The 50,606-nt window shown below is 33.4% G+C and overlaps 3 protein-coding genes across 3 annotated transcripts; 1 reads left to right on the plus strand and 2 right to left on the minus strand.

The window, feature by feature from the left end:
- Positions 1-19,827: 19,827 nt before the first annotated feature.
- LOC100257095 (F-box protein SKIP1) lies at positions 19,828-21,894 on the plus strand. The gene is made up of 2 exons (XM_002277483.5): positions 19,828-20,336; positions 21,102-21,894. The coding sequence occupies exons 1-2, from the start codon at positions 19,984-19,986 to the stop codon at positions 21,673-21,675; spliced, it is 927 nt and encodes a 308-aa protein (XP_002277519.1). The 5' UTR covers positions 19,828-19,983; the 3' UTR covers positions 21,676-21,894.
- A 58-nt stretch (positions 21,895-21,952) lies between these two features.
- LOC100250237 (shikimate O-hydroxycinnamoyltransferase) lies at positions 21,953-23,978 on the minus strand. The gene is made up of 3 exons (XM_019223155.2): positions 23,805-23,978; positions 23,274-23,697; positions 21,953-23,153 (listed from the first exon to the last, which is right to left on the minus strand). The coding sequence occupies exons 1-3, from the start codon at positions 23,915-23,917 to the stop codon at positions 22,263-22,265; spliced, it is 1,428 nt and encodes a 475-aa protein (XP_019078700.1). The 5' UTR covers positions 23,918-23,978; the 3' UTR covers positions 21,953-22,262.
- Positions 23,979-32,439: 8,461 nt separating this feature from the next.
- Positions 32,440-33,281, minus strand: LOC100255413 (uncharacterized). Its single transcript, XM_002277414.4, has 2 exons — positions 32,911-33,281; positions 32,440-32,796 (listed from the first exon to the last, which is right to left on the minus strand). Exons 1-2 carry the CDS (start codon positions 33,047-33,049, stop codon positions 32,567-32,569), a joined length of 369 nt encoding a protein of 122 aa, XP_002277450.1. The 5' UTR covers positions 33,050-33,281; the 3' UTR covers positions 32,440-32,566.
- Positions 33,282-50,606: the final 17,325 nt, after the last annotated feature.

A 50,606-nucleotide genomic window follows, 5' to 3' on the forward strand; every position in this document is an offset into this window, starting at 1 on the left:
AATTCCAAAATTCCAATATTCACATTAATCTATTTAATTATTATTATTTTGATTATTTATTTCAAAACTCCATTTTAAATCAAATTCTTTAAAACTTCTGATTTCCGAATTAAATTCCTAATCTAAAAAATTCCCATATTCACATTAATTTAATCACTAATAGTTTGTTTATTTATCTTAAAATTCTATTTTAAACAATTCTTTAAAATTTCTGACTTCTAAATCTAATTTCCAATTTCAAAAATTCCAGCATTCCCATTCATTTATTTAATCATTATTTTCGTCCTTATTATTACTATTATTATTCCGTTTATTTATTTCAAAATTCCATTTTTAAACATTTTTTTGAATCCCAATTTTCGAACTTAATTTCCGATTTCTAAAATTCTAATTTCTTTCAAGTTTGACATCCTAAAATTCCAACTCTTAAATTTAATTCCCAATACTCCAATTTTCGAATAAATTTCAAAAATCCAATTTTCTCTCTAACAGTTTTAATTCTCTTCGGGTTTCAAATAATCTTCGATTTCTCTTGATTTTATATAAGCATGAATGCTATTTTCATAATTCCTGAATAACGGAATTTGTGAGACTAATTCGTGCAAAATAGAATGGGCTTTGGTGGGGGCCCCACATCAAATAAATTTTCATCAAAATAAAAGTGAATTTGAAATAATACCATGCATGATATTGGTGCTTCTTTATCTAGTTGGGTGATATGAGTGATATACTTTATGTTCATTACTATGCACTAACCCCATTTTGTGATAGCGTGTTGCCGTTTGCTGATCAGGTATGCATCCACTTCCACTTTGGTTATTCTTTATGCATATTTTGATACTCATATGTGCCTGATCGATTCGAGTATTCATTGATTTTCTCATTGATTGCCATGTCAGCTTCATTTTATCAGTAGAGACCCGACTTTAAGGACTTAGAGGGGTGCTCCGGTTTTTACCGTACCTTCCCGATAAGTAACCTGACCCCCGAACCCGATCCGGTTTTTCACAGACCACCTTTTCCAAAGTAAGGAGTCACACTTAGGGTTTTTCTTTCTTATTTTGTTTACCCTTTTAAAAAATAAAACAAAAATAAGTGGCGACTCCAAGTCAATTTTCTTAATCAAATAAAAATCAATTTTTCAAATAAAAATCGAGCTCGCCATCGAGTGGAAAACGCATGAGCCGAAATGCGGGATCCACAACATTATTCATGGGAAATTATGAAAACCATTTTCCTTTATGACTATGAAATGCAACAACAACAAGCTTTCATAGCAAAATGAAACAATCACAATGGTCAATTTCATTCCTTTTCCATGTGGGACCAAAAATAGAGGTCGGTAAGCCCGAATCTTAAAGAACAAAGGTTGCATTATTATTGTGATATCCCACATCGGATAAGGGAGAATGTTTCTGACACTATATATGTAGAGACTCCTCTTAACCAGTTAGATGTGTTTTAAAGCCGTGAAGGCCCCTTTGGGCCAAAAACGGATAATATCTACATGGTTGGGTGCGGGTCGTTACAAATGGTATCAGAGCCGATCCTTGACCCCGACCTCGACGTGGAGGCGATCCTTGACCCCGACCCCGACGTGGAGGTTTGTCTAGCCCCGTAATGGGTATTTGTCTGTTTGACTCCCCAATCCCATAGGACACAATTATGTCTGCATGGGGTGGGGGGTGTTTGTGATGCCCCACATCGCGTGAGGGCCCCCTTGAGCCCAAAGCGAACAATATCTACATGGTTGGGTGCGGGTCGTTACAATTATGATGGGCCAACATTGCTAAAGAAGCAGATTTTTAACCAACCTAACATAATTGCCAGAATTTGAAAATTCCAAGAAAGAAATGTTGAACAAATCACACTTCCCATACCTACTTTTCATAAACCAACTCAAAAATCAAAATCAATCTAAAGACTATAAAATGAGAAGCTAATTAGAACAAATTCTAGCTTAGGGTCTTCCCAATTCACTCTCACCCACACACCCAAGAACTTAAACTTTAGGTAACACACAAAAAAGAAAAAAGAAAAAAAAAGCAATGACATGTCATATAAGGAAATTTGAAGTATGAAAAATCGAGAGGGATCTAGAAATTTGGACATTGAAATCACTTGTTGAAAGTGAACGAGACTCGAAGCTATAAGATAGTGTGAAATGATTTAGAGCTCATTTGATAGTGTTTTTAAAAGATATTTTTAGCTTAAAAAGTGTTTTTTTTTTAATAAAAATAAAATTGAACATTTAATGAAATTTAGAAAATACTTTTAAAAAAATTAAAAATTACTTATAATGTTTCTTGATGAAAAATTTTATAGATGATTCTTACAACAATACTTCAAGTGAAAATGTTTTTAAAACGTTGAAAAATTACTTGTAATGCATATTAGAAAAACATTTGATAGATGATTTTTAGAAAAACACTTTAAAAGGGTTTTTTCCAAAAACACTTTAAGTGCGTTTGATAATGATTTTTAGAAGTATTTCTAATATTTATAATATTTAAAAAATAAAAAATTTCAAATATTAGAAAGGTTAAAAACACTACCCTGAATCACTACCAAACAGACTTTTCTAATGGAAGTTTGATAGTGTTCTTAAAAAATATTTATAGCCTAAAAATTATTTTTGAAGAAAAATGAGGAGTTTGATAAAGTTTAAAAACATTTTTAAAAAAATTAAAAACTCACTTATAGTGAAACACTTGATATATAATTCTTCCAAAAATACTTATAAAATATTTTTATTGAAAAGACTTTAAAGTAAAATATTATAAAAACACTTTTTAGATTTTTAATTTACATAGTTGAAAGTGATGAAAATTTGAGAAAAAAAAAAAAAGCCTCCAAGGGATTCTTCGTATTGTGATTTAAAAAAAATAAATAATTAAGTTAAGAAAAAAAAACTATTTAAAATTAAAAAAAAGCTATTTTGAATTTGAGAATTTCGTTTCTTGAAAATATACCTTAATTATAATTTAAAATTAAAAAAATAAGCTATTTAAAATCACTTGTAATGAAATTTTTAAAATTTTAAAATTTTGGTAAAAGTCTATTTAAACTCAACAATATTAAATGAAACTAATATTATAGAGATTTTTATTGACTAAAAGGATTATATTAAATGTATTGGAAAAAAAGTCATATTTCATCAAAATTCTTTTTATTCACGTAAACCCGAGAAGAGTCGTGAAATTGATGATTGAAACAAATATTAAGTGAAAATTTGATGAACTTATCAAATATCAAATTAATACACAATATTAAAATTTCTTGACACAAAATATGTGCCTTTAAATCAATGATGAGCAAAGTCACTTCAACATTATTCATGACATCATATTATCTTAATCTTAAAAGTTATGATGTTTTTAAACCGTTTTCATAATTTCAACTTTCATATGTTTCTTTAGGGTGATCATATGTCCCACATATGCCATGTGGGGGTATGTAGTCAAGTACTAAATGAATATAACCTCTGATCTTCAACCTTTATACTAATAATTATAAGTCTATAATGGTCTCTTGAACTTATAAATGATAACAACCGTTACGAAATTTTTTCAAAATGATTGATTTCTTGGTGGTACCATAGAGGTTCTAAGCTTCCAAAATATGGAATGTCCAATATTAAAAAAATCAATTTCAATTATGGAAATTCAACCAATAGGATTTTTTTGGTGCTAGCATATTTAAACTATGCTATGAGTACAAGATTAGTATGTTTGACTATGTTTCTATTTCAAGTATTTTTAGTGAAAATATAATTTTTGAAAATAATTTTAGGAGAATCATCTATGTTTCTGAAAAAATTATACTTTTAAAAGTATTTCTTAAAATTGATCAAATATCTATTTTTTTTAAAACATTTTTTAACTTAAAAACGTTTTCTAAAATCACTATTAAACAAATTCGAGTATGTTTGATAGTGATTTTATAATGTGTTTTTAATTTTTCTAATACTTGAAAGATAAATATTTTCCAATATTAAAAAAATTATAAATACTTTTTAGAGTATGATAGTTTTTAAAAGTGTTTATACTCTTACAAACATTTTGGTAATATTTTAAAAATTTAGAAAAATACTTGAAAATTTGTAAAATATATATTTTTTTTCCAGTTTTTCCATTATGATATAGTTGAATTAAATTTGGTATGTAAAAATAAAAAGATGATATTCTTTTTCACTTTTATTAGAATGCATTTGACAGTAATTTTATTCAAAGTATTTTTAGTAAAAATATTTTCTTTTAGAAAAATCTCTTATCAAATGTTACTTTAAAAAACACTATAAAATGATTTTTTAGATTTTCAAAAGTATTTTTTAAATATTACCAAATATATAATTTCTTTCCAAAAATATTTTAAAGCTAAAATCTACCTTTTAATTTATCACTACTAACTCTTATAACTCAAACTATTTTTTCTTAAATTTAATTTTCAAATTTAATAAATATCACCTTAATTCTAAATTCATTTCCAAAATTTAATTATATTAAATTTTGATAAATATTATTTAAAGAGTAATTAATTAAATTTATAATAAATTTTGAATTAATGAAATAAAAGTAAATATAAGTTTTAAATTGTCAGTTTTAATTGGATACAACAATTTCAAATTTCAAATCATTATATAAGGAAATTTATTTATGAAGATTTCATATTCTCAATTATTAATACTTTTATCTTTTTTTAATTATCGTCCCATACTCATTTTCCATTATTTTCACGTTCTTCAATTTCACAAAAATTCCAAGTCTCGTGGAAACTATCTTTTGTTGTGATATTTAATTCCATAATTGTTTTAAAAATTTCCACGTCATAATTTTATCTTTATTATTCATTTTTTATTTAATTTTTGGCAAGAATAAAATTTTATTTTTCATATAATATCGTTTTTCTTTTTTTGGAAAAATCGTCAAGGAAAAAATATCATGCTGAGGTAGGGTCAGCTTGACGTTTCCCAACCACTCTCACTGGATGTGAATGTGACTTCAAACCTTCATTTCTTTTGTTTTCTTCGCAATTAAGGCTACCGGCTCTCTTCCAAGCGTTTCTTTCATTCTCTCTCGCGATGGCCACTCGCTGCGAAATCTTCTGCGAAATACTAATTGCGATCTTGCTTCCTCCGGTTGGTGTCTGCTTCCGACATGGTTGCTGCAGCGTACGCCTCTCTCTTGCTCCCGCTTTGGTTTTTTTTTTCTCTGCTTTTCCTCGTGTTTTTCTTGGCATCCAAACGGATCCTATTGCTTGATTGACTGATCTCTGTGTTTTTCGCAGGTTGAGTTCTGTATTTGCTTGCTCCTCACTCTGCTTGGTTACATTCCCGGAATAATCTACGCTCTCTATGTGATCGTGTTCGTCGATCGCGATCCCGATGACTACTACTGGCGCCCTCTCAATGCCTAGTTTCTCTTTCGACTCTTTCCTCTGTAATGTTTTGATTTAAATCTGTTAACTGTCTGTTGAATCCGTTTCTGGTGTTTGAATATTCATGATTGGTTGGGGATTTTGCTTTTGACTCACAGTATTTAATAATTACACTTTGAATTTGAGGCTTGATTCCTGTGTTTTGGAGGTATATGTTTTGGGCAATTTAAAGAAGTAAAAAATTGCAGGTATGATTACGTCTAAAAGTTAATTGATCGTTTAACATATGAATTTGAAGGTTTGTACCTGCTACCGAGTTCTATTTCCTCTGGAACTCTGATTCTATGGAAATATTATCGTGGATTTGGAGCCCTTGGAATCTATTATACCTAGAGTCTAAATCAATGCTAGGAACTGTGATCTCCAATTTGAAGGGACCCTTTTGGGTTTATTTATTTATTTTATAAATAAGTTTTTCACAAGGTTTTTACCTTAATTCAATTGGGTATAAATCAAGGTATTTTGTGCTTACATTTGAATTACTGCTACAATGATATTTATTATTGCTGTCTGGTTTTTACAATGAGTCCTTGTTTTTGATGTTAGTAGAGTATGCCAGCAATTTGTATGCCAATCGTGGCAATTTAATTTTATTTTTTTGGTAGCTCTAGAGAGAATTGGAATGGTTTATTTTGTAGTTGGTTTTATGAGGAAGTTTCTGGAGGCTATTTGGGAAAACCTGAAACTAGATGGAGAGGATATGTGGATGGCTTGTTGGTGTATGTGCTCAAAAGTAAAAGGCTGCATTGCTGTGGTTCAAATACTGCAAAAACATAAGCCCAATTGAAGGAGAGTTCAAACCAAGGTTGAGTTCGCTTCCAGTTGAAGCAGAAATCTTGCAACATATGGTCTGATCTTGCTACTTTATAAAATTTCCAGACGGTCTGTGAAATCATTGTCTTGTGTCCTTAATTAATGTGAACTAATTCAGTAATTTACTGCAGCCAACCATGGGACCTCTTCTCTTACAACTACACCAGGTACCTTGAATGATATTTTTGATTCACCAAAGAAACTCAGCTTCACTAGGGTAATGTGTAGGCACTCAGGAGGATTAAAGCTTTTTCAGATGAGCAATGCCCACTTCCAATCTCTTTTAGCCCTCATTAACTTGGAAGCTGTTGTCACATCACTATCAGCCTTTTTTACCCCCTTTTTTTTTCCCCTGCCATTTGCTTTAACATTAGGTTTCTTTTTTTCCTTCTCATGAAATCCTTTTTCATTCAAGCCCATTCCTTGCCTCTGTTAACTTTGCCTTTGGCTTCCTTTGCTGCCTCCAGTGAATTCCCATCAACAATGCCAATCTCTCTCATGGCAAAGTCATCTTCTCTGGGTTGAAAATGTTTTGGTGCATAACAACTTCAAATTTGACTAGAGATAAATCTCCTTGACCAAATCTTATAGCCATTATTTTTTTTGTGTATTGTCTGATTTCAAGTGAAAGACGCTAGGACTGATGTGCCTCATGGCCCTTTGAGTCAATGGTCGTGACCACAACTGCAACTTTGAACCATGATTTAAAGAAGTCTAAGTTGAGGGAATAATTTTATCTTGGATTCATCTAGGAAGAAGTAGGATGATTTAATGTATATTTTGGTGGGTTTTCATGATGATTTGATCAACAAAGGAAAGTTTTAGGTAAGGTGGGTTGCTGAAATATTTTGGTTACTTAATGTTATGGATTAGGAAGAATAGTTATGGATTCAAAACTTTAAGGTCACATTTTATGAGATAAAAATGTTCATGTATGTTTTAGACCATGTCCGAATCTTAGCTTAGTGGTGAGATTGTTTGAGTATTTTAGTAACTTAACATTATCACTTAGAAGAATAGTTATGGATTTAAAACTTTAAGGTCACATTTTATGAGATAAGGATGTTCAAGTATGTTTTAGACCACATCTGAATCCTAGCTTTAGTGGTGAGGTTGTTTGTTTGTTAATTTTTATTCCCTTAGTTTTAGTATGGCAAGTTTTGAAATCTTAAGCCTTGTCTAGGATAGCTTTTTGTATTTGGATTTAATTAGAAGTTAATGCTGAAATTGAAGTCATAATTTTTTAAAAGGGGCAATCTTGGTAAAAACATTTCCAATAAACAAGAAAAATAATATCATCTGCATATATGTGTTAAAACTCTTTTTGAAGTTAGAAATGCCTTTATTAAAATCTTCGAAAAACATATAGAAGATGCTATTAATTTTCATTATTTTTTAAAAAAGGGCTTTTGGCTGCCAAGAAGCCAATCCAAATAGAGCCTCAGTGTATGTTGGTTATTCATTTAGTAGGCTCTATTCTTCACTACTCTAAGTAGGTATTAGTAGTTAGCTTCACCTTCAACTTGAAATTTTTTATATCTCTGGCCTTGCATTTATTAAATGGACTGACCATATCGCCCTTAGACCCTGTGGATCCAGGTTCAGGGTCTAACCAAACTTTATCTTTTCAAAAGTTTTCCCACTAAACTAAGGAACTAAAATATAACAAACTCCCAAAGCAATATTATCTCTAAATTAGGACTTGGATATGGTTTGATAGCATGCTCAACATTCTTATTCCATAAGAGTCAAGAGACATGTAGTCTGAAAGTTTTGATTCATAAATAGTCTTCCTAACTGTAAAATGAAGTATCGAAATATTTATGCAAATCACCCTGCATAAAAACTTTTCTTTGATAATCAAACCATCATGAAAACCATATTTTACCTTAAATCACTTCATATTCTTCCTTCCATGGGTACAAGACCAAAATTCTTCCCCCCCAACATGGATTCCTTAAACCCTGTATTATTTCAGATATACTGCTGCAGAAGAGGATTTTATAAAATCTAAATGGTAGATTGGTTGCCTCACAATCTAAAGATTACAAAGAGCAAAATCAAGGAATCTTTCCTTTTGCCTTCATTATTCTTCAGGTTGTAGTAACGTTTTATGGGGATAATGAATTAAAGTAGGTATAGTAATGCTCTAATTGGTGTGGAAAAGATTAAGATGGCTTAGGCCTCATAGTTTAAGATCCATACGGCCAAATTAAAGCTCAACTTCAACATGCCTGGAATCAAATTAAAGCTCAAATTAAAGCTCTAATTGGTTGATATTTTGATGGCTGCATGTGGCCTGTTATTTAGCGATTGTTATATTATAATAACAAGCTAGCTTGTAAAAGGAGATGTTGTCCACATATTCTGGACATTGCATTTGTTTTTGGTTTCAACTTTACTTGATATGTTGTGACTGCTTGTGATCTGTTGTGTAGTGATTGGTGCCCCGTAATAATAAGTTAGCTTGTAAAGGAGATGCTACCACATATTCTGGACTGGTCTAATGCAGTTTTTTTCATCATCAATGCTATTCAACATTCTTCTCTGTGCCCTTCTCAAAGCAGAAGTGTTCCAATTTTCAAAACGAAATTGCCTGTCTATTTGAAAACATTCTGAATAATTTTTTTTTATCAATTTTCAATTTTTGTCCTCTTTGGAAATTTCTTCACTATTTTGGTTGCATTGAGGGGTTTAATTTTGCCCTAGGGCCAGAAATTCTGTCCAATTCTAAAGAGTGAATTGTTTTGCGTATTGTTTAGAAAGTAGAAAGAAGAGACGACTAGATTTTTGGAGCTGTTACTTTAGTCGTAGAGGCACTAGAACATTGTGGTACGTATAGGTCATGCCTCAGTTTCAGAATTTCAATCACATAAACTTGTGTGTTAGGTCACTTTTAGTAAGCACTCATGATAAATTTGTGGTACAAAATGATTCTAAACTTTGGGTGAAGCTCATGTATTGCAGTTCATTTGGTATCATAAAATCTAAAGATTGTGCTAATTTCATTTGATGTACCACTGTATTTACTCAACAATAACCATTACAAGTATGTTCTTCAGGCTTTGGAAGCTGTAATAAATGTCCATTTGCTTGGTTTTAAAAAATATTTTGTGTAGATATTTTTTGCTCTTGGACAATGGTCCGGTAAGATGTCACAATTACTTTTCATACAATTACAACATCCTCGTATGTCCCATTGTGTCCCATGAGATTGCGGAACCTAATAGATAGACACCCTTGTGTGGCCAAACAAACAAAGCCCACATCAAGGTTAGGGATCAACTTTAATACGATTCTATAACGATTTGCAATAAACTATATGGATATTGTCCATTTTGGGCCTAATAGGCTTGTGCAACTTTAAAATATGTCTACATGGTTAAGAGGAACCATATATACTGTCCCAATAACTTTTGTTTTTTTTCTATCTGTTGTGGGATATCACGGTCACCCGTCAACACGATAATCATAGGATAATTTTCCAGTTTTATATATTAGGATCTTTTGGACACCTAATTTTCTTTGAACCGAAAACTTTTCCCAGCAACATTTATTTCAAAACTAGTAGCCCAATGGAAGATAGCTCTATTTAACAATCTCATTTACATGCCATGTCCTTGACTGGGTTTCATCTCTTCCTCTCTTCCTTGCAAACTCTTTTATTCAATTGCAGGGCATCGACATGTTCCTCATCATCCTCCAGAGTAAGAAAATTCCTGGGGACCCTCCCATGGAAGTTTAAAATCCCGAAAGTACATTGATAATTATGAAATGATTTTATGAACGAGAGAAACTCAAGCATAAGAAAGAGAAGTAGTGGAGTTGGGAATCAAACTGTGATGGATCAGGACATGCCACCATCTATATATTTACATGCATGCAACTCTAAAGCTCTGCGATAATTGAGAGAAGAAGCTACTTTTTATTAAAATGCTTCTTCCTTTCTTCTTTGTTGCCACCATGTTCATGTTCATGCCTGGTTAATTATTTGTTCTCTAAATTTTTGAATGCGTTGACTTTAGTTTCTGTGCCAATATTTTGTTAATAATTTAATGGGTGACCAAACATAAGGATATCAACAAACTAGATAAATAATTAAACTGAAAACAGAGAGGTCAACTGGTGGCTGTATGAGTCACGGGTCACTTACTTTTTCATTTGGGGTTATGAGTTTTTATTTAAAATAAAAATTAAATTAATTTTAGGACAACTGGGGCTGTATGAGTCATGGGCGACGTTTGGAAAGTATTTTCAAACATGGTTTTGAAGAATAGTTTTTAAAAATTATTTGTTGATGTTTCATACAACAAAAGCCTATTTAACAACTCAAAATGTTTTTAACCTGTTTTTAAACTTTATTCATAATCAACAATTTAAAATAACTGAAATATGTTTTTTTATTTTTAAGAATAAAAAACTATATTTTGCTTTTTGGTTGTTAAACGTGTTTTTTTGTTTTTGTTTTAGAGAATAGAAAATTATTTTAAAAACCATGACCTTATTTTGTCATTAAAGTTGGATGAAAATATTGGTTTTCTTGGAGACAATGGTAGTTAGATTTTATTGAGAAATATGGGTAAAAATTTAACAAAAAATATCGGTAAGAGAAAAATTGATGAAACTTAAATATTAAGAAAAATGATAAAATAAGAAATAATATACATATAATTATCAATTCTATTTTGTTGCTATTAACATTTTTCTGCAACCTTCTTGCACGCAAAACTTCGTTAGAAAACTAGATATAAAATAGATTTTAATTTGTTTAAGTTTCTTTGTTTAGAGTAACTACTTGGAATTTGTTTAAAGTGCACTATAAAATTACTAAAATATTCTCAAATTTGTAGAGAAGAGTGCAAACTTGGGAACTGGTACATACAAAATGACTTAAGGAACCTAGATTGTCCAAAATGAAATACAAAAGTTGATGGAGAGGAGACCATCAGGAGTGAGATTGATATATGATAATCAATAATCAAGCACATGTACAACTCAAGCTATAGCAACCACCATTTTATTTCCTTAATCTAATCCCCAACATGCCATTGCATCTCATCTTCTGCATTTTTATGATGTGTGATACATTTGTTGAGGTTAGTAACTTCTATATTAATATAATTTTCGAGAATGATTATCGTTATTGCTTTCATCTACTTAGTTATTTTTGATATATTTTATTGGGACATAAGGATGCTAATGATTTGAGACTTAGACCATTTCTCCATTTTGATGGTCTAATTATTGTTTTTGGTTAACCGTGCTAATAGAAAAGGAGTCATGTTAGTTGCCAATAATTTGGAGTAGTTAGATCGAGATGAAGTAATGACTTGGAGTTGATGACATAAAAGTTGATACCTCCCGTACTCATATAACTACATCCATTCCAAAAATAATGGAATGTTCATCATATTCTTGTTGGAAAAGAGTGAAGAATGATGACACAACTCTAATCACTTCAACGATAAAGACATGCAATGCATTAAATAGCCTTTTTGTCAGCTTCAACCAATAACTGAAATTGTAAGATAGAGTGGTTAGTGAATTAATGAAACTTATTTATGATCTTAGTAGGTTAAACAAATTAAAATTAAGTCAAATTACCATGAATCATAGAATGAAAGTCAAACTTTTATTCAAGATAGACGAAGATCTCAAGGTTAAATGATTGAAATTGATTTATTATATTTAAGTTGAATTCATATAAACTTTAGGTTAGACTTTTTATTTCACCAATTTCTTATAAACTTTTGATTGTTTTATTGGTTTAATTTTGGTGGAAGTTCTAGTTGTGAATTTTAATAGAAATGATACTTACATTGAAAATTAGAATGAAGCTTATATATTTTTTTAATGAATATTTTTTTTTTTTTTTTTTTTGGGTAAAATGTTATACCTTTTTGGGCATAATAAATTCTACATAATTTTGATAAAAGGAAGATTGGCATATTAGGGATTTGTAATTTTTTATGGTTAATTTTTGATAAATAATTATTCATAACTTTTTTAAAAAATTTCTAAAATTCTAGTAATTAATTACTAATTCCAATACCATCAACCTTCACAAACCCAAAAGGAGATTGATAATTATCAAAGGATTCATGAATGAGAGAACCCAAGGTATAAGAAATAGAGGACAGTGAAGTTGGGAATCAAACATGAAATGGAAGAAGACATGGCACCATCCAAATACTTACATGCATGCAACTCTAAAAGCTCTGCAATGATTGGGAGCAGAAGCTTCTTCCTTCTTTCTTGCCACCACCTTCATGTTCATTGTTCATGCCTATCTGTCCTCTAAATTTTTGAAGCCCTTTTGACCTTGGTTGCTGTGTCAATATTTTATGACAAATCTCATTGTTGACCAAACATATGGTTATTAAAAAGAAAAAAAAGAAGATAAATAAATTAATAATATTTAAACTGCAAAAATAATGATCAACTGGTGGTTGTATGTTTCATGGGTCACTTTTTTCATTTGGGGTTATGAGTTTATTTTATTTTAAAATAAAAAAAATTTGAAAATGATTTTTTATTTTAATTTATTAGATTTTTTGAATGATTTTGTTTAAAGAAATTATAGTTTAATAAAATGGTTTAATATGAACATCAAGAAAATATTGATTTATGTGAAACTTTTATTTTGACTTATACAAAAAATTATTTAATAAGACTTTTGTAATATTAGCATTGTTTTTTAAAAACATGATTTTGACTATAGCTTCAACCTCAATTAAAAAAAATAAAAATAAATTGTTGTTCCAAACAAGGCCTTCATCACAATTAAATAAGAAAAATAAAAATTTCTTATTTAATTTTAATATATATTAAATTTTTAATGAGTTTATTATTTTCTATTTTTTTGTTTTATTTGTCATGATTAAGAAAAATGTTTTATCATGTTTGACGTCACGAGGGGAAAATAAGAAAACCAATCAATTATAATTAAAATTAATTAAAAGTTTATACATTTTTAAATTATTTAATCTTTACATAAAACATAAAAAAAGAAGTAAAATAATTTTGGAGTAGTAGATAAAAATAATTTATTAATTTTATATATATATATATATATATATATATATATATATATTTCACTTTTTCTTCCCTTCTACTCTCTTTATTTTCTTTTTCTTGTATTTTTCTTCTTTTTTTTTTTCTTCATAAATCAAACATAGTCTTAGAAAAGGTAGAAGTGAATTATTTTTATTATTTTTAAATATAATGATAAATTTTACCTTTGTTTCAAAACAATTTTTAATTCAATTCTTACATAATAAAATAAAATAGTAAAACTAGGACAATGTTCGTTTTTTAAAACTAAATAGTGTTTAATAATATTAAGTATTAATTTATTTGTTTTTGTAATAATTTATTGCTATTAAACATTAAAAAGTAAAAGAAAAAAACCAACATGTTACTTTTTCCATTTAAAAAAGGCTAAATATTTTGAGGATGTTTATTTTTTTAACTTTTTGTTGAAAATAATTTGTTTTTGTTAAGAAATCTTATTATCAAATAAATAACTTATTGGCTTATAAATAACCTTAATAAGATAACTCAAATAGAATTGAAAGTAATCCACATTTAATAGTCCTAGAAACGTGGTCTATGACTAAAGAATAGATCAAATTAAACAACACATCCCTTATCAATAGGGAATACAAACAAATCAATAACAAACTACCTAAAACAAATACTTTAACATCCTTCCTTAAATTGAATGTTTTAGTAATGAGTTTACTCTAGGATCCAAACAAACACCCAACAAATCACATATTTTCAAGAATGCATCAAGCTTTAGAGGTTTAGTCATTATATCAGCAACTTGCTCTAGTGTATGACAATGAACCATCTCTACAATTCCATTTTTTTTAAGCTCACGAAGGAAATGAAAATGAACATCAATGTGTTTGCAGTGACCATGTATCACTAGATTCTTAGAAAGCTTGATTGTTGAACTGTTATCACAATAAACTATTGTAGAATCATGTTGAGCATGGTTGAGACCTTCCAATATCCTTCTTAACCATATTGCTTGACAAACACATGAAGTTGCAACAATAGACTCAACTTCAGTAGTGGACAAGGAGACCACAGGTGGTTTCTTTGAGGACCAAGACATTGCTCCTGAGCTCAACATAAACACATAACCTAAAGTGTTTCTCCTATCATCTAAATCCCCAGCATAATCACTATCTGTGTAGGCAACCAGTTCCTCATTTCCTCCCTTCTTGTAGAACACACCAAAATCAATGGTACATTTCAAGTACCTTAGCATCCTCTTTGCTAATTGCAAATGAAGTTCGGTAGGCCAGTCCATGAATTTGCTGATGAGACTCACCACAAACATAACATCTAGTCGAGTGGCAGTCAAATACATAAGACTTCCCACAATCTTCTTATAGAAAGTATTGTCAATCCTCACTCCATCTCCATTTTTCGTAAGCTTGAATCCAAGAACCATAGGGTTGTGAACTGGATTGCACTTGTCCATGTTGAACCTTTTCAAAACCTCCTGTGTGTATTTCTTCTGACTAATAAAGATGCCATCTGATATTTGCATTACCTCAATGCCAAGAAAGTATCTCATTTTTCCAAGATTAGTCATGTCAAACTCAAGCATCATGGATTTCTTAAACTCAACGAACATAATTTCATCATTCCCAATAAATATAAGATCATCCACATAGAGACACACAATCAAGATCTTACCTCATTTTCTAGTCTTGATGAACAAAGTATGTTCATAATGGCATTTCTTAAATCCTTCCCTCATAAAATAGGACTCTATACGACTATACCAAGCTCGTGGAGCTTGTTTAAGTCCATACAAAGCCTTTTTCAGTTTATACACCTTCTGCTCATTGTCCTTTTGTTCATAGCCAGGAGGTTGTTCGACAAAGACTTCTTCACTTAGTTCACCATGTAAGAAGGCTGACTTTACGTCTAACTGGTAGATTGTCCATTCCTTTAGAGTTGCAAGAGAAATCACCACTTGAATTGTATTTAACCGAGCTACAGGTGCAAAAACCTCAGTATAATCCACCTCATGTTCTTGAGTGTAACCCTTTGCTACCAACCGGGCTTAGTACTTATCCACTTCTCCATTCTCATTGAGCTTTGTCTTGTAAACCCATTTTACCCCAACTTTCTTTGCTTCAGTAGGTAAATCTGTCAATTCCCATGTATCATTCCTCTCTATGGCTTCTATCCTGCATCCATTGCTTTTCTCCATTTCATACTTTTCACAACATCGCCAAATGAGACTGGATCATTGCCGACAAACAAAGCTTGGTATGCAGTGTCTTCTTTCTCATTTTTCCACTTTCGTAATCTCTCATCCAAGCTGCTGGCCTTCTGATTCTTCTTTCATTAGGATTAAGTGGTTTTTCTTTATTTGACTCATCTGAATCATTACCCTCCATATTTTCCATTGTATTGTCCTGGTTATCAGCTTCAATATTTCCTTTATCGGTATCAACTGAGACTGCTTCTTTGTCACTTTCTCCCTAGTCTAGATTAGCTATAATGGCTTCTTTATGACTCTTGTTCCAATCCGATTGTTTTCTTCTTCAAACTTCACATCTCTGCTTATTATTATCTTTTGAGAGATTGGATCATACAATCTATATGCCTTCGACTTCTCACTGACTCTGAGTAGAACACATCTCACACTCTTGTCATCAAGATTAGTCCTCTTACTATTAGGAATATGAACATGTGATATGCAACCAAACACCCTAAAGTGATCAACTGATGGTTTAGATCTACTCTAAGCTTCTTCTAAAGTCATGTCTTTTACTACCAAAGTTGGACTTCTATTTGCAATTGACTGCTTTAAGTTAGAAAGTTTTTGGAAATTTTCTTCCTGAAAGCATGCTTCACACCATATTCATAATAGTTTGGTTCTTTCTCTCTGCAATACCATTTTGTTGTGGAGTATATGCATTTATCAGTTGTCTATGTATGCCATTTTCCTTAGAAAAATTTGTGAACTTGTGTGATGTGAATTCTCCTCCACGATCAGTGCTAAGACATCTTATGTATGAACCGGTTTCTTTCTCAACACGAATCTTATAATTCTTGAAAGTGATGAAAGCTTTTGACTTCTCTACTAAGAAATAAACCTAAGTTTTGCAGCTAAAATCATCAATGAAAGTGATCAGGTACCTTTTCTTGCTATTTGAAGTGGGGTTGATTGGTCCACAGATGTCGGCATGCACCAATTGAAGAATTTGAGAAGTCCTTCATGTGCTCTCTTTTGGAAATGGATCTCTTCGTTGTTTTCCTACCAAACAATCTTCACACACTTTCGAAGGAGCTTTAAATTGTGGCAGTCTATTCACCAATCTTTTCTGTTGAAGAGTCTTCAAGCCATTGAAACTTAAATGTCCATATCTAAGGTGCCAAAGCTGAACTTGATCCTCTGTAAGAGAAGAAAAACAAATTTCTTCTTTTAGCAGTTTTTGAGTAGGCAAGATAAACATTCTATTTGAGGACATTGTAGTCTCCACGATTAATCCTCTCTTTGGATGATAAATCTTACATTTCCCATGTTGTATGAGAATTGTAAGCCCATTCTCTTGTAGTTGTCCCATACTTAGCAAATTATTCTTCAATCCCAGGACATAAAACACCTCAATGATGACTTGCATAATTCCATTCACAAGCGTTTGTATATTTCCTTTTCCTATCACAAGCATGCTTGAATTGTCTTCCAACTTTACAGAAGTGCTAAAACTCTCATCAAGCCTAGAGAAAAGCTCTTTCTTGCCACACATATGGTTGCTACAACTTGAGTCAAGAAACCATAACTCCTCTTTGCTAGCTTCCTTGACATCCGCATGTGCCATTAACAATATTTCTCCATTAGCTTCTGCATAGTGTGCCTTTGTCTCTATCTCCTTGTTTGGACATTCATATTGAAAATGTCCAAGCTCATGGCAATTGTAGTACTCAATGGTAGACTTGTCAAAGCTTTGTCTACCTCTACCTCTTCCTCTAAATCCACCACAACCTCGTCCTCTTCCTCTTGATTGATCTTCATAAGTAACCTTCAATGCTTGTTTTTCCACAAAATGGCCATTCATGCGTTGTTCATGCACCAAAAGACTACTTTGTAGTACATCAATGGATAAGGTGTCTAGATCATTAGACTCCTCGATAGAGTACACAACATAGTCGAATTTAAGAGTCATAGATCTCAAAATCTTTTCAATGATCACAACATCCTCCATCTTCTCACCATGAACCCTCATCTTGTTGGCTATAGTAAGGGTTCGAGCAAAGTACTCATTCATAGATGGGATACCTTCATGTTGAGCATCTCAAATTCCTTTTGAAGAGCTTGTCATTGTGCATGCTGCACTTGTGCTGTCCTCTGGTACTTATGCTTCAAAGAGTCCCAAATGTTCTTTGTTGTATCCTTATTTAGAATGGTCTCTAGGACTAATTGGTCAATGGCTTGGAAGAGATAATTTTTAACCTTCAAATCCTCCAGTTTTGCACCTTCAATCACCTTCTTTTGTCTTTCAGTGAGTTTTGCCCCTGCTTTTGCTATAGGGATCCCTTATTCTATCAAGTTCCAATATTCCTTTGCGTGTAAAAAATTCTCCATGAGCATACACCAGTGATCATAGTGTCCATCAAGTTTTGGAATTGCTAGTTGCACAAAGTTACTTTCAGTTGCCATCCTTACTGCTACAGTCTTAGAAGATTGCCACTTCTCAGGTTTTGATTAGGCCCAGTGATGTGGTTCTGATACCCAATGTTAAGAAATCTTATTATTGAATAAATAACTTATTGGCTTATAAATAACCTTACAAAGATAACTCAAATAGAATTGAAAGTAATCCACATTTAACAGTCCTAGAAACATGGTCTATGACTAAAGAATAGATCAAACTAAACAAGACATCCATTATTAATAGGGAATACAAACAACTCAGTAACAAACTACCTAAAACAAATACTTTAACAATTTACATACTTTAAGTTGTTTTTTTTCTACTCTTTCATGATTTATTATAAACTTTTTGATATATAGAAAAAAAATTAAAATATTTGGTTTTTTTTCTAAATGAAAAAGGTAACGTATTAGTTATTCTTTATTTTTTAATACTTAATATAAATAAAATACTATAAAAACAAACAACCTAATGCTCAACACTATTAAATATTAAAGTTCTATTTAGAATTAAGTGAAAAAAACAAACACTACCTTTGTATTTTTCTATTCAGTAAAAAATTTATAATAAGTTATAAAAAAATAGGAAAATAAACAACTTAAAGTTTGAAAGCAAATTACTTCAAGTAAAAAAACTAAAAAAACAAACACCCTTCAAGTATCCTTTTGATACATTTACTACTTTTTCGGTACCTATAGAAAAAACATCATCAATTAAGTGATACCTAGGGATGGCAATGGGGCGGGTCATTTCGGGTACCCGCCCCGCCCCTAATGGGGCGGGATATTATTTTTCTAAACGGGTATGGGACGGGTTTGGGATTTTTTTTGAAACTTGGGGTGGGTTCGGGTATTGCTCCGCCCCGCCCCGATTATATATAAAATTAAAATTAAAATTAAAATTAATTTAAAATTATTTTAATTTAATTTTTATTTTATTATTTTTAATATATAGATAATAATAAATTATTTTTAATAAAATAAGTTATAAAAAATATAATAATTTAATTATTTATAAAATATATTTATTTTAATATAATTAAAAAATTTAAAAAAAATTAAAATTAAAATTAAATAAAAAGTTAAACGGGGCGGGTGTGAGAATGTAGCATACCCGCCCCGCCCCGCTTAATTTTTTAAATGGAACGAGGATGAGAATTGCTTTAAATAAACGGGGCGGGGTTGGAAGGGGGGCGCCCCGCTCCGAACCCGCCCCGTTGCCATCCCTAGTGATACCATACGCATATAATTTTTTGTGTCATTATTTATACCTTGATTCCATTTATTTATATTTTTCTACTTTTGACCCATTTATTTGTACTCTTATTTAAAGATGTAAATACATATTTCAACTACCTATCTCTTAGTCGACAAGTATCACTTTAGTATCTGAGCAACTTTTTAAAAAATTAAGAAATAAAAGGTTGATACTACAGGATGCATGCGATAAACAATCACTTTAATAATTTATTATGTATTTAAAATTATTCTAAGAAGATTTTTTATTTAAAGTAAAAGAAATAAACAATTTATTATATATTTAAAATTATTTTAAAAAATATTTTATATTTAAAGTAAAAGAAATAAAGAGACATGTTAGATTGTTTTTGGTTGTACAAATGTTTTTAGTTTTCCTTTATTTTATTTTTATTTTTATTGTTTTTAAAATACATTCAGTTAAGAAAAGTCAAAATTATTATTATTATTATTATTTTATTATAAAGATATATTCACTTATATTAACTCATAATTTAATAAATAAATAAATACTTATAGAGTATTTTTAAAATAATATTTTATTTTTAAATATTAATTTTAAAAAAATCTGTTTTCATTCTTCTTAATTTTTTTAAAAAAATTAAAAATAAAACAACATTCTCCTAAGATATTTTTGATTGCCATTTATTTTTTAAATTGTTTTTTTGCAGGAGGCATAAGCCGGTGTAGGATGATGAAATTGCCGTGTACAGTGATTTAACATAGGCTGAGCCACACCCTATAAAACCGACCACAAGAGACGCTGCTGTGGAAACCTATCCACTCTAATGGATAACCAAGGAGGCCAGGCCGATTCTGAACTCAACTCGGACTGGTCGGAGTTGACTCACGAGTGCCTCACCAATGTTCTATCCCGACTCACCCTCCACGACCGATGGACTGGACCCATGCTCGTCTGCAAGTCCTGGCTCCACGCCTGCAAAGACCCTTCTCTCTTCTCCACCCTCGATCTCGAAGTCCACTTCGACTCCCCCACCGAGTCCGCCCGCTGGTGGACTCCTGAGTTTGAGCGGAAGATCGACGCCATGCTCCGATCCATTGCTGAGTGGAGCGGTGGGTCAATCACCGAAATTCGTGTCAGACACTGCTCAGATCGGTCGCTCTCTTTCGCCGCTGACAGGTATTTGGGGAAGTTTTCTTGATTTTGATTGGTGATAATTTCTGGAATTAACGCATTCAATTAGGATTTGTATTAGCCTTCTGTTTGTTTGCTGAGAAAATGAAGGAAAAGAGAGGAATCTATTTATTTAAGTTTCCATCTCTTTTTGTTTCTACTGCTTACGGCAACAAAATCTTAATTAAGTTCTTTATTTAATTGACCCTGACACAACTGTTGGTATTTGGATGTTTTGAGTTGGATTTTTTCATAATTTAGCTTCTGAATGATGAAATTGAGTTAGGCCCAAAGTTTAATTTTCAGGTTTCAGTTTTTGGATTTGATTCTTGCGCCCTAATTTATTGGATGCTGAAAAGGGGTTTCGCCCGATTGCATTTGTGGGTTTGTAATTTTGGTCATCATTATCGTATGGTTGGTCACAGTTTAAATTGATGAAATAGGGTTTTATATTAGATAAAAAGGGGGTTTTATAACTATTGCAGTTGCTTGTTTCGTTTTAGGATTTCCTTTTCTGGCTTTTGGATCTGTTTGGTAGGGTTAGGGTTTGTATTAGGAAACCAAAATTGGTCCCATTGGAGAGTATATGGTTTCAGAGAGAGCTGAATGATGAAAAAAAAAATTGGGATAACTAGATAAGATTTATGATTTAGTATAATCATCTGGTTGCGATAAGCCTTGAATGATGGGACCGGATACTTGTGTTATTGCACTGCCAGCCTTGAATTTCTTGGAGCGATGAAATTAGGTTTTGTGAATTTGGATTTTCAGGTGCTCGAATCTTGAGGTTCTTTCAATCAAGAGCTGTCCAAATGTTACTGATGCATCAATGGCTAGAGTAGCTTTTCGGTGCCTCAAGCTCAGGGAAGTTGACATCAGCTACTGCTATGAAATTTCTCATGAATCCCTGATTCTGCTAGGAAGGAATTGCCCTAATCTCAAAATTCTGAAGCGGAACCTGATGAACTGGCTGGATCCCTCCCAACACATAGGAATTGTCCCTAACGAATATCTAAATGCTTGTCCTCAAGATGGGGACTCTGAAGCTGCTGCTATTGGCAAAACTATGCCTCATTTGGAGCACCTTGAACTTCGGTTCTCCAAGATATCAGCTAAAGGCCTTGCTTTGATCTGTGATGGGTGTCTGAACCTCGAGTACTTGGATCTTTCTGGTTGTGCAAACCTGACAAGTCGAGACATTGCCAATGCTACATCCAATCTGAAGAACTTGAAGAAGATTGAGAAGCCAAATTTCTACATCCCGAGGTCAGTCTTTCATGCTGAGAGGTATGGCCATTGGCGGTTGTATGATGATCGATTCCAAACAGATACTTTCCGAATTTGATCAGGCTAGGTATTTCAATTCATCAACTGTATGGTAGTCAGTGTCTTATTGCTCTATAAAGGGGGTTGATTTGCAAATTTACTTCTATAGTTCATAGGATTGTCCAATGCTACTGGTGCTACTGCTTCTGCTCTGTTTGATTATGCTGTGTGTTGTGTATTGCTTTGCTGTAACAAGAATCTTCCCTTGTTTGTTGGTATGATATATTAATGTTTATTATGGGACATGCCTTAAAGTCGTTTTACAGAATCTCTTTAAAAATGGAGCTTGATCCACATTGATTTGGAAAAGTTCTTTATTGGATGTGTTTACATCTGAAGATTCTTTTATGTATTTTTGTCTCATAAATTGACAATGTGGAGACTGCTTTGTTCTTCTGGGATCTTCTGGGACCCACATTGTTTCATTGCAAATACCCTTGAGAAGAAATTTCCCTCAGCTTCTGCTGCTTTCCTGGAGCCTCTGGTAAGATATTAATGAGGAGACGAACAGGCTAATATATTATAGGCTTGAATGCCAATAAGCAATAATAGATTACTGGAAGAAGAGCATAGGAGGAATGGGCTTTTGGGTGACCTGCATTTCCTTCAGATGTCATATAACAAATCCTTGAAGAGTTGCATGGGCTGAGCCTCTAAGCATATCACTACAGACAAATGGTTGTCCTTGGTTGGGCTCCGCTGTATGCATGCATTTCCCTCGAACACCCCACTCCCCAGCCCCATATGCATGGGCCTTCCCCACCCAAAATTCGCATCATGGATTGGTAGTCGTGTCCAGCTCCCAACCACGAGGTTCGGGCTACGGAATGTGTGAGCCCCTCTAACTAGAGCCGTTAGATTGGGCTGCATCTCAAGGTAGTCAACAGCCGATCTCAGATACTCATCCTCCATCCCTGCTATTGCGTTGCGAATCCTCTGAACAGTGTCTGAGAAGGCTTCAGATTGGAGATCACCCGAATTGGCAGTTAACGTCGACGTGAAAAGTGCATTCCCAAAGTAACCAGGTGGGAGTGTAGGACGCAATCTCAACCGTCCATCGGTGGGGATGTACAATTTGGTGGGTTGATCATGGGAGAGGCCACGTGCCTTGCATATGCAGCGCCACAAGTGGGCTGCCAAGGTTTCATAGGTACTATACTTCACTGAGCTTGGGCTTGGGCTTCCATGGCGCACAGATTTGGCTTTGAGGGCGTTGAGGTGCTCAGGTGTGAGATGAAGGATGAGCGTGGAAGTGGGCTTAAGGGTGGATGGGCCGTGGAGAGGAGGTGGAGGAAGGTATTCCACGTGGGAGAATCTTGGAGCAGGCGGGTCACGAGCACGGAGAATCGTCCGATCAAAGAAGGGTGAGATGGCGATGGGGATACCACGTGTGATATCAGACCATGAGTTGATGAAATGGATGCAACCGCTGCCGTCGGCTACCATGTGGTGAATGGCCACACCCAGGCAGACTCCCCCACACTTAAAGTAAGTTACCTATGTATATATATTTATTTTATTTTTAAGATAAAAATATTTCTATTCAGAAACCCCAATGCTACAATAGGATATAATAAGATGTGAAAAATGAATAAAAATAATAGAGTAAGTACATACTTGTAAGAGGAGGAGCGGATAAGAAGAAATGTGGGCAGAATGGTCCACCACCGGAATGAGGTGCCGTAGTCGGTGACTAGGCGTGAAGTCCCCCAAGTCATCAATAATAGCATCCGCTTCCGCCTCCTGAAATAACACACCCTCTCCATTACAGTTGATTTGAATTCTACCATTTGCATCCAACCCCAACCTTCCGGCCACCGGATAGAATTGTACAAGAGCGTTGCTGAGAGCCTCCTTAAGCCGACTGGCGTCGAAGAAATTGGAACAAAAAGCGTTGGGCTTGTACAAGTAGACAGTGGGCACGTGAATTCTAGGAACCACCGAGTCCAAGTTGGACATCCAGAGGGTGTGTTTGGGGGTATGCTTTGCTGGGCATACCATACTCCACTTCTTCACCTCAATCTTCATCTCACCCACCTCCCTATACCCCTACAACATTACTTTCTTCTAAAAGCTAGCAAAGCTGCTATAGAAAATAAAATTTCTGTTAAGATATCACACTATAGCAAAAACAAAAGAATCACATACAACAGTGGATTAATTAGAAGCTGAGAAGCGGGGAAGCTGGTGGTGATGGAGTCTGGAGATGAGAATGCGTATGCGTGTGTGCGCGCGCACGGAGGAGACACGTTCAACTTCATTTGGATGTGGAGTACCAGCTTAAATCATAGAGTAGACTAAAGAGTGGGCAATTCAAATTGAACACGCATGTTAGGTTTCTGTTTCCTTCCACTACAGGAATGATAAAAAATGAGCGATAGGAAAGAATTTGTTTGGTAGTGGAGAAAAAAATAGTTTTTTTTTTTATGAAATAACATGAACACTGGCTAAAAAGTATAAGACAATCTTTGTTCCATACCCTCATTTCAATGCTTTTAATTTTGAAAATAAAACTTACCTTTAGAAATAACTTCTGCTTTTTTAAGTTTTATCTTTCAACAAATTTTTTAGTTTCTAATGAAATAATATTAATATTATTGATGATTAAGAATTGATTTGACATGTTTTTAAGAAGCATTTTTAACATAAAAATTGTTTTTAAAGAAGAAACAAGGCGTTCAACAAAGATTTTAAAATATTAAAAAAAAAATTGAAGATGCATTTAATAGGTAATTATTTTAAAAACACTTTAAAAAAAACACTTTTATTAAAAATATTTTAAATAAAAATATTATCAAACATACTCTATTATTATATTTGGATTACAATGGTTAAAAGGTAATTTTTAGAGTTTTTGATGTAATAATATAAATATGTTTCCATTGTTAAGTGTCAGTTTGACAATATTTTTTTTAAGTGTGAGAGAATGCCAATCAAGTGTTTTTTTAGATGCATTACAAATGATTTTTTTTTTTAATATTTTAAAAATATTTTATAAATTTTGCCCAATATTTAAGGCTTGTTTGAAACTGTTTTTCAGAATAGTTTTCTGTTCTCCAAAATAAAAAGCATAGGAAATATATTTGATAACTAAAATTTGTTTTTTGTTCTTAAAAACAGAAAATAAAGTGTTTTCAAAGAACATCTTTTAATTGTTTTTTATTATTTTCAATTGTTTTCTAAATATTGTTTTAAGAAATAATTATACAAACATATAAAATGATTAAAAATAAAACACTACATATAAAAATTATTTTTAAAATATATTTAAAAATTAGTTAAAAATATTTCATGTTTCCAAATGGACTTTTATTCTATAAAAATTAGAGAGTAGTTTTCAAAAATTATTTTTCAAAATTGTTTTAAAAAACAGTTAGCAAACAGTGTCTTGATTTTTTTTTTTTGAACTTTTATTTTTATTTTTGTTTATGTTAGAAGTGGTTTTTAACGTGATATTTGGATGACTCTGGTTATGATTGGAGGTAATTTTTAGAGTCCTAATGGAATAATACAAGCATGTTTCCATCATTAAGGAAATAATATTGTGATATTTGGATGAAAATGGCAATGATTGGAGGTAAGTTTCTTGGAATTCCTCTTTTCCATGAAAATTTAATAAAGCATAATATTTGTTATCAACTCACCTTCTCCTAAAGGATTTTTAGGTTTGCTAGAAATTATACCATCGTTTTTTCTTTTTCTTTTTTATTTTTTATTTAGAATCCTATAGTGATGATATCCATGTCTAGTCTTCAAGTAAAATTTGATATGTTAATGACATTTTTGGAAGTATATATATATATATATATATATATATATATCCCATATGCCATGTATATAAATTACCAATTATGTATATATAGATCTTTCATGCATAGGCTATGTATGTATTTGGTAGTGACATGTTTCAATTACTTGCCAATGGATTATGTATGAATATTATTAGCATTTGCTTCAAATAATTCCATTTATTGTAATTGTGGTGTATATAAATTTGGTCAATATAAAGTTTATTTCAATTACTCATGTTTTGTGTGATAAAACATGGAGAGATTACACTTCTTGCAACCCTTATTTCTATATGGTAGTAATTCATATGATTTTTTAATGGTTTTCTTGTGATTTACTATCAATTATCGATTAATCTTTAGAGCCGATAAAATTATCCAAAAGGGTGTTGTTAATCTTTTCAAATCCTCTTAAAGTCATTCATCTACTTTAAAAAATTAACCATCTCATAATTCCGATAATTAATCTTGTGATTTATTATTATTATTATTACTGGCTGTTCCAAATTGTAATATCATTTTATTGTTAAGCAAAACTTGACTTCGATATGATTTCTACTTAGGGCATAAAACAATTTATAAATCAAAAGTAAATTCTGTAAATATAATTTAAAGTATAAAATAAAATATGAAAATTGAATTTGAAATGAATTTTTTTTTGAAAAATAATACCTTGATACAAAAAACTTGAATTTGAAACTTGAACTTGATATAAAGTTTTGATTATAAGAAAAGATTATAAATGAAAGATTTTTGAAAGGAGAGGGATATAAAGGAACTAAGAAGGTTTTTTGCATAAACACTTTTATCACTCTTATCACTTTTTGTATTTTTCACTTTGTCTTGTAATAATCTGAATGACTTTATTAACAAAAATTTTTGACAGACTTGAATTTTATTAAAATTCATGGACTTGAAATATCTTGAAATCCATAGATTTGTTTAAAATTTAAATCCATCGATAACTCATTGATAAAATTTTCTACCGATAGGTTGTTGATAAAGTTTTCAAAATGTCACGAATGTAAAACTTACTATGCAATACAATTTAAAAGTAAAATGTACTTAAATGGTAAGCCTTCCATCTTCATTCCTTCTTTTTTCAAATTCTACAAGTTTTGAATCATTTCACTTTATATTATTATTATTATTATGCATGGTTTTTGTATTATTTGCCAATTTCAACGTCATTTCACTACTACAAATGAGTTTTTGCTATCAATTAATTTGTGATTAAAAAATAGCATCTTATTGTAAAAGAGTCCTTGTCCACAAAAACTTATTTATCGTAACTTTGAGCTCATACAATTATTTTTAATCATAAAAAATGAAGTTTGCAAAACAATTTTGCTATGAAATAAATTTTGTGATAAAATGTCATTTTTTATTAAAAATAAATTTTGTGAAAATATACTACTATAAAACAAATTCATGACAAGAGTAAAAATTTTCTATGAAAAAAAAAATATGATAAAAGGCCAAAAAAAAAAAAAAAAATCATGATAAAAATCACATAAACCATAAAACAAAATTTGTGTCACTTTCCACCATATAGAAACTATGAAAAATGTTAATTTCTCATTAAAAAAAAATGCAGATAGTCACTTTCCACCATGGGAAATTATGAAAAATGTTCATTTCCAATAGAAAAAAGTTATGATAGAATTTCACTGATTATTATGATGAACATCCAGCCCACTGTCATTTCTTATCATCAGCGAGCTCATCGCCAATAGGGGAGAGAGAGAGAGAGAGAGAGAGAGAGAGAGAGAGAAGAGGATATCCCTAGGCTTTGCAAAGAAAATTGTATGATAAAAGAAAAGCAAGATCCGTGAATTCAAATAGTATTAGAAAAATGTAATAATTATTATCACAGTTTAGAAAGGATGACCGGGAGGAAGACTATACCGCGACATTACTTTTTGTAGCTTCAGGGAAACACCCCTTACATCCGCCAAACTACTAGCTAAGCCTAGTAGACATCTTACACTTGTACATATAAGCTTGAGATCTTGAACTGAACTCTTACTACTCTTGATATGGTTTAAATTCGTGGTCTCGATCATTAATTTGGAGGGTCTCGAGGTATATCGGTTTTGAGGCGTATCGGCCTCGACTTTTGATTTGGTATCGGGTGATATGCAAAATAAAATAGTTAGAAGTTCAAAAAATTATAAAAATATTATGTAAATTATAAAAAAGGGTGTAATTAATTTTTTTTAAAAATTAGTAAAATAAAATTATCTCACTTTTAACATTGTTAATATAGTTATAAAAGTATTTGTTGAAAGTTTTTCATGATGATGCTAAGAATTAAAAATTATTTTATTTTAAATATAATGATACTTTTACCAAAAACTTACAATTCAATAATCAATTTCATGTTTAATGTAAATACAATCTTTATATCGGACAAAAATAATTATAAGTTTCTTAATGTAATCATGTTATTAAATAATTATTTTTATAATTATGATTCTTTTAAAAAAAATTGTTTTAAATAATTATTCAATTCATAACGTAATTTAATTCTAGAATATTATATGATATAATAAATTTAAAATATAATCTCTATATAAAAACATACTATATAAATGCATTTTATAATCTCTATAAATTTAATGGTAATCTATGATTACCATTAAGTTCCATGCCACCTATAAAAGAAACCATTTTACTTAACCAATCGGTAAGTCAACTCTCACTTTCCCAATCTTTGAGGCTTTGAACTCCCACCCTAACTTTAAAAAAGTCAAGATCCACAACGGGAAAGGAGGGCAAGCAATCACCCACACTACCACTGCAAGAGTTAAGACCCGCAATGGGAGGGGGGAGCAAGCAGTTACTGTAAGACTCATCTTACTCATTTTCACCACCACCGCAAGACCCATCACTTTGAACCATGGTCACCGACCTCACTAGTGAAAGAATCACTCTTGCACTCCACCGTACTTGATTGTAGTGTGGTAAGTGAATGCCCTCATTCCTTTGGTGGTTTCTCTTCCCATAGACTTCCAAAAGAGTTATAGGTGAGGTTTAATTTGATTTCTTCTTTTTCTTCTTTTATGATTTTCATCACGACGGACAAGATTGATGGGCTGAAAGTTTGAAGGGGAATATTTGATTTTTATGAAAATTTTCTAATACTCTTTTGTGATTTAAAGAAAAAAAAAAGCTCTCCATTTTAACTTGAAAAACTTTATTGAATTTAACAAATTCAACTGAGTTAACTTGGAATCTCAATCAATTCAATTGAGTCTTGTTGATTTAGTATTGAGTTTGTGCATAGGATTGTATTTAGTATTGGACTTATCATGACTAGTGTTGAGGTGGATATGACTTAACCCTAACTCTTCATAAAACCCTTGATGAAAAAATTAATAAGATAAGATCAAATATTCTCTTAGAGTCCTACCATAGAACATAACGACCACTGAACATTGCTGCTAGCATTGAATAAGGCTTTTATTAAATTTTTATATAACAGCCCACTCTAAACCATGCATATATTTTTGGTCTAAAGTTAATAAACCCTTATGACTTTAAAACATGTTTACATGTTTACATGATTACGAGAAGTCCATATATATATATATATATAATGTTTAGGAGCTTTTTCCTATTTCCTATATCCAATGTGAAATATTAAAATTACTCTTGATATAAATACTATGTCTTCATCCTTTATAAGATTCTAAGGTTAAATAGATACACATCCTTTATGAGGTCAAACAATCTCTCGCATTAGAGTTAGGGATTAGTTATAATACTATCACTACAAGAAAAAAGGGAAACATTGCCATTTTTTGTGTCAAGAAAGGTAGATGCTTATATAAGAGCCATCTTTGAATAATGTTAATAATGACCCTTGTAGAAGTGTCATATTTGAATATTTTTTGGTAAAATAATCTTTAAAAAATTGGTAATCTTGACATTTACAAGAGCATCATCTTTAATAATATTTCATCAATGACACTTTCAAAAACGCCATCTTTTATTCATGTTAACAATAACACTTATAGAAGCATTATCTTTGAACATTTACTATTAAAAATAATATTTAGATCATAGATTTAAAATAATGTGAGAAACAATGACTAATTTAATTACTGTAAAATACCCAAGAGGGAGGGGGTGAGGGTGAATTGGGTTTTGAAATTAAAAAAAAAAACACTCTTAATTGATAAGTAATAGAACAATGAATGTAAAAAGATAAAGCTTAGAGATATTCAAACACTATTTATGGTTGTTCGACAAATCCTGCTTATGTCCACTTCTCCTTAACCTCCTTTAGTCTCAGTGGGTCCTCATGACTTTAAAATATATTTACATGGTTAAAAGAAGTTCATACATATATAGTGTCAAAAACTTTTTTCCCTATCCAATCATGTGAGATATCACAATCAATCCCCATACAAAGACAATATCCTAGTTGTGTCTTATGGAATTGCGAGGCCAAACAAATAGATATTCCTTGTCGAGCCAAATAAACTCCCACATTAGGGTCGATGACTAATTCTGACATCATTTGTAAGGATTCACTTTCAATTGTGTAGATATTATCTAATTTAGACTTAATGGGCCTTCATGGTTTTAAAACATGTCTCTAAGGTTAAGAGAAGATTATATATATAATATCATAAACTTTTTCCTTTATTCAATATGTAATATCACAATCAACCCCACATGTAAATATAACATCCTCTTTGGTTTAAGCCTAAATCGAAGGTGGCATCCTTTATGGGCCGATTATTGGAATTAGTTGAGTAATCAATTGTATTGATTTAAGGTAAAAGAGAAATGATAAGATATGTCCCACGGGATTGTATGACCAAATAGGCGAACATTCTTTGCAAAGCCAAACAAACTCTCATTTGGGGTTGAGGATTGATATTATTTGTAACAATCTACTTCCAACTATGTAGATATTGTCTTCTCTAAGCCTAATGAGTCCTCATAACTTTAAAATGTATCTATAAGGTTAAGAAGAATCCATACATGCATATATAGACATAACATTTGATGTGAGATATTACAATCACCTCCCATATGGACATAATGTTCTCATTGTGTTCTATAAGATTGTTGATCCAAACAAACAAACATCCCTTGTGTGGTTAAACAAACTCTTATAGCAAGTCTAAGGATTGACTTTGATGTCATTTGTAACAACTTGCTCCCAATATATGATCTAAGTCTAATGAGTCATCATAGTTTTAAAATACATTTACAAGGTTAAGGGGAGCCTATACACATAAAATGTTAGAAATTTTTTCTCCTATCAAATGTGAGATATCATAATTATCATTTTTATACAAACTATGTCTTTATCGTGTCCCATAGTTAAACCCATAAGGGTCCATCAGGTTTAAAGTAGATAATATCTACACGATTCAGAATAGTCTTCATAAATGGCATTAGAACCGATTCTCAACCTTGATGTGAGAGTTTGTTAAGCTTCGCAATCTTATGAGACATGACGAGAATGTCGTGTCTGTATAGGGAAGTGATTGTCATATCTTACATTAAATAGAGGAAAAAGGTCTTGATACCAATATGTATGTATGAACTCTTCTTAATTATGTACATGCTTTTTAAAACCTTGAGTGCCCATTAGACCTAGAACATATAATTGTACAAGGTTGGGGGTAGGACATTACACATTGTATCAATAGTTGTGCTAAAATTTCTTTCCTATTGCAAACAAACCCCTAATTACTATAAAAATTCCACCATAACGCTCTGCTTGGTTGTTGAAAAAAGATACAATAAAGAGAATCAAAACTAACATGGTGACCGGTAGATTTTTTGTTATTTGGTAGGGGCGAATGGGTTGTATCTTGTTGGATTCATGATATATTCATGTTTAAAATTATAGTCATGTCTAAATTAATTATGGTAAATTAATTGTGACCATGTTATCTAATTAAATTAATTATTTAGCTTAAATTGATTGTTTAAGATAATATTATAGTCCAATTAACTACCACTTTTGAGTTCATGTTAACAATATGGGCCTCTAAAGTCTTCTAGTAAAGACTCTTATCTAAGATTTCTCTAACGTTTATCAATTGTAGCATTGTGGTGGTTGGAGGTATCGCGCCTCAATACTACTAAGGCATCGGATCGGCCCAGAAGAGTACTAGCTTCCGACATGAATACTTAGCGAGCACTACTTGTCAGCTCGTCATGTCCAAACCCGGGAACCAGACTCAGAAATCACGGGCTTCGTCAGTTACTAGAGGCAATCGAATGACTTGCATCTTTTGAGTTGCTTAATGCTTTCACGCGTTTTGAACAATAGCAACCGGCTAAGGCACGTGTACTGCTGAACGCCCTTAGGAGCGGTTGGCTCCAAATCTTTGGATGAGTTGAAGAAATGCCCCTCTCGATAGGTCCGAAAGGTAGATGTCAGATTGATCGATATTAGCCACCCAGGCATTTACTACTCCTTATGGGGTGCGCAAATCAAGAACTACTTGTGCATATGTACGAGGAACAGATCCTTATATTATGCAGGACTTCTCCCATTAGCAGAAGACATCCTTTTGAGTCCACCATGCACCGCTGACACAAGTTAGATCAGCTAATGACGAGCTTGGTGAAAGTCCCAAGGTCTGACCTACCGACTAACTAATTCCTAAGAGAAAGGTTCCTACTAATCAAAATCTGAAAGGGAGAAACCATAAAAGTAGGCTTCTGGGATTCAAGAAGGGGCATCTTGGACTTCAAGAAAAGAATCAAGAGAAAAAAGGTAGAAAGGGTCACGACGAGAATTCTTATTAATTTTCTCATAATCGTTTTCCCACTTAAGGACACTTGGTTAGATCATAGTGGTCACCATTTGACACCGTGGCATCCACTTTAAGTCCAGAAAGATTGAGCACCAACACTGGTGTATCCATTTTTTTGGTATTTTACCTCCAAGCTACTGACTGTTTTGGAGATTATTGCTTAATTGATTTATCAATTTTGTTAAGCATGATGCACTGGAATTAAAAAAAAAAAAAAACGAAGTACTATAATTCATTACATAATAGTACATCCATGACTAATTGCCATTAATCATAACGATCACTGAGCTCTTGTTTGTGTTCATCTTCATAAAATCATCTCAAACCATCAAAAGAAACCAACAAGCAGCACATATCCTATCATAATATGCCCAATTGTTGACAAGAGTGGTCTAACTAGGAAGGGGTATGTTGCGGCTGAGCGAGTATGGTGTTGACGAAGGAGATCTGCACCTCCATAAGCCCCCTTTCCTTTATGAATTGTTTCTTGCAACACTTCCTTATTGAACACTTCTTCATTCCCTTCTCTCCCTGATTCCACCACCATTCCATTTACATCTGCATCCATGGCACATAAAAAATCATTCAATTAACAAGATGTGTTGAACTGTTGATTAATAACTTTTATCAAATGTGTAAACAATCTATTTGAGAGATTCAGAAAACTCCTACTTTTGAGCTGCTTTGCATCCATCTGAAGGCCGCATCCTCGGGCTTCTGCAGTGAAAGTGCTTTCACGTACCGAGTATGAATCAGCTTTGTAAGTTATGATCATGAAGAAGAAGAGACAGCCAAGTAATTGTCCTTTCATGTTCTTCTTCTGTTACCTTGCTTCTGGCACTTCTTTTTCTTCTCTGAAGACAGTGGGGAAGGTTTCCTATTCTGCAAGCTCAGTACTTCAGTAGTATTGAACTGGTTAAGGTCATTTATAGAGTTCATTTTCTTGGGAAAGATGATCAGGTATATCTTGGTGAATATTATTAAAAAGGAAAAAACTGCAAAAAGCTAATGTGAAGCTTTTGACAAACAAGAAAAGTGATAAAGAAAACAAATGGAATCAGTACAAATAAAGAACTTAAAAGCCAAATACAAATCCTGCGCAAAATCTAGTGGTTTACTCAAAGATGGCCAGATCAAAAGCTACAAGCATCTTTCCCAAATCAGAATGATCGGTTGGCATCCAATGGGCAATCTGCAACTGATGATTCACATGAGGATGGGTAGTTGATCAGCCGGAAGATCAGCCCATACTTTGAAAACACAATATCAATCTAAAGTGAAAGTCATATTATCAATTTTAACAGCTCATTTTTCCATGAGAATTGGAGATTTTAAAGTATCCAAAATTGGGGTATGGATTGAGAAGTACTGGAAAGACGTGAGCATCTGCAAAAGCTAGCAATGAGTTGTCAAGAACAATATAGATATACTTGAAAAATTCCACAGTATCATTGGATGGGCTGTCATCATAGATTTCCTTTGAAGGCCATTATCTAGGCAAATGACAATATCTAAAGAGAATATTGTATAAGGTAAGATAGTACGTATGACCAGAAAGGGATGGAAAGGGTTTAAATAATGATCGGTCACAGGCGCACCAGAGAAGAAAAGATTGATGCTGCAATGAACCAAAGAAATCCTAAGAAAGTAGACTATGGAGGCTTCGCTTGAGAATAAAGCAATTCCAATTTCACACTCTACTTTTGGATTGATAATCTTAGCTCAAACACTTCTCTATGCTATTGCTAATTAGGATTTTTTTTTTCTGTTTAAGAATTCTTGAAAAATGTTTTCTAACTTAGAAAGCATGTTTGATAAACTTAATTTTTAATTATTTTTGTATAGTGTTTTGAGTAACAATTAAAAATACGATGAGTACATTTCAAAACTATTTCATTATATATAAATGTGTAATACTTTTATAGAAAAGAAATCCAAAAAATTATTTTTCATATATAAATTCTCAATTAGAGTTTTGTTCACGAAAACAATTAAGAATTGGTTTTAAGAATTGTTTTCAAAAACTATTTTTTTGAAGACTATTTTTAAAAACTTTTGCAAAAGGACCCTAACGAGCTTAATCAAAACAAGATGTCAAAATCATATTAATGAAAAGAAAGATGGTTTGTTGATAAGTTTGTCATCTATCAAGTTGATGACAAATATAAAAATACTGGCTTTTAGAGAGTGGTGTGATTCTGTCTTTACATAAACAAGCTTATCAAGATAAGTGATTTCTTAATAAAAATGGAATACGATGCCAATCTTTTGTCTTAGAAAACTCTCAAAAAGCTTCCACTTCACATTCCCTTCACCAAATTTCTAATTAAAATATCAGATGAATAGTATGATATTGTCATCTGTTTATAACTTAGCATATACTACAAAATTAGGTGAGCCTAGCTCGACATGCATCTTCTTGGTGCAAAACTTTTGAATCAACTAGGAAAACTTAGACTAGTTTTTAAGCCTAGACAACCCATATGTTAAAAAATAAAAAGATAGAAATGGGAGATCAATTTAAATGTTAAGTAGATGAGTAGACGAGATATTGGTTTGATTAATATTTATTTCCACTTATTATACCAAAATCAAATGTGATTTTCAATTGGATTGTATGGAAGTAATATTGCTAATTCGTTATTGGATTTTCTTTGACACATTCTTTTAGGTTATATTTGTTTTATGAAAATATATATAAAAAGAAATGTTAAAGAAAATAATTTTCTTATATTTGCATATACTATGAAAAATACTATAAAAAAAAATCCAATATAATTAAAATTAATTATAAATCTATGTATTTTAAAATTATCTAATATTTATATAAAGAATTGAAATAAATTAAATAAGTTTATGATTTTAAATCTAATTTTTTTTATTTTTTTTCACTTTTTTCTTTCCTTCTACATTTTCTCTCTATTTTCAGTCATTTTTATATTTCCTTATATTTTCTAAGAATAAAACATAACCTTACAAAATATATACCAAACATGCATTTTGCTAGTTTATTCCGTTCACATGCAACTAAACCTGTCAAAGGAGGAATTCAATCAACAAATAATTTTCTTTAACAAAGAATGAGTTTTTACCTTAAACAAAGTGTAATAAAGTGATTACCCGAGCATCGATCTTTTCCTAACAATCAAATTTAAGTTGAGTAACCTAGTAGAATCAATGCATCTAATCGTCATTTTTCATACGCATATCCACTTGATGACAAAACTTATTTTTTATTGAGAAAAAATGATTTTTTGAAAATTTGTTTGGAGTCACCACTTATTTTTGTTTTATTTTTAAATGAAAAAATAAAATAAGAAAGAAAAACTTTAAATGTGACTCAAAAGGAAAAACAGGTATGAGAAAAACTAAAGTCGGGTTTGAAGGTTAAATTACATATCGAAAAAGTATAATATAAACTGTAGCACCCTTAAGCCCCTAAAAACGAGTCTTTACTAAATAAGTTAAGACAAGTGTGCCAATTGATCGATTAATTGTGGATACTAAACAATAATCAAAGAATAAAAGCAACTCATGCATGATAACATATAAATAAATAAATATGATCGAGTATGAAGATACCTTAGCAATGAACAATGACATACTTTGTGGGAAAACGTGAATTATGGTTGTAAATTAATGGCTTGTATTTTGCTGTGTATAGTAATTATGCTAGTTTAGGAGAGTTTGTTTGTAACAGCCAGAATTCCTAGAATTAGGTTAATTTAGTTAGTTTCCTATTTTGTTAGAGTATCCCATAAATCATGGGATTTGATATAGCTTAGTAATTAGTTTCCTTTTCTATAGCTAGAATTTTTTTGTATAAAGCTAACACCAGATGTAGTTTTCTAAAATGAATGAAAAATAAATTATTCCACAATTCTGCTATCTCAATTTACATCATACTTGAACATGAAACAAAGCTTAGTGTATGATAATATGTACAAAATATCTCACAGGTATATCACAATAACAATCAGAATCAATAATCCAACGAAATATCATGTATGTTAGCCTCACCAATGCCCAATTTATTTTAGTATGAATTAATTTCATAAATTCCATTATTTAAAATTATAAAATTTATTCATGTTATTAAAAATGTGAAAATAAAAAAATATTAAAAATTAGAGAAAAATAATAAAAGTATATGCTGAAGGTAAATGGCAGCAATGATTTATTAAAACTAAATATTGTTATTCTAAAGATGCCTAAGAGAGGTTTTAGAAAACAGTTTTGAAAATTTATTTAAAACTTATAAATTCTAATCAAAATAGAAAAAAAAACACACACCATAGCCATGCATGGAGATTATAGGCACATGAGGAAAAGAATGTGGTGTGCATTACTACGCCAATTACCCATTTTGTTTTCTTCAATTGACAACAACATAGAACAGTGTTTGATTAGTTGAGTGGAAATTTGTACCCACTGAACTCCATAGTTGCCTTGGAAATCTCACCCAGTTTTCTTTTCCCGACTGCTTCTCAGCACTGGTATTCTTATTAGTAGATTCATCGAGAGAGGATGACTTTTGCTCTGATCCACTAATTCCAGCATGATATTTGTATATGTGCAAAGATTTCAGCACATTTGGACACATGTTTATCCATCTGTGTGCAGGTTAAGGAGGTGGTTCCCAATGAATTACGCCAGCTTGCTGCCTATTTACATCTGGCAGCACATAAGTAACCCATGCAAGACTTCCTTCCAAAGGCCCATTTAGAGTGTTAGAATAGAACCTGTATTTGCTTCCATTATGATAGCAATGCCCTTACCAGGCAGTGCTTTTTGTGGAATCTGATTGGAAGATGAGCTGGTATCGAACTTCTTGAACATCCTTCAGACCTCCAACTGAGACTGCATATCAACTCCACCATTGCAAAGCAATGACTTCAATTTTGGGTACCCACACTTCTTATATTCACAGTCCAAATTTCATTATGCTTGGCCCATATTATTTTCCCACTAATATCGTTTCCATAATGCTTCCATCATCATAGCCAATTACAACCCGGTATGAACCTTGCATGTATCCAAACAAAACCCAATTTTCTTCACCTCATGAGCATGGACGTCCTCCAAAAAAGTTCTTGCGCCACAGTTACAGAGCAAGAATTTGTCCCAATGTTGCTCATTTCAAATGTATCATATGACTTATGAGCATGGCAGAACAGCCATGATTGAAGTTGGATTCCTCTTTCATCAACAGGAAAAATCAACTCATGTGTTGCTTGTGATGTCGATTCTCCATTCTTCAGATTCACCTAACAGGAAACTTCGGTCTCTAATCTAAGTCCATCGATGGCTTTTCTTCCTTATTCCAGGTGAGGTTCTCCACATCCACTAATCAGTCGACTTCGAGATATCATCCATACGTAATTGACAAGGACCTTGATAAAACCGATAAGCCTATTTTCCAGAAAAGCAAGATTCTATTAACTGTGAAACAAATGCACCATCATCTTTATGATGACAGTTTTGTCGTCTGTTTGCCTTGCAATAAAGGAGCCAATAGGATCCCAAGCAACCCCTTTAACTAGGTAAGAGTGACCCATAAGGACAGCGGTGCAGGTCCCATTACTCATAACAATTCTCGCAAAGGCTTCTTCAGTGTTGAACACATAGAAAACAAGGGTTTCGACAAACTCTATTTTCCCATTTCCACTGGACTTATTATAGAGAACACATTCTCTCAAAAGAACTGGTGTTAGCATCCTTATGCACACAGTTGTAGATGGATTTGACATTGACCCTGTTAAGGATACTTAGCCTTTCCATTACAATTTACCATATGTATCATATTTGATCCTTGATTACATGCTATTCCTTTGTAATCAGTTTGATATTATTTCCTACTTTCCATTTCTTTTATAATCAGTTTGATATTATTTGATTTGTAATATTCTGTAAGTGATTATAAATAGAAAACTCTCACCACCTTCTCATGTGTGGTGGTTTGGCAAATATTCTTATGGTATCAGAGCTAGTCTGGTTTAGCAACCCCAATCCATTTTTCTCCATGGCTTCCGAATCCTCTCATCTTCTTCCTTTCAACACTCTAATCCACATGATCACCATCAAGCTTTCTTCCTCCAATTATCTTCTCTAGAAAAGCCAACTTCTTCCTCTCCTTGAGAGTCAAGACCTGTTGGGCTATGTTGATGGAACTCTTGTTCCACCACCCCGTTTTGAACCAGAAACTTCTACCACACTCAGCACCAAATATCTGGCATGGAAAGCAGCTGATCAACGGCTTCTCTGTCTCTTGCTCTCCTCTCTCACCGAGGAAGCCATTGCTGTCGTTGTTGGTCTCTCCACTGCCCGTGAAGTTTGGCTGGCATTGGAGAATACATTCAGCCATCATTCGAAAGCCCGTGAACTACGACTCAACGATGACTTGCAGCTGATGAAACGCGGCACCAAACCCGTTGCTGAGTATGCCCGTACCTTCAAAACACTTTGTGACCAGCTTCATTCCATTGGAAGACCCGTCGAGGACACTGATAAAGTGCACTGGTTCCTTCGTGGACTCGGCACCGATTTTTCCAGTTTTTCTATAGCTCAAATGACTCTCACCCCTCTCCCCTATTTTGCAGATCTAGTTTCTAAAGCTGAAAGTTTTGAGTTGTTCCAGCGATCCCTTGAGTCTTCTGAACCCACCATTGCGGCATTCACAACCACTAATCGCAGTCGCACCACTTCCCATGGAACTCCATTTGCTTTCCGTAGCAACCAGCGAGGTCGTTCTCATTCCCACAACAACAATTCTTCCAACCGAGGACGAACCTACTCTGGTCTTGGTCGTCGACCACCTCGCTGCCAAATTTGTCGCATAGAGGGCCATTATGCTAATCGCTGCAACCAACGGTATGCTCGGACTGATTCCTCTACTCATCTAGCCGAGGCCTTCAACACATCTTGTTCTCTTTCTGGACCCGAGGCTGTTGACTGGTTTTTGGACACCGGAGCTTCGGCTCATATGACCACCGATCCATCTATTTTGGATCAGTCCAAAAATTACATGGGTAAGGACTCTATGATCGTAGGAAACGGTGCCTCTCTACCCATTACCCACACTGGTATTCTTTCTCCTGTTCCAAATATTCACTTATTAGATGTATTGGTTGTCCCTCATCTCACTAAAAATCTTCTTTCAATTAGTAAATTAACGTCTGATTTTGCTCTCTTCGTTACATTTACTAATAATCTTTTTACTGTCCAGAATCGTCAAACAGGAAGGGTGGTGGCGACCGGTAAAAGAGATGGAGGGTTATATGTGTTGGAGCGCGGCAACTCTGCCTTTATTTCTGTCCTTAAAAATAAATCTCTACGTGCTTCATATGATTTATGGCATGCTCGCCTAGGTCATGTGAATTATTCTGTAATTTATTTTTTAAATAAAAAAGGACATCTTTCTCTTACGTCTTTATTGCCTTCTCCCTCACTATGTAGTACTTGTCAACTTGCGAAAAATCATTGATTACCTTATTCTCGAAATGAACATAGGTCGTCTCATGTGTTAGATCTTATTCATTGTGACCTTTGGGGTCCTTCCCCCATCAAATCAAATTCAGGTTTTCTTTACTATGTTATTTTTATTGATGATTATTCCCGATTTACTTGGCTTTATCCTTTGAAATTTAAATCTGATTTCTTTGATATTTTTCTTCAATTTCAAAAATTTGTGGAAAACCAACATTCCGCTCGTATCAAGGTTTTTCAAAGTGATGGAGGTGTTGAATTTACTAATACTTGCTTCAAAGCTCACTTACGTACTTCTGGCATACATCATCAACTCTCTTGTCCATATACACCTGCTCAAAATGGTCATGCTGAGAGAAAACATCGTCATGTGACTGAGACTGGCTTGGCCATTCTCTTCCACTCCCATCTTTCTCCTCGTTTCTGGGTTGACGCCTTTAGCACTGCAACTTATGTCATCAACCGGTTGCCCACTCCACTTCTTGGTGGTAAGTCACCCTTTGAACTTTTATACGGCTACTCTCCGCATTATGAGAATTTTCATCCTTTTGGTTGTCGTGTTTATCCTTGCTTGCGTGATTATATGCCTCACAAACTTTCTTCCCGCAGCATTCCTTGTATTTTCTTGGGTTATAGTCCCTCTCATAAAGGGTTTCGTTGTCTTGATCCCACCACCTTTAAGCTATACATCACCCGCCACACTCAATTTGATGAAACTCACTTTCCTACTATCCCAAGTTCCCAGGCCCAACCTCTTTCCTCTCTTCATATTTCAAATTTCTTGGAACCACGTCTTCACCATATTGATCCATCTCCCCCTTCCCCTACCTTTCCTTCCTCGCACATTCCTCGATCCAACTCCTCTCCATGTAATATTTGTTCTGATCTTGTGGATGAGTCTGTGCAGGTTGATACTTCTCTTGCAGGTTCCTCTTTGCCACCCTTGGCTTCCAGTCCACATTCTATTGAGCTTGCTGCTGATTCCTCTTCTTTTTTGGGCTCTCATCCTATGATCACACGAGCCAAAGCTGGTATTTTCAAGACTCGTCATCCAGCGAATCTTGGCGTCTTGGGCTCCTCTAGACTTCTTTCTGTTCTTCTTACATCCATTGAGCCAAAAATATTCAAATCTGCTACTAAGAATCCTGCTTGGCTTGCTGCCATGGATGAAGAAGTTCAAGCTTTACAACAAAATGGTACTTGGATTTTGGTCCCTCGGCCTGTCAACACCAACATCGTGGGCTCTAAATGGGTGTTTTGCACTAAATATTTTCCGGATGGATCCGTCGAGCTTCTCAAGGCTCGCCTTGTTGCTAAAGGTTATACCCAGGTACCTGGTCTCGACTACACTGACACTTTCAGTCCGGTTGTCAAAGCTACTACTGTCCGTGTTGTGCTTTCTCTTGCTGTCACAAATAAATGGCCTCTTCGGCAACTGGATGTCAAGAATGCTTTCCTCAATGGCACCCTTACTGAACATGTTTATATGGAACAACCTCCTGGGTATATTGATTCTCGTTTTCCCACTCATGTCTGCCTGTTAAAGAAAGCCCTCTATGGTTTAAAGCAAGCTCCTCGTGCCTGGTTTCAGCGTTTCAGCTCATTTCTTCTTACACTTGGTTTTTCTTTTAGCCGCGCTGACACCTTTTTTTTATCTTTCATCAGTAGTCTAGCCTTATTTATTTGCTTCTTTATGTTGATGACATTATTGTTACTGGCAACAACCCATCACTTCTTGACAGTTTTACTCGCAAGCTTCATTCTGAGTTTGCTACCAAGGATTTGGGCTCCCTCAATTACTTTCTTGGTCTTGAAGCTTCGCCCACTCCTGATGGTCTCTTTATCAGTCAGTTAAAATATGCTCGAGATATTCTTACTCGTGCTCAGTTGCTCGACAGCAAACCTGTTCACACCCCCATGGTTGTTTCCCAACACCTGACTGTTGCTGGTTCTCCTTTCTCTAATCCTACTCTTTATCGATCTCTTGTTGGCGCCCTTCAGTACTTGACCATTACGCGTCCAGATATTGCCCATGCTGTCAATTCTGTCAGCCAATTTTTGCACGCCCCTACTATAGATCATTTTCTTGCTATCAAGCATATTCTTCGCTATGTTAAGGGCACACTCCACTTTGGCCTTACCTTTCGTCCATCCACTATTCCTAGTGCGCTAGTAGCTTATTCGGATGCTGATTGGGTTGGCTGTCTCGATACTCGTCGTTCTACATCCGGCTACTTTATTTATCTTGGTAACAATCTAGTATCTTGGAGTGCAAAGAAGCAACCTACTGTCTCACGCTCTAGCTGTGAATCTGAGTATCGTGCCCTTGCTATGACTGCTGCTGAACTTCTTTGGCTTACGCATCTTTTGCATGACCTCAAGGTCCCCATTCCACAGCAGCCCCTACTCTTATGTGACAACAAAAGTGCTATCTTTTTTAGTTCCAATCTCGTTTCTCACAAGCGGGCCAAGCATGTTGAATTAGATTACCACTTCCTTCGGGAACTCGTTGTCGCTGGCAAACTTCGCACCCAGTATGTGCCCTCCCACCTCCAGGTTGCTGACATCTTCACCAAAAGTGTTTCTCGACTTCTCTTTGAATTTTTCCGATCCAAGCTTCACATTCGTTCCAATCCGACGCTCAGCTTGCGAGGGGATGTTAAGGATACTTAGCCTTTCCATTACAATTTACCATATGTATCATATTTGACCCTTGATTACATGTTATTCCTTTGTAATCAGTTTGATATTATTTCCTACTTTCCATTTCTTTTGTAATCAGTTTGATATTATTTGATTTGTAATATTCTGTAAGTGATTATAAATAGAAAACTCTCACCACCTTCTCATGTGTGGTGGTTTGGCAAATATTCTTAGACCCCAGTAGGCATGTAAGAGTGGTTGGTGAGCATGATGATGTGGGATAAGCTGAAGGTAGTGGGTATGAAAGATAGGAATATGGCGGGCTTGTCCTGAGTTTTTAGGCGTGTAGTTGTTTGGCTTGGGATTTGGATTTAACGGAGGAAATATTTTGATGGAGGGCTTTGCAAAGGCTTTTGGTGGCCATGCATGCCATGTGAGAGGGGCTCCGGGGGTTTATGAGGTGGCAGGAAGCATGGGATGGGGTCTGGTAACATGGCCCTAAAGAGCAATTTCAAGGTTCTGACTGATTGGAAGTTCTGTTCAGAAGAAGCTGAAGAATCTGCAAGTTGTCCCTCAAGTTAAGAATTGTGAAATGGCATATCAGGTGTGCAATTCCAGTAGAATAGCAAGCAGATAATGATCCAATTGTTTCAATCCCTTTTTCCATATAGGTTTGCTAAACATTTTCTGTTCTCCTTGGCTCCAATAATTTAAATCTGAAAATAAATCTGGAGGGGGTGGTGCACCACTCTCTAATGGAATAGCATGTCGTTCCAGTGCAAGTCAAATTTGGAGTGTACTTGACAACAACTTCAGATTCACTTCAAAAGCTATCACATACTTTCGAGGACTTGGAGCATGAATTATAACTTTCAAAGCCCTTATCATGACAAAGATCATCATCTCCATTGTTACCACTTTCACTGAAGATCCCATTTGATAGTGTTGTCGTCCCTCCCAAATTGAATAGGATTTGTCTTGAAACCTGGAGGCAGCTTCCTCTTTAGATGGGTATTCCAGAAAAACAGTACAGAGGATGATTGCCAACTTGCGAAGAAGACTTCCAACTATTTAGATGGATGATCAGCATGAGTCCTTAATCTTCTCAACTCAGGCTTTTCTCTAGATAATATCAGCCATATCCATGTCAGACCCACACAACATTGCATTTCCATGCAGTGCCAAACCGTGATTTTCTATCAGTAGCTTGTTGTCATGGAAGGTAGAGTAAATGACTTGCTATACTTGAGAAATGATGTCAAAGTTACACAACCCGCTAGCTTCTATAACAAGCTATTTCATATTAGAAATGATGATACACCCATCAGGTGGGTCCAGGTTGCCTATGCAATCTTGCTAACAGTAAACTAGCTAGGAATACACATCATTCTAGCAATATGCATTTGTAGTTTGCTCAACTTGAAGGGTATTACTAGGAAGAACTTCCCCATTCGGTTTCCTGAACTATAATCCATTTTGGTGATCACCCCATTCAGCTTCAACAGCATAGATGCATGAACCATCAATAGACATGAAATAACATTAACACCCCGGGATGGCTGTCACCACTTCTGGGTAGAAGAAAAACTCAGCATCTCCATGAACAATGAAACAACAACAACCAAAACTTAGAAATTATACCCATAAGAAAACCAATGGTAAAGTCGACAAAACCCTTCTCCTTGGGAGTACAAAAAATAGTCACCGAGTCAGGCAATGGCGTTGTGGTGTCTTGCTTGTCCTTATGATTATATCTGAGCATGAGAAATTTGCATACATGGTGTGCAGAACCAAAGACACATGACATAGGAAAGACCAGACAAGAGTTGAAACGAAAACAAAGAAAACGCAAACAACGAGAAAACGAGGGAAATACAGAGTAATCACTAAGCTATGTTCCATAAACAGAGAGACAACAGGCTTGTATTATGGATGGGTGGTAAGGATTTCCAGATATTATCGTGAGGCTTAAAACAGAGTTCAAACCAATCTCAACAAAACCAAATGAAAAGGAAACATGAACACACTATAATCCAGCCCAAACAATCTAAAGATCAGCAAAAAGACTCAATGTATGACCAGATATCCATACCCACAATCAACGACAAGCATATAGGCCTTTGGTGGCCGCACCAAAGCATCCAACAAGTCTCAATAGTAGAAAATGAAAGAAATGTAGAAATGAGCAGATATTTTACCGCGAAGAACTTACTTCCTAGAAGATGCAGGCTGATGAATCTCCCCTCCTTACTCTCTGCTCCAACTTTCTCTCTACTATACTTATTCCTCATCCACATCATTTTCTAGTCCTCCAACTCCTTCTAGTTTTCTGCTCCAGAACACTCTCTCTCAAAACCCAACTCACTCTTTCTTTGTTTTTTTTCTTCTCTCTCTCAACTCACCAAAACAACTTACTCTCCCTTGTTTTGCTCCAACTTTCTCTCTGTTTTTCTTCCAGTTTTCTTCCTTCCAAAAGTTCCTCCCATCTAGGATATCCTCAAGACACCCCCAAAAGGAGAGCATATCATCTGTGATACGTGTCATCCCTATAAAAGACATTTCTGCTGCCCTTTAACAACCTCCCAACTCTTCCTGCTACTAAGACACTCCACTACCCTCTCTAAAACAAGCATAAGAAAAACCAAAACCTCACAGCCATGTGTTCTACCCTCACAGCCTACCACTAGAATATCCTATTTTTCCACCTGTCTTTTTCAACTCATTTTTCAAAAGGTGAAAAACAGAACGTAAAAGAAAGGTAGGAAAAAAAGAATAAGTTGGTGATTATTTTTTGACTGAAAAGAAAAGGTCAAACTAAAAGTAACTCATTGATATCAACCAACATAATTAAACTAAACTTGTTGATAACAAGTTCACTTTAATCATGTTGGTTAATATTAACAAAATACTTTTAACTTAATAGAAAAAACCAAATATTTTGGTTTTTTTCTATTTAGCCAAAAAAAAAAAAGCACCACCTAAGTCTCCTCTAAAACCCAAATTGAGGGGTCTACACTCATGTACCAAGAACCTTCAACAATCAAGTTATTGCTTGAGGAAGAGCTAATTAGGTGCTAGAAGAAGGATATTTGATAATAGTTGAATGACTTTCATGGAAACAAGATGTTGACTATATCCTCAAAGGAATATGAATCGATTTCCCTGCTTGGTTAGTTTAGATTCACCATGGATTGAAACTTAGCCATGATTGGTCATTACCAAACATGACTAATGTTAGTGAACTTGTTTACCTAGACATAGATTAGTAATTTTGTTACAAATAATACAAGTCCATATTAATATACTTATATGGGACTATTCAGTTTCAAGATTAAGTAGAATGAAACGGTTAATTTTATGTCACCTCAGATAAGTAAAATAGCGATGTGACATTTGCGTAGATGATAGGGCTCGAGAATAATATCTAAAAAGATACCAAAAATTTTAAAAACTAAGAGGGCACTCAAGCATGTGTGGACCAATTTGTGAAATCCAAAAAAAGGAAAAAAAAATGAGAAAAGGAAATAAAAAGAAATAAAAAGATTTACTTACTCTTACTCTTAAAATAAGATAGTAAATAAATAAAGAACTCTAACATAATTATATTATTATTATTTTTAATTTTATAAAAATCAATGTTATTAGTTTATTATGATATATGTTTGTTTGTTATAAATATGTCTTTAATTATGTAAATTAATGATGTGTTTACAATGTTACATTACCATTACCTTATTATAATATTTTTAAACTCTCCAAACTTCTCAAAAGGTGAAAATAGTTGGTAGATGATCGCATCCACATAACAAGGAGTAGAGATATCTATTAAGAAGAATATGGTGTGGACCAATTATTTTATTTCTTTAATTTTATAAAAAATTGATGTTATTGGTTTACTATGATATGGGTTTGTTCATTATAAATATGTCTTTAGTTGTGTAAATTAATGATATGTTTACCGTGTTACATTGCCATTACCTTATCCGATTATCTTTAAACTCTCAAAACTTCTTCAAGAATTGAAAGGAGTTGGTAATTAATCACATCTACATAACAAGAAATAGAGATGTCCACAAAGAAAAATATGGTGTTACATTAATGAAATGAATGCTGACTATAGGTTTTGGCCAAAGTAAGTTCCATGGGATAAGAGAACATCTATATCTAAGTAAATTGTATGTTTACTTCGTATTTAGTGGATTTGATCTGTGTTTAACCATAGTTTTACATCTACATACATGTAATTCTTTATGAGTTAGATAATTAATTCCTAAAATATTCATTTCCTTTTTTTGTCAATAATACCAATTCACAATTAGATTCCCCAGAGGCATAGCACCCATATCCCATTTTTTGTTTCCAACTCTTCTCCATTGTGAAAAACATGATTTTACATGTTTTCATTTCAAACTCTATAAACAAAAGGGGTGTAAAAATATTAAGGCTCATACTTGAGAAAACTCCTTATGAGCTTTAGAAAAACATGAAACCCAACATTAGCTATTTCAAAGTCTTTGGATGCAAATGTTTTATATCAAACACCAAAGACAATCTTGGAAAATTTGATGCAAAATTAGATGTTGGAACTTTCCTTGGTTGCTCAACTTCAAGTAAAGCTTTTAGAGTTTTCAACAAAAGAACCATGGTTGTAGAGGAGTCCATCCATGTTATTTTTTATGAATCTAACAAATTCTCTCCAAGAAAGAGAGAGTGTTGATGATGATTTAGGTTTGGAGATCAACATGAGAAAATTGCAAATTAAAGATAGAAGACAACAAGAAGAGAATGAAGTGGATCCTAAGGAAGAAAGATCACCATTAGCACTACCCCCTCCTCAACAAGTGCAAGGTGAATCAAACTAAAACCTCCCTAAAAAATGAAAGTTTGTCATCAATCACCCACAAGTTCAAATCATAGGTAATCCATCTATTGGGGTAAGAACTAGATTCTCTCTTAGAATCATTTGCAATAGTTTAGCTTTTATCTCTCAAATTAAACCAAAAAAATATAAATGATGTTTTAGACGATGAAAATTGGATGATTGCTATGTAAGAAGAGTTAGATCAATCTGAAAGAAGTGAAATATGAGAATTAGTATTAAGACCTTCAAATCAAAGTGTTATTGGAACTAGATGCGTCTTTAGAAATAAAATGGATGAAAATGACATAATGGTTAGAAACAAAGCAAGGTTAGTAGCCCAAAGTTTTAATCAAGAAGAAGGGATATATTATGAAGAAACCTTTGCTCCTGTAGCTAGGTTAGAAGCCATTAGGATGCTACTTGTCTTCGCATGTTTTATATCAAATGAATGTGAAAAATGTTTTTTTTAAATTGTTTTATAAATAAAGAAGTGTATGTTGAACAACCACCCAACTTTCAAAGTTTTAATTTTTCTAACCATGTTTTTAAACTTAAAAAGATACTTTATGATTTGAAACAAACACCTAGAGAATGGTATGAAAGATTGAACAAATTTCTTTTGGAAAATGGTTTTAAAATGGGTAAAATTGACACAATTATTTTATGAAAAACCAAAGAAAAAAAATGCTCTTAGTTCAAATATATGTTGATGATATCATTTTTGGTGCTACTAATGTCTCTCTTTGTGAAGAATTCGCTAAGTGCATGCATAGTGAGTTTGAAATGAGCATGATGGGAGAGCTCAACTTTTTTCTTGGACTTCAAATCAAGCAACTAAAGGAAGTAACCTTCATCAATAAAGCAAAGTATATAAGAGATCTTCTCAAAAGGTTCAACATAGAGGAAGCCAAGACAATGAAGACTCCAATGAGCTCATCCATCAAGCTTGATAAGGATGAGAAAGGTAAATCCATTGACTCTACTATGTATAGAGACATGATAGGTTCTTTGTTATACTTGACCGCTAGTAGACCTGACATTATGTATAGTGTATGCTTGTGTGCTAAATTTCAATCTTGTCCTAAAGAATCTCACTTAAGTGTCGTAAAAAGAAACCTTAAATACTTGAGAGAAACAATGAACATAGGCTTATGGTATCCTAGGAGTGATAACTTTAAATTAATTGGTTTTTTAGATGTCAATTTTGGTGGTTGTAAGGTTGAAAGAAAAAGTACTAGTGGCACATGTCATTTCTTAGAACACTCACTTGTTTCATGGCATAGTAAGAAGCAAAATTCGGTAGCTTTGTCAATGGTGGAAATCGAATACATAGTAGTCGGTTTATGTTATGCACAAATTCTTTGGATGAAACAAACACTTAGTGATTTTGGTTTATCTTTTGAACATATACCTATTAAATGTGACAATACTAGAGTCATAAATATATCAAAAAATCTCGTGCAATACTTTAGGACTAAGCATATAAAGATTAGGCATCATTTTTTTAGAGATCATGCACAAAAAAGTGACATAACACTTGAATTTGTAAGCACTAAAGATCAACTTGTCGATATCTTTACAAAACCCTTAAGTGAAGAACAATTTGTTGACATTAGAAGACAACTAGGGGTGATTTCTTTATGATCTAATGCTTTCTTATGAATGCTTGATGTATATGCCTATTGATTACTTGAATTTCATGTCATATACATCATATAAAACATCATATAGATATATACTTAGAAAATGGTCAATTCTTTTACCAAAAATCAAAATTCCCTTAGCATTAAGTATAAAAAATTGGGGAAATCAATTGAAAAAGGCATGGAGAGGATGATGAAATGGAAATGTGGGCAAAAAGGAAAAGTCTGAAGCGTTGATCGCGTTGACCAGACGGTCGATTGGTTGAGGTCCGGTTAACCGGTTCGTCAGGAATGAGAACTTTAAGAGTTTATTACGATTTATTTTTTGCACAGTCTCCTCCATTCTTCAAGCGGTTTTACTGGTTTTGGCTTCTAAAGACTGATTTCAGTGCGGTTTAGATAGATTGACATGATTTTGGAAAAGATTTAAGGGCTTTGAAGGCTCTTCCGTGCGTCACAATCAGTTCTGGCATCGATTCTTGTCCATTTCCATTTGTTAGGGTTTCAAGTGTGAGTCTCTACTAGATCTTCTTCTGTCTCCGTCATCTTTAAAAACTTGGTTTATGCATTAAAGATACATTTTCATCTAAACCCGAGTTTTATTAAATGAACCTTAGGCAAATCATTTCAAAATTGACATATTAATTTACTTAAAGATCTTGTCTAAGTGTTAGAAGAGAAAAGAATAGAAAAAAATAGATTTTTGGGCCAATAATGGTGAACCGGTCGAGGCAGTGGCCAACTGGCTTAACCGACTAGTGTACCGATCGACCGGTTACACTTTCGCGGTTGAGGTTTAATGGAGAGATGCAAAAAATCTTCTCTCTCTTCTAGTACCCTTTCGTTCTCGGTCGAGGGATATGCCTTTCCGGTCAAGTTAATGATTGGTCGAGAACTAATGGTCATGTGTCACACATTTATTGCCCAACAACTAATCAACCGATCGACCCCCAACTCAACCGGTCGAGGTTGCTTTTTGGCATTTTGGTTCTGGATGGTAGAAACCTATAAATTGAAAGCTTTACTTCATTTATGAGTAAGAGAACACCTAAATTTATTTGTTTACCTATTTGTTCTTGCCTTAAAAACTCTCATTCTTTTCTTGGTGCATTAAATCTCTATTTGCTTATTCTTTAGTGCACCTTTGTAATTCATCATAGTTTTGAGTTGTATTTGAGTCATTGTTGAGTTAGCTTGTAAGATTTGAACTTGTTATTTGAGTATTAGAAGTTTCAAGTGAGTAGAGACTTGAAGGAATTGTGTAAGAGCCTATTAAAGTCGGAATCCAACTGTAAAGGTGTTGGAAGTTTGGTTGAAGCTTCAAGTATAGTCCACCTTCATCATAACTTAACCTAAGTTTGTTCTCCTTGAATTTCAACCACGTTAAGAGTTCTACTATTCTGAAGCTTCCAACCCAAGCCTCAACCTAAGTTTGCTCTCCTTGAATTCTAATCACGTTAAGGGTTCTACTATTCTAAAGCTTCCAACCCAAGCCTTAAAGTTTATAATTAAATTATTGTTCCAATAAATCATTTTGGAATTATGGCTCCAATTAACCTCTTGTATTATGGTTCTAAGCACCCTCTTGGATTATGGTTCAAAGCACATTTTACAATAAGACTATTCAAGACAAGGCCTCTAAATTCTTAATTCTCTTTGAGTTATAATTCCAAAGCACCCTCTCAAGATATAGAAATGAAGAAAAGAATCCTAGTTTACAATATTTGTTCAAATGG

This window comes from Vitis vinifera, chromosome 11 (genome assembly GCF_030704535.1).
Source record: "Vitis vinifera cultivar Pinot Noir 40024 chromosome 11, ASM3070453v1".
Taxonomy (NCBI): domain Eukaryota; kingdom Viridiplantae; phylum Streptophyta; class Magnoliopsida; order Vitales; family Vitaceae; genus Vitis; species Vitis vinifera.

Bases quoted from the DNA above. Each gene is read 5' to 3' on its own strand.
- LOC100250237 (XM_019223155.2), bottom strand. From the start codon at position 23,917: ATGAAGTTGAACGTGTCTCCTCCGTGCGCGCGCACACACGCATACGCA. The intron at 23,698-23,804 runs GTATGTGATTCT...GTAGGGGTATAG, and splicing joins CTTCTAATTAATCCACTGTT to GGAGGTGGGTGAGATGAAGA. The intron at 23,154-23,273 runs GTATGTACTTAC...ATATATACATAG, and splicing joins ATCCGCTCCTCCTCTTACAA to GTAACTTACTTTAAGTGTGG.
- LOC100255413 (XM_002277414.4), bottom strand. From the start codon at position 33,049: ATGAAAGGACAATTACTTGGCTGTCTCTTCTTCTTCATGATCATAACT. The intron at 32,797-32,910 runs GTAGGAGTTTTC...CCATGGATGCAG, and splicing joins GGATGCAAAGCAGCTCAAAA to ATGTAAATGGAATGGTGGTG.
- LOC100257095 (XM_002277483.5), top strand. From the start codon at position 19,984: ATGGATAACCAAGGAGGCCAGGCCGATTCTGAACTCAACTCGGACTGG. The intron at 20,337-21,101 runs GTATTTGGGGAA...TTGGATTTTCAG, and splicing joins CTCTCTTTCGCCGCTGACAG to GTGCTCGAATCTTGAGGTTC.